Here is a 63,631-nt window from a genome sequence, read left to right on the forward strand (position 1 = left end):
ATTATAGTGTGGTCAAATGAAAATATTTTATTTTTATTTAAGGATATATTTAGGAATTAAAATTATTTTAAAGGAAAAACCCAAAAATTTTATTATATTCCAAAAAAATTGTTAAAAAAATTGCTAACACAGATAGTAATGTACTTATTTTTCCCATCTATTTTTATAACTTCTATCTCACATTAAGGAATAAAAACCCTTTTTACTTACTTTTTATATGACACAACATGAATTAGGTTTAAACATTATATTTGAGTTAAATATCCCATTCACATCATTGGATCCAAATCTTTCCAACAAAAATGATTTGATTGAATAATACAAGTCAACAACAAAATTAACTAGTAGTGACTGATCTTATTTTTTTTAAAGATGTGCTCTTTTTTTAATTTCTATCGGATAACACTACAATTTAAAAAAAAAAAAGATTTACGTTTTCTATGATACACCACCTCACCTCATCAAATTATTGCGGAACCATCTCTTGGACAAAGATTTATCTTGCCGGAGAGATCTACAATCACAAAAAAGGATTTTCTAGCATTGATGGCAAAAGATTCAAAGGAACTAAAAATGGCTTATCAGATTAAAGATATTCATTTAGAATGCCAAAATAGTCCAAGACAACGGGTTTATCTCGCGACCCAACTATTGAGGCATTCAACTGCCTCTGCGCTGCAATATCTGTTTCCTGAAAAGAAGCCTCAAGCAGATTTTATCAAAACAGTAGATTCATGGTTCGACGTTTTTAATAGTAGGAAGCCTTTTGACTCCAAAATAAACTATAAATCCAGATCTGGAATTCGAAGCATTATCAAATTCTTCCTCCTCAGCCTATGACTGTAGACTTCAAGGATTGGGTTATATCACTGGATACTTTTTGTTATTCAGATATGACACCGTGGATATCAGCAATATCCAAAGGAGGACTGACAAAACCTACAAATTCTTTCCTCACTCAGATAAAAAAAGTTGATGCAATCTTTGAAGCATATCATGGATAGGAAAACAAGCCAACCTAATGTTATTGAGACTTTAATATCAATTCTTCGAAGTTCAGATCCAGATTTCCACCAATATATTATTAGAAAGTACGCTTGTCTAAGAACATTTATAAGATTAAGGCCCTGAATATTAGTATAAATTATCAAAAAAATAATGAAATTTGTAGGAAATTAAAGAAATTATCCCATAATATTTAATTTTTTTGTAATAATAAAAACCCTTTAATTTGTAAAAATATGTATGACTCTCTACATTAGGAAATGATATTAATATAACTACATTAATTTAACATGATTTTTTTTTTTTCCAAAAATTTGAATAACTAATATCCACGAACTACTAATAATAAATTTATTAAGGAGATAAAAACTCATAAATTGGTCATTTACCTGTATAAACTTTGATAATCTAGGGTTGGAGATTCTCAGAACTCTCAATTATCTTCCGATGAAAAAGTTACTCCTTCTGCTAAGCAACGGTCTGACTCGTTAAAGGTATATACACCTTTGTCGCCACTATCGTAAATTATTATATTTATTACATCTAGAGATGGATATATAAACCCTGACATCCCATAATTCTTGCGAAACGTCAACTACTAGTAGTGTACTATAACGATATTTTAAATCTAATCACGTCACATTCCGTGCCGGGACGTATTTCTAGTGGGCACGCTTGAAAAGTTCAGAAGAAAATAAATATATTTAACCTTGCTAACACTGAACTATAATATCGTGTTGTTGTTATGACGTAGTGTCCCTTGTTATTCCCTTTCACAAGGGGGAGACGGCCTGTTCAAACAGGCTGCGTGCCTGGAGGAACATTTAGCAATTTCTTATTTTAAGCCCATTAGAAATGAGAAATACTAAATTCTATCTTTCTTGCCTTAAGTGTCCACTCTTTGCCTAGATTCCTTAGGATGTGATAATCCGAGATAAGGGTTCATAAATTTCAATACATACAACTTTGCTATTCAGATATTCTTAACTCGAATTGACGTTTATATTGTAGGGATGTTCATTGTATTTTACAAAATATTGCCTATTTCAAAGAGATATGTTATTATATACAAAGTTATTTTAATCTCTTTCTCTCCCAATTTAAAATATTGATGTAGTTTCCTTTCAGAGATTATTACACCTTTTTTTCTAATTTATACCAAAACACTTCATTGGCCTGTAATTTTGATCAGGATCTAATTGTTGGGAACAAATATATAAGAGTGACGTCATAGTAACACAACCTAACCTTTTTGAACTTATTCTAAAAAAGGGGTACTGTAAAAATACTTTTTAGGATTCGAAGATGAAATCCTAACCTTCTTTCGTTTTTACAAAAAGCAACATAATATCTGTAATTTTTAATATTTTTATTTCAAATAATTAACACAGTCATTGTGGGCAATTGAGCTGAGAGTTTCTTGAGCTTTGCTCAATATAATGGCAGCCTCGATACAGCCTCTGGAGTGGGAGTAGGCCTTGATGTCGAGGTCCATGTAATGGATGATAAGTGATCCATGATGGCGGCTACCAGACTTTCGAAGTTGTGCGGGGACGTCTATTCAAGGTCGACTTAGACAAAAAGATCAATTAGATTAAGATCGGGGCTAATGGTGGGCCCTGATCCTTGATCAAAAAGTTCATAGACATTTTCCTCCAGCCAGGCCAGATAATTGTTGTACGCATGGCAGGGTGCTGAGTCCTACTGCTATACCCAGGGTGAACCCTGGCCACCTTTGTGATATAGGAGATCACGGTCTGCTCCATAGCTTGAGGGTAAATATTGGTGTGCATGTAATTACGAAAATTCTACGTGCCTCCTCTGTGAACCAAATTTCCGGGAACATCGAGTATAGCTCTACCATTCTGACGAAATTAGAATGAATGAATGGTTTTGTCTGTATTTTACGCGGAATTTTAATTAAAATTAATATGACAACGTCACACTTTGGATTTTTTGGATAATTATATTTCATGTTATTAAGCAAGAGGAATTTTTAGACCAGTGGTTCTCAAATTTGGGTGCATGCAACCCTTGGGGTACATGGAGGCACTCCAGGGGTATTTGAAATTTTGAAAGAATATTTAACAAGTGGTACATAACTCAGGGGGGTTCCACAGCAGGTGCAGTATCCCCCCCCAAATTAAAGATTTTTTTGTGTTTTACTAGAAAATTTAATCATTGATTTTTTTTTATAAAAATTGTATATATATTTGAAATTTAATTTTCTGTGAATAGCAGTGGATTTCTTCAAAGAACTTCTCCCAAAAGTTTAATATTTTATTTTTTTTCTTTTATTGTGAACAGCTTTGGATTTTTTTTTTTTTTTGTAAAAAAACACTAAATTATTTTTGAATTAACATGGATTTTTGAAATTTTATTGTAATAACTGAGGATTTTTAAATTTTTTTCTCGAAAAAAATTTAATATTTGGAATTTTCTTTCAAAAAATATTTCACTTTTGGATTTCTTTTCAAAAACATTACAAAAAAAAACATCTAAAATATAATCCTGCGGACTCCACTGGCACAGAAGCTAAAAATGTTTTGTGCTGGAATTTGGTCATATAAATATTTAAAAAGTAAAAAAAAAGGTTGAGAATCCCATTTTTTGGATGTTTTTTATTCCAGGAAATGCCGGTTACCGCTTGTACAAAAAAGAGAATTATATTTCTGCGTTAAAAACACAGCATTTGAAATGAAAATAGTAATTGAGATTTTTATTAAAATACATATACGAGTAGGTAGTTGAAAAAACCAATTAATCCTTTGTTACAGCTAATGACTCACACACATTCATGTTTTATTGATAATTTAAAAAAATATCCTTGGACTATCAACCAACAAACCCACAGAATTAAAAGATATCTTATATACACAAAAAGAAACCTATCTCTCTTCCTCCTCCATTTTTGCTGCCTAGCAACTGTTTTTGTTTTCTTCTAGCTCTATCTAATATTAAAAATAAGAACTGAATGGAAGATTGTATCAGAAGATTAATTTGTCTTGAATGGACACTTATGATAATTCAATCTGTTCAATAATTTCTTAGGTAGTAACATGAAGGGAGATTGTATTAGCCAGTTAATTTGTCTTGATTGCTGCAATTCAAATGAATCAGCATTCTATTAAAGCATTATATATTAGGCAGGATAATAGTTTATTTGGAGATAAAGTCATTTTAAAATTTTTATGTAGGAGGGGCATGTATTAAGCGATCTTGACTTTAGGCAAGGTAGGAGTAAGTTAGTTTATTCACTAGGGGTTGAACAGGGTTTAGTCTTATAAAGGTAATTATTATAAGCTTTTGATTTGTGATAAAAAAAAAAATTAATCACAAATTTTGTTTAGCTACATCCTGAGGATTGTTGATTCTGTACTGTCACTGATTATTTGGGATATTTGCAATTTGTTGGGTTGTCTTCAAAGCATTCGTAACTATGGGGTATCGCCTTATACAATACCTGTTTAGGAGTAATTCTGACAAACTTAACCTTTTTTTATCAAACCCAGGAACCTACAAAAAAAAATGTTTTCTTTGGTTTTTTTAATTATTGTTCTGAAATAAATTAGGTACTTTTACATTCGATTCAAATAGACAAGCATAAGTTATGAATAACATTTTTGACTTAAATCTTTAAATTATTTGACCATCACCTTTTTGTGCCCAAATGCATCCGCCCCCCCCTGCATGTATCCGTGGAACTGACAGGCTTATAATAGTCCTATAAAAATAAACTTTTGAATTTTCCTCCTCCTCCTCCGTTTTTTTTCTTCTTAGCAACAGTTTTTATTCTTCATTCTACTATTAAAAATTAGCAAGGAAGGGGGATTGTATTAGCCAGTAAATTCGTCTTGGATTGTATGAATACTTATAAGAATTCAATCTGTTTCAATAATTTTTCAGGTGTAGGCTAGTTTATTGACATCCCATCACACTTTTATGATCATCACCATACGTTCGTGGAACGGGCAGGCTAATACTAGTGTTTTATAATTTATTTAGCAACACATTATTGTTTTTCATTAATTTAAAGTATTTGGAAGCTGCACAATTTTCTTTCTTGCAACTACCAAATATGAACATTGAATTCCCAATTCATTATTTAAAAAATGAATGGTCATTTTTGTCGAATTCATTATTTACTAGCGGAAGTACTTGAGTAACAATAATTTCATTGTTTTCCCAAAAGAAACTACAAATCAACACTTTCATATTAAAAGACAACTTCTATAAAAGCAGGAGTTCAAGGGCATTTTGAAACTCTGATCAATACTCTATGCTTCAGCCAGTTATTAATACACAAGTAATTTAGGATGTATGCACGTATCTATTTAAACGAAATGTATAGTCTACAAATTATTTATATAATACTAATTGAATATTTTAGACTTATTACCATTTTTGGTAGAGAATATAATAGTTGTACCTTGGAGCAACATTTATAAAACTAAAATTCATGTACCCTTCACTTGTAAAATTGCGTTGAGTGGAGAAAACCATAGAGTCATCTTTTTTGTTGTAAGCATAGAAATTTAACAATTGTGATTTGTAGCAATGTCTTTGGTAACCTCTGAATCAAATTCCAAATGATATCTTCCAATAATCTGTGGTGTTTTTTCTTCCTTTTTCCATGTTATAAATGAACTATAAAGAGTAGAGTTGAACTCTAAAAAATAAGCGATATCAGAATAAAATATAAACAGTGAATGTTGAAACATTACTTGTTCCAGTAATATTGTAACCATATTCAGTCAATCGAATAAATTCCATATTAATTAAACCATTTTCAAATGCAGTGACAATGGGATTGGGGAAGCCAACACCTTTTCGAAATCCATACCAAATTTGGGATACCTTTATTTGAAACCATGATCCTTCATAAGAAAAGGTTGGCCTGTTTTGTCCGGAGATAAAATTTAATAAAGAATTATTTCAAAAGAAATTCAACTTACATTGAACCCATAGAAGCCGTTTCTCCAACCAAGACAAGAGCTACAATGATTAAACACTTCATGGTGAACTCCAAAACTGACTTTACTTAGCCTTCACTTTTCCTATATATATTTTTTTTGTTTTACAAGTGCAAAGTAATATTTGATATATTAATGACATAGATAGTTTAATATATGAATATTTCAAAACTACAAAAAGAAAATAGGGCATATCAATTCATTCAATAGTCTGTCATTTCTGATCCTAAATGTAAACCTAAGACTTTATTGTATGTGTATTTTTTGGGGGTCTTTTCCAACAGTAGGGTAGTACTGGGGATAATTTTGTCACGAACATTTTCACCGTTGTTAATTTTGCCCCAAGGACATTTACGCCTATTTTTATGCTTTTATCGTATCGGTTCGAACGTAATCTCAATCAGATCAATGATGTAGCTCGAGTAAAGAAATAAGGGGGATTGAAAAGGAATTTGTATTTTGTTAACATTAATGTATTAGGTTTAAGCTTCAGTTTCAATATCCGCTCCTCAAAAAATATATGATGATGGAAAAATTTATACAAATACCCAAAAGTAACATGTAAAAAGAAGCACTACAATGGTGTCAACAAGTAGAGGGGCTGTTGTTCCCGATTGCCCCCATTTCATCAAAAAAAAAAAAAATGTCTTTATAAAAAAATATATTTTTCCTTCAAATTTAGTATCTTTCAGAAAATGAAACTCTAAAATGTATTTTTAAATGCTAAAAAAATCTTTTAGGAACAGAGGCTCTGGGTTGGTCAATATTTTTTGGTGCATCCTCAATTGTCCCACTCAAACTTTGAAATGTGAAATATTAAGGTTACTTTTTAGCCGTTTATTGTTGTAACAAGCGAATTTTACCCATTTTGCTTAACCCCACCTTACAACCCTGCAAATAGATGGACTTCCGTCAATCAAGATGTTTAGTAATGAAAAAAGAGGGGGGGGGATGTAGGGGAAAGAAATAAAGAACAATATTCCTATGGGCATTGTATCTTTATGGGGCCATCATTGCTCTTAGCAAATTATTTAATTTAAACAAATAATGTCAAATATATAAAAAATTATGTAAAAAAAAAAGAAATAATAATTGTAGTCTTACCCAATAGAAAATTGAAAAAGAGCACAATCTTCAGTTGCAATAAGTTTAAAACTTGTAATGATATTCAGGTATTTCAATAGAAGTATACAGTATTGAGGAAGTCAATCATACTTTTTTATTTGACACAAAATCACTTAATACTATTTATATGGATGTAATAGCAGAATTACAAAAAGAGAGACATTATAATTAAGAGTCTGGAATCATCTTCAACTTGTTTTCCAGAGACAAAAGATGCTCAAAAGTAATAAAAATATCAGGGGTGAGCTTCAAGTGTTCTAATTTGATGAATATATACGTATACGGTAGTCGTCCATAACAAGCTCCACCTTATAAATGGAATAGATATCAATGTGATTTAAATGTATTAAACAGCTCTCTCTGTTAAGATGAAGATGACCTGTGATTTAAAGATTGTACTGTTAAGGGAGAGACAATGATATCTTAGAAATTATTAAAAAATAAAGGTATATACCAAGGTTAATAGAAATATAAGGTTAGACCATCATGTAATCGGGCTTGCGATAATTTTCAATCCGATGTATTGTACCGACTGCTGGACGGGACGGGCAGATTTTGACAAAACACGCAACCACTTATAGTCTATGAAGTGACTTTTGGTAGAATTTTCAATTTAAGTTATAGTACCGGCTACTGAAATAGAAAAATAGATTTCGACAAAACACGCAACCCCTCATCTACTATGACGTCAATATTCGAAGTGTTGTGGATAGTATTAGTCAGTTTTAATTTAGAGCTAAACTCCTTGTCTTTCTACAGCTTCAATTCATTATTATTACATTTGAGGAAAATCCAAAGAAACGACCATGTTTTTGCCCCGAAAACTTTATGAATTGAGGAAATATCCCAAAAAATGTAAAATATTTTTCAAGTACATTAATTATTTTGCTGGAATTTTTCTAATTCCAAAAAAAGAAAAGAGACTGAATTTTTTTTTATTAAATCCGTAAAACTGATTTGATGTTGACTTGCCGTAATCAAATTTATATAACGTTACTTGAAAAATTCAAGTGTAACTTGCACAATTTGAGAGCTTAGAACTATTTTTTTTAGATATTTGAGGGGTTCTTTGGATGCCTTGGATAAATCGGTGGTGGTTTTTAACAATCCGAGTAAGTCCCCGGTCACTGCCCAATCCGAGGGTGGAGGTTATTCAACGATATTTTATTAGGCCTTAAGCTATTTATCTCCTGCAAAAGCATCACCTAAATTCAAGAAACCCTTCAATATAAAAAAATAATGAAGGTGCTTGGATGTATTAGATGAATTGTCAGTGGTTTTTAAGAATCCAGGTTTTTAAGAATTGAAAAACCCATGGGCTTGGAACTTTTTTTTTTTATTAGAGGGGTTCCGTGGATGTAATATATGAATTCGGGGTGGTTTTAAAATGATCCACTTTGAGCAACTTAAAGGCTCGGATCTATTTTTTGGATGATTTTTAACAATCCCAGTATACCCCGGGATACTTGACAAAACCTAAATATGGAAAGTATTCACCCATTTTTTTAGAGACCTTAAGCTATATATTTTCCCCCTCCTCCTCCTGTATTGCAGCAATACTGATAACACTTAAAGGTACATCCCAATAGGTTTAGATATTTGTCATAAATAATATTATGCGAATTTATTATGTGTTATTGTTCATCTTAAAGTTTGAACAAATTTTCTACCTGGCAATTTTCCTCCATGGTAATTTTCTATAGGACAATCTTCTACGGGCAATTCTCCCAGTACCCTACATATATTTAAAGTTGATAATATTGTAGAGAAAAACGCGTGCAAGGAGAAGAGGGAAAAAATACATATGGTATCATTGAATAAAATACTGAAGTGATTATCATCTGCCTGCTTTATTATGATTTTTGAGGGTATAACGAAAGTATTTATTAGCAAAATGTTTCATGAAGATATACTACGTATATTTGACTAATACATTTTTTATCCGTTACAGTAGATTAAAGGAGTAGAGACTCTTTATTGATAGCTCAAAAAGAAGTTTAAAGTGTGTTTTACTTCACAATGGTAACATATATGGATGAACCCCTTATTGGACACTCAGTCTCCATGAAGGAGGAGTGTGGAAATACCAAAATAGTACATGAACGATTGAAATACCTCGATCCCCAGCGGTCAATCTATGTGGATTTAAAAATGGTAAACTTCCTTTTGGGTCAACAAGGAGGTTACACAAAATACCCTTGTTTCCTTTGCTACTGGGACAGTAGAGCTGACAAGGATCACTGGGTTAGAATGGAATGGCCATCAAGGCATACGTTGGTACCTGGAGACAAGAATGTCATTAATGAACCACTAGTTGATCGAAAAAAAACATCATCCTTCCACGCCTGCACATCACACTCGGTATTATGAAGCAGTTTGTAAAAGCTCTTGATCACAATGGTGATTGTTTTCAATACATATGTTCAACCTTTCCGAGTCTTAGTGATGCAAAGAAAAAGGAAGGGATATTCGCCGGACCCCAGATCAGAACCTTACTCAGGGACATACATTTCATTGAGAGGATGACCGGTGTCGAATCTCGAGCGTGGACTGCATTTACTAATGTGGTGCAGGGTTTTCTTGGGAACAAGAAAAACAACAATTACCAAGAGATTGTGGATGAACTTCTCCTTAGTCTACTAGAGCTCGGGTGCAGAATGAGATCAAACTGCACAACTTACACGGTCACCTGGACACGTTTCCAGACAACCTTGGAGATGTTAGCGACGAACAAGGTGAGAGGTTCTACCAAGACATTAAAGTCATGGAAGACGGATATCAAGGTCGTTGGGACTCCATTGTACCCAATAAAAATAATCAGGAACTTGGACTTGCAAGCAAGTACTTGAGAAATTGACTTGGAATAAAAACTTCTGTATATATTTATAACAAGTTTTTGTTTCATTAATATAAAACATTCTTCTTTCTTAGACCAAAAATAGAAATATAGTACATCTTACAAAATCCAAACATCCTTTTTTACTGTTCAACGAACCCTAATAATTCAGAGCGATGCCAGGTAATATCGTTAGTATTTCAATATGATTGATTCTAAGGAGCATTTATGCTTTTCTTTATTTATCCGATTTGAATCAATATTTTTTGTTAGGAAACTCAAAAATAAAACTTAACATATCTAACACAAACTGGCTTTGAGTTCTAAGCTCCTTTTCATGATGATTCTGATCAAAAAATTACTCAAAGATCCTTGCACTTTAGATTGTAGTTCTGAAATCAATCATCTGATGGATTCATATAGTACATTATTTAATAACTATTAAGTTTTGCAAATAAGTACGAACACAAAATTAAATTATTGATATAACGTATAATACTTGAGTATTATATGTTCTAGCCACGCACCTCCAACTTGAAACATCAGATATTTCGTCTCTTTTAAAGAGGTTATTATATAACTTAAACGCCTTAAATGACATCATTACCATGAAAGACCGATAAAGACTGTTCTTATTACCGATAAAATTAATTATAACCATCTAATGAATAATATAAGACTTCCACAAACATTGTATTAATTTCTGGAAAGGCCATTAAAATTGTGGTGTTAATGCTATTCAAATAGATAATTAATTGTGTATAATAATTGTTATAATTGACCACTAGTTGTTGAGCGAAATGTTTATTGTTAATCAATAATGAAGTGGAGACGAGATTAATGTATAAATGGTGGACTTACGCGCTTTGTATAGGCCACCAAGGTTATTGGATTCATTGTTATTTCCTTAATTATTTCTAAAAATGCATACGATGACTGGGAAAAGAATACTTACTTCTGTTTCAACAACGGGTCTGCCCATCGAAAAAATTCAGTTTCCCGCCATTACTCTTTGTAACCAGGTGAGTCAAATATCATATAAGACATATGTATAGTATTATGTCGGCCCTTATGTCTTCTTTTTTAAATAACTTCTAGTACGGACAGGATCAGTCCTAACACCGGCCACAACCAAATAAATAGGGACTAATACAACACTACATATGTACAATTTGGGTAGTTACTTTTGACTTCCTTTCCTAAAATGTGCTTCCTATTACGTTCATTTACATTGCAATGTGAAATGATTGTGGGTAATTTGATAAAGAATAATTCATTGCTATGTAATTTGATAATTAAGGATTTGATTATGATACAATTTCATTGAAATCATTTTGATAATCTAGTGCAGGGAAGTCCAACCTGTGGATCATGGGTGGCATTGCGGGCCACCTTATGTTAATGTGAGACCCATTACCCGTTCTACTTCAAGCAATTTTAGAAAAATTGTCAAAATATCATCAAAACGCGCAGACGCTCATAATACGTACAAAAATTGAAAAATATTTGGCGGTATGTCGTATTTTCTGAAACTCTAAAAGGGTTGTCAGATTAGCTTTTTAAGCAGTTTGGCCTTGAAAAATAAGATTTCACTCTTTTCTATATTTTGTCTAAAATTGAAATAAATTTGTATTTAATAGTTTTGTTTTATATAGTCATTTTACAAGAAATTTAACTTAATAAATTATGCGCCCCATTCAAATATTTCAAGACGCAAGGAGGCTCATTATATTAAAAGGTTAGACTTCTCTGATATACTGCCTTTTCATTAAAATTTATATTGTATTCAGACAATCAAACTATAGTATGATATGAAATTGTCACAAGAGACTCCATTTGGTTTAGCAAAATATATCTCGGCCAACACGTTGTGCAGGTGATCAGCTGGTCCCTATAGGGGATCAAAACCTATCATCACCAATATCCTGAGTATCAAGGACCCTGTTTAATATTTTATAATACATTCTGGCCAACGGGTTACGGTAGTGAACCACTTTTCCACAAAGGGGATCAAAATCTATCACAGTGGCTATTCTGAGTATAAAGGGTCCCTTCTAATATCATTTGATATACTCCAGCCCACGGGTTGTGCAAGTGAAGCACTGGTCCAAGAGGTAGACCCCACGCATGGGGTGTGTAAAGTAACCACAGGTAAATAATTTGATCATTATCCACCGCCATAGATTCCATGAGCATCAAAGACCATTTTAAATATCCTATAAGACACTGTTTATTATATCATGGGTTGTGCAACTGAACTGACGGTAGAAAAATGAGGTCATTAACTACCACCACAGCTTTATTGAACATTAAGGAGGAACCCTTCTAATAGTCTATAAAAACATCACCCCACAGGTTGTGCAATTGAACTTGTGAATGGAAATTCCCATCACTCACAGTCTCTATAATCATATGACAGAGCAAATGGAGAAATTCAAGACATTCATTAATGTGGCAACGTGACAACAAGAATAAGTAAGTTGGCTGATGGACAGTGGATTGTTCAGTATGCCAAAAACACCGCTTTCACTCTGATATTGGGTGACCTTCATACCAAGTAAAGTATGGCCATCCGATAAATCTCGGACTTTAAGCCTTAGATTTATCTAAAGAGTGTGATATATCCAGGGAATAGTATATATTATAGATGTGTGGAAATTTCACAGACTCCAAAGAAATTAGTTCACCTACAAAAAAGGGGTATCTGTCTAATAGCAAATGGCATAATAGCACAAATGCTGCAAAAGTATTTTATTTCGTCAATGTGTTTATTTTTTGAATATATGATGTAAAAATATGTAGGTAATATTAGCTCTGTTAGGTATATTGAGAAAGATAATTTTTTGAAAATGTTACACTTGATGTTGAAAGGTATATTAAAATAGTTTTTGTGTTATGTCTATTTTGAAGAAAGTACTAAAATTTAGATGCAATATACAACTGAGTTGTTGGAATATTATTAAATAGAATCAACAATTCAAATGTAAATTTATATTAGATATTTACTTGTTAATGTAGTCATCCTGCTATATCCATACGTTCATTCAAATTCATTTTTGCTAACATTTGAGTATAACTAACACCTGAACCTCCTGTTACAGAGGAGCTGCATGGCGGTCATAGACCACAACCAAGGTTAAACATACCTTTGCAGAACCCACAAGGTATAATACAAAAAAGGTTAAATCCCTTGAGTTGTGTGAATAACGAAGGTTCTTGATGCTCAATGAAGCTGTGGCAATGGCTTATGACCAAATTTTCGATTCGGTGTGTAACATTTTCAGACATTATTTGAAGACCTATGAGATGGAGATATTTCTCTATCCATTCCAAATATATGAATGTGTTGAACTTGCAATATGAATATAATATAACAATTGGTATTTTTCTAATCTTTAGAACTTAAACAGAAATATGTCTTTAGATGAATGATCATTCAAGTATTTATAAGTAGTTTAGTCTTTGAATGGTTTTTCTTTTGGCTAGTAGTGATGTGCTCGGTCATATTAGAAGCTCCATTTTAGTATAGAAGACTGTGATTAGACTACATAACCAGTAACCCCGAATATGAAGAAAGTTTCACTGGAATGACAAATAAAAAAATCTAGAAGTGACAGTCTCTTCTGGATGAGCTTGTAGTTCAAATTTTTGGATAAGCTTGGAGTTTACTTTTAACTTCATATGACTCCGAACGAAGAACAAGTCTTTTTGAACAATAACAATGAACTCAATTTCAATGAATTTATTGGATAATTATAACTTATTAGAGAGATTAAAACTGAAAAAAGTATTATTTGTATTTTGTCAGCTTCCTCCTTATAATGTAATATAAAAGATATTCTCAAATTCCATTGAATGGCCATCATGTGATTGTCTGTGGCTCTCTTTAATGGATAAAAAAATTCCCACAGTTGAACATGGATTCGTTATTCAAATCGTGAAAGGAGATAATACTGAGGGTAAATATATCCTATCAAATAACTTATTAAGCCATGACTCTTCTTCTGCAATTGCCCTATCAGCGAGCCAGGGAATTGCTGTTGCCTTGTATAGTATATTAAGATTAATTAGAAAATTATAGCGGACAATACTCTTTTGAAGATTGAAACTACTCCATGGATAAATGGAAGAACAAACATACTTTTTTAGGAATGTCCTGTTTGAATAAGAGGCACCTTTTGTATCTTACATAATTCCCAATATGTCAACAATTGTCCTAAATTGAACATCCCCCAATTTGAATATCCTTACTTGAACTCAATCTACCGATAGGAAGAATAATAGTTTTTTATTGTTGATTTTCAAAGCTTACCTCATTTCATACTTCTGTAAGTAATTTAAAATAATTTAAATTGGTTCAATTAATCGAACCTCAGGCTTAGCTTCTAACATCAATTTGTCATTGTTGGCATACCTTTCAATTATAGTTCTGGAGGTCCCAAAATTCACTACAGACCCCTTAAATTTCTTTATAATTGAATTTTCAAGATATTTTAGTACAGCGACGAATAATAGAGGGCTGAAGGACAACTATTTTTTAAAGTAATTGGGTAGCTTTCTCCATCTCCAATCGAGATAGTTGACGTGCCATTGAGGAGAAGAGCTCTGATGGGATTATAGTATTATTTTCAAAGAAATAGTTTAACTGCTTTCAAAATATGACTGTGTAGGGCAAAATCAAATGCTTTGCTGAAGTCCACAGCTATAAATGCACAAAACGTTCCCTTTTCACGTACAATTTCAACAGAACAACTTACATTTCTTGAATTGTCTGAAATCTTTCTACCCTTTAGGAAGCCTTTTTGATCTTTGCCAAGTTTGGAGTTTAAAATTGGCTTTATTTTTACTGGCAAAAAAAACCAAAAAAGTACTGCATCTCTTCCATCAAAACTCCTTCCAAAGTCTACTTTATTACGTCTCCTAATATTCTTAGAAAACTCTTTCATTGATTTGAATCCTTAACAAACAAACAACTCATATGTAGGACACTGAGCGCATTTGTAAAGGTGTATTATTTATGTAATTTTAGGCACTTCATCTTCGCTTACAATTCCATTATTACTTGTGAGTTTCTTCTGTCATTGGAAAAAGTAGAAAACGATCCTGGAGCATGAATTTAATGGTGTCCTATTTCCTAGATATCTTTATCAGCAAAGCCGCCAAACATATTCAACTCTCCTATTACCTACATACGTAATTACATAAATAGTTCATTGGAACTCTTATATGATAAATATGCTAATAAATTATCCATGAATTTAGTAGAGTTATATTGGAAAAAAATGAATTTCGTTCAACATATTTTAAAAGTTAGTGAGTCGGAAGTTATTTCCTGAATTACTAAATGACTTGTCATTATATTTAAACACCACTAGCTCGTGAGGATCTAGGATCTCCACATCAATATTCAAAAAATAAATTACGTATTACATTAATGCTTACAATGTAAGAAAACTGTATATAAGAACGATTATTTCAGTATTCGTAGACACTAAGTAATAGATTAAGTTCCTTGACAATTGTAAAACATATTAATATGAAATTAACAATTGAAATTATTTTCTTAGTTATCAATTATAAGTAATGTTGTTATGAAAATATGTTTTTATTTATGTGCTTCATTGAATTAAGTTTATATTTTGTCTTAATTGTTTAGCCTTATAATATATTCAATAATGGATTAATTTAATACGATTTACACTTATTATATTTATATACTTCTAAATATCTAGGTATGTAGTAAAAACGTAAGATTTTTTTGACTATTCTCATTGGTCAAGTGTTTTTGCTTCGTTCTGGATTGCCGAAGTAGTTAAAAGGCATCAAAATATATCAGTACAGTGCTTACTTTTCTTTATATGTACGTTTTGATGTTCAATATTTGGATAAATTACAAAAAATATATCTTCGACAAAAAAAAATCCAAAAGAATATTTTCACTATTTTCATAATTTTTCATAATATTTTAAAACTAATAGCAGAAGACCTATATTTGCTAGAAATTCTAGACGTAGAATGTGATGAAGAACATCATTTTGATCATTTATGTTTCGGTCAAACTTTCAAGTGCATGCCAAAACAACTAGTTTTTGAAGTAAATGATCATTTTCAAAAACATTATAATAATAATAAAAAAAAAGTAAAAAAGGTTTCAAAAATTGAATACTGATATATTCTATTAGAAATATTGATAATGTTCTTCAACCTTTATAAAACTTTTGCTTGTCTACTTGAATTGTACAATATTATTATTAGTATTTAATAAATTCATTACAATCTTATCTTATTTACAATAATATACCTATCAATGAAGTAAAAACATAAGAATACCTCATACCGTATATCATCTCTCACGCTTTCTCTTCCTTGAAGGTAAGTATTCATTGGAATAATCAATAGGTTCACTATAAAATAATTATGGTAAAAAAGTTGTAGACAAAAACGTTGGGGTAATATCGTAGCGTGGTTATATCGCTGAGTACATTATCATTGTGAGAAAAAAACATTATTAGTAATATCAGCGTGAAGCAAAATATTTGGAGCAATATCATTGTGAGTAATTTTATTGCAAGACAATATTTTCGTTTGCAATTACCTTACAATTTATATTATATTTGGGCAATAAAACTATTCAATGATGAAGAAAGATGTCTTGATAGAACCCTTCTAATCTATAATACAGCTTGGAACACAGGTTGTGTAGGTGAACAACTAGGCCCCAAGGCAAGTTGAATTTATCCGCCGCTGCTTCCTTGATTATCAAGATACCCTTCTAATATCCCAAAATACACGACAGCCCACAGGTTTTATAGGGGAAGTGCTGGGCCTCAAGGCAGTTTAAACTCCACTGCCACCGTGTTTCTAACACCCAAGGCTCTTCTAACATGGTATAATACAACCTAATTATAATTAATCAAAATTGTTCTAATGGTCATATTTTATAAGAATTTTTTTTTAGCTTTTGTTGCCAAGTTTTCAATATTGTGACCAAGAATTTGTTTAAAAAAATAAATGATAAAATTAATTTGAAAAGGTTGCACGTCAATGTAAAATCTTGTTAACAGAATAAAAAAATTGTTAAACTTACTTTCCAATAATATATATGTATGTTGTGTTTTGTTGTTATATTATGATGGTTGTCAATAATTCCTTAATTTATTTAAAATAATAAATAATAGTTGTTAAGAAAGTCTGTCTAAGGTTATGATAGCTAAGCTATTATTTATCAGCTACTCATTAAGATTTCGCTGTTATTTTGCCAAAAACGATCTCTTTCTATGTTTAATATTGTATATGAAATCACGTACTTAAACAGTTCATTTGAGCAATATTATTTTTCAGCAAGTTTTATCTTATGGATGTTTTATTTGGACGAGCTTCTTTTCAGCAACATTTTCAATCTGTTTTAGAGCCGGTACACAGTTGTTTCAAATCTTTCTTTTCTCTGTTAAGTCAAACCTAATTTAACTCAATGAGTTTTTCTAGAAGATAAAAATGATAGTGAAACAGTAAAATAATCACATTAAAAATGAGAATGTATTCCTTCAGACTGACTCTTATTACCTTTTTAAATAACCTTTAAAAGTATCATTTTTTCAACGTAATGATCCTTCTTCTTATATTTCTTTCATAGGATGTCTTGCTGGACAGAGAGTTTAAAAGGATATTTTTACGGGTATCAGTATTTTTGGTTGGGCATATAAATGCTTCAGGGATCCGACTATAAACTTTCATTTCGACGTTTAAAGATTTATGATTTATACTATTTCTAACCTAACTTATACCTATTTCATCCACAACCATTCCATATCCAGTGATTTGCAAATGGTCTACGGTGAAAAATTTCATAGAAACGTTTTACAATGTAATTATTTTCTACATATCAACGACATATATTTATTTTTATTTTTTTGAATCGGTATATTTCTAGCTCACCCTTGATTTCGTTATTACTTTTGAGTATTTTTTGCCTTTGGAAAACAAGTTAATGATACTCTAGACTCTTAAAGATAATTTGCCTCTTTTTGTAATTTTGCTATTACTTACATACAAATAGTTAAAAGTGATTATGTGTTTTCACTTATAACAGTATAATTGACCTCTTAAATTCTTTACACTTCCATTGAAATATCTTAATATCGTTACAAGTATCAAGTTTATTGAATGAATGTGGAATCATTTTTTAAACAAATTTGAGTTTAATCAAAAAGATAATCACCTCTTTTTCTTCATGTGGGAGTTGCTATATACAATTTTGCACAGGATAGATATATTTCTCTCTACCCATGTGATGTAAATAATAATCATTTTTTAGAGAGGTTAATTCACATTTTCATGAATTTTAATATTAGGGGCGTCAGCAGGGAAGGAGGCTTTAGGTCCCTCCCCAATTTCAAAATTGTCCCTGAATTGACATTCAAGGATACTTATCCCACAGTAAACTACCGTTCTGGCAAAATTACTATGACCCATTGAAATGGAACACCAAAATCTCATTTTTAGCATTCAAATAAAATAAAAAAAGTTCGTGCTGTTCATTGAAACCCCTTCCATTTTGCATTCTGTTCACAAGCCTGGTAAAATACAATAAATTGCAAAACATCTGGGGCTTCAATGCATTAATTCAAATGAATTCAATACTATTATTACATTATTGCATATTACAACTACAAATACAGAGAAGAGAGACCAAAGAATGAGGAATGTTTTTAAGAAAAATATTATTTTTCTCACTGATTCATGAATGATTCACTAGGTACTAAAACATAACAGATTTTGTATATTTTACTTTACAAATATAACAAATGTAATTTTGCAATTTAAATTTATGGCTCTTTAACTTTTCTATGCCTGAGCCCCCCATTCTTGATGCTGACCGCCATTCCAAACACAGTAGGAAGTCAAATGGCCGAGGAATCTATAAAATTTCCAATAGTGTGGTCATTTTATTTTCAACAGCATTGGCAGGTAAAATGATTGAGGGATACTTGATTATTAGACAATTCATTGCAACCAATTTGATCATTAAGGATTTTATTACGGTACAATTTCATTGCAAGCAAATTAATAATCCAGTGCAGGGATGCCCAACCCATGGATTGCGGCCCACCTAATGTTTACTCTTTCTCACTTCAAGTAGTATTTTTTTTATAGCAAAGTCGTCCTAATATCATGAAAACGCGTAAACACGTTTAAAAATTTTGTGTATAATAAAATAAGAATATGTAATATTCAAAGTATTTAAATTTGTTGAAGGTGATTTTAGAATGAATAACATTTTTTTAATGCAAAATTGAAATGATAATTACATCGAAAAAGTCGAGATCCCTTTCCTTCATTACAATTGTAATAATATATTCTTCGCTTCACAAAGTTATTTCCTTAGTATTTAAGGGTTGAGATAATTGAAGAGTAGTTCATAATATGTCAATGCAATTTTTGCTTTTAAATAGTTATCATTGATCAAGTCTTTTACTTAACATTACATTCAAATACCGAACAATTAGAGATTGGATAATATATTTTTTGAATAGATAGATATTTCTGCTCTCTTTATACTTTTGTAACAAAACCAAACTTCCTTCTCATATATTCGACATTACATCATATATTGATAAATTAATAGGTCTATAAATATTTTATAATATAATTGGAGTCAAGGCAGAGGAGTTAAAAAAAATTAGTATCTATATCATTTTTTCTCGAACATGTCTGTCGAAGTTATAAAAACCTTCTAAGAAATTCAAGGACATATTTTCATGAGAGGATAAGGGATAAATACTTAAGCATATTAATCATAAAATGTGAAAATTACTCATTTTAAAGTTTAGAGTTTGGATCTTGTATTCATGTCAATAAAATTATTAATAAAGACTTCTTTAGAAACACAAATGACTTCAGATCCTATCATCACTTGAAGTCATTAATTAAATTTGCTAACATCATTGAAAAGTTTTACTTGAAACTATACAGATTTTTCCTTCTCTTATTAGGTTTATTATGAAAAAAAAGGAAAACTTCTTGAGCCGAATCATATTCTAGAGAGTTAAAGCCTTCGAATGAGAACACGCAAAATAACAGTTTTCTTATACAACGGGGGACGTATTGAGTTGTGAACCCCAAACACAACGCCGTAGCTTTTATAACTTTGTTGTTGAGTTACTATTAAGAAGGTGTCTCACTCTCCAGATCCAAATCCCCAAATAGAAGGGCCAAGGAGAAATAAAACTTCAGAAAATAAACTAAATTAACCAAAAGTTTAATATGGAGCTCACTTCCTTCACTCACAAAGTGGAGTTGAGGAAGGCCCAATAAAAAATTACTTATATTGAACTTGAGTCTATTAAGAGACCTCTCTAAAGAGAGAATCCTGAAGAAAAAGTCTTCAGAAGCACACCCTCCATTCAGAGGAAAATGATCCAAAGAGCTTGACTTCCTCTTAACAACTGAAGATTTAATTTAATTTTTATTGATTTTTTTCATTTAATTTCCTTTTCTACAAAATATAATTTCAATTTTTTTTTCACTAGTTATTCTGTAATATTTATATTCATTATATCAAAATGGATATTATATTAGATATTTTTAAAGGATATCAGATTTATATAAATATATGATTTAGTATATACCAATGGGCCATGGCATATATAGCTATGTACAATATACTAATATATATATATATATATATAGATCCAACCAAGTACTTGTACTAACCAAAACAAGTAATCATAAAGTTGATTGTAAAGCAAGTTTGATAATTTGTATGTAAGTCCATTACATTTTACAGAATTAAACTTATATCTCATGTAAAAAAAAAAAAAAAAAATCTTATAAATGATTGAGTAGAATAGAAATACACGTTATACAATTGATTTAATCAAGCAATACATAGGTATGCATAATGTAAATAGGTAGATTATGCCATTTTCAATAAAACCCTACAAAAATAAACTATTTCAAAATTTAAACTCAAGCTTATATTGTTTGTTTAAAGTGAGAAACAACACTTTAGCTTTGCCGAGTAAAACCTTTTTCCTGAGACTTTAGATAATATTTATCCAAAGGAAGTATGATGTCTCAATATATTTTCCTTCAATTCTCGAGAATGGTTTACTCCATGAGGAAAAGTTATGGATATCATAGAACATATACGTAGAGATGAAAATTGTGTATAATTTGAACATGGTATTAAAAAAGAAACGGAAAATCAACATGGCAATCCTGACAATTTGAAGAATGGTTTGGAGGAGAACAACACTGTTAAGGTCAGCTATTTTGGAGGCCTAAATTTAAAAAAAAAAACATTTTTCTAATAATGAAAAGCTCTTTTTCATGAATATTAAGGAAAGTAGTGATCTATTGCAATGTATTTGGACATCAAAATGGGACCCTGAAATAAAAGGACTTAAAACCTTACTGTCTACCACCAATGTATCCCTTTAATGCCTAGTTTGATTATTTTCAGACACTAATATTGATTAAAATCATGTTATTACATCGTTATACAATCTATGGAAATTCAAGGGAATACTTGAAGCAAATCCTCAGAAAACCCACATCCTAGAAGCCAGTGGCAGTTGAGCGGTGATTCCTTCCCTGTTCCCACACTTATATATAGGACGTCAGATGTATAGTCTATAGGTGCCGTTGTATCTCATTATTAATTTTAAAACAAAAATACATCAACAAACGATAGGAAATTGTAATGAGTAGAACTCATAAGTCATATGCAATCAATAGGAGTATGAATATTTAATTATCTCCCATTCCACTGTTCTTCACAAAGTAGGAACATCTAAGAATCTTCCCCAGGATAACTTCTTCTTGGGATTCTGAACGAGGTAAGTATCGATAAATCTCTACAATTTATATAATTTCTCATTTTCTGCTATTCTATCAATAGACAACTCCCCTCAATTTACATTCTGGAACTCCATATCACAGTTGGTAGACTGTGCTCGGCTTAGCCCGTTGTTTTGCGAATGGAGTAGTGATCTTTTCAATACATCCCAGATCCCAGCTTTTGATTTTTTGGAGGAGTGTCTTGATTGTTTTTTTTTACTGGAGATTTTACTGGAGATTCTTGTGATGGGAAGAACTACGAACTTATTGAGTCCTGTTGGTATCTCCGACTTTACTATAAACTCCAATTCATCCTTTAGGGCTTTCCTAGCAGTAAGTTGATGAATTCGTCTGATTTTCTCATCTTCTTTTACATAGATTTTCATTGGATCAAGTTTCTCTGACTCATTCAAAATGATGAGAAACTCTGGAAAAATGGACTCGACATTCATAATTTGCGGGTCCCTCAAAGAGTTTTGGTTACAGAATTACATATAATTGTTTCTACAAAATATTTTGGAATAACGTTAAGTGACGCTAAATCATGCCACGAAAGTGATCTTGTAAATCTGGAGTGATGAATGCCGTAATTAATTTCATTTTCTTTCTTCCATATTTCAGGGATATTTTCACTTGCACCTGTATTCGGGAGTGCTCTCATATATTGTAAGACGGGGAGTGGAGTGCTTAATGGATGATGTACTATTAACAATGCTTGAGGCTGTTTCTACAGGGCTAGAATTTCTCGTTGTCCTTGATGATTTCAATAGATTTGTTTCTCTGAATCTATTTTAAAATTTGTATTTTCCATGACAAATATACATATCAAAAAACAAACCTTGACTCCTTGTTCTCACACATTTTGTTACATGTGCTGTTTCAGAATTATACACTCATGAGCGAATTGGTAGTTGTCTCTTCTAAAAAAAAAAAACATACCATGTAAATCTCGCATTAGTCTAGGAAATGTTTTTTTAATGCTATTGACCTTTTGTCCTTTCTTGTAGGCTGACAAGGCATTAATATTATTGTAAACTCGGTTATTGTTATTTCGGAACCAAATATAGTTATCCCAATGAATGAATTACATTATTAATGCAACATTAATGGAAGAATATTTCATATTATTTGACTAATAGTAAATTTGTAGGCTGACAAGGCATTAATATTAATGGATAACTGTCATCCAATCTATCTTGGAAAACGCCTGCAGACTCTCATGCAGTGGCTACATTTACAAGCCTTCTTTCAAATTGTGTAAGATAAAGAGCATTTTTATGTTACAAGTTATGACTTTCAATTATTAAATGAGATATTTTTAAACTTTATGAATATCTTCTTCTTGAGGCCATGAATAAAAAGCACCTATTTTCAATTTTAATATATATCACTATTTTTGGTTTTTGTTTGTTTCTTAGAAATATGTTTGAAATACAAATATTTATATTATAATTTGTCCATTGAAAAAAAAAAATTTATGTGGCAAAAGTACATGGATTCAGGGTGGGCTCTATTTTATAGGAATTTCATTTTCTATCAAATCATTCTTTGGATTTAAAAACGGTAATAAAACGGTGGATACATGCACCCTTGACCTATTACTAGGAGATTATCATTGATTTCACTCCAACGCAAATTGGAACATTAAATAACAAACTCATTTCATGGCTATCCTGCTCTCAATTGATCCCTTTTTGCTAAAGTTCATTAAAACTTTTTGTTTCACCAAAAAGTGGTTTGAATAAATAGATAGTGTAAAAAAAATAATCGAGTAATTACTTATGTATGTATTTTGGAGTAGTTCATAATATGTCAATGCAATTTTTGCTTTTAAAAGTTATCATTGATCAAGTCTTTTACTTTTAACATTTCATTCAAATACCGAACAATTAGAGATTGGATAATATATTTTTTGAATAGATAGATATTTCTGCTCTCTTTATACTTTTGTAACAAAACCAAACTTCCTTCTCATATATTCGACATTACATCATATATTGATAAATTAATAGGTCTATAAATATTTTATAATATAATTGGAGTCAAGGCAGAGGAGTTAAAAAAAATAAGTATCTATATCATTTTTTCTCGAACATGTCTGTCGAAGTTATAAAAACCTTCTAAGAAATTCAAGGACATATTTTCATGAGAGGATAAGGGATAAATACTTAAGCATATTAATCATAAAATGTGAAAATTACTCATTTTAAAGTTTAGAGTTTGGATCTTGTATTCATGTCAATAAAATTATTAATAAAGACTTCTTTAGAAACACAAATGACTTCAGATCCTATCATCACTTGAAGTCATTGATTAAATTTGCTAACATCATTGAAAAGTTTTACTTGAAACTATACAGATTTTTCCTTCTCTTATTAGGTTTATTATGGGAAAAAAAAGGAAAACTTCTTGAGCCGAATCATATTCTAGAGAGTTAAAGCCTTCGAATGAGAACACGCAAAATAACAGTTTGCTTATACAACGGGGGACGTATTGAGTTGTGAACCCCAAACACAACGCCGTAGCTTTTATAACTTTGTTGTTGAGTTACTATTAAGAAGGTGTCTCACTCTCCAGATCCAAATCCCCAAATAGAAGGGCCAAGGAGAAATAAAACTTCAGAAAATAAACTAAATTAACCAAAAGTTTAATATGGAGCTCACTTCCTTCACTCACAAAGTGGAGTTGAGGAAGGCCCAATAAAAATTACTTATATTGAACTTGAGTCTATTAAGAGACCTCTCTAAAGAGAGAATCCTGAAGAAAAAGTCTTCAGAAGCACACCCTCCATTCAGAGGAAAATGATCCAAAGAGCTTGACTTCCTCTTAACAACTGAAGATTTAATTTAATTTTTATTGATTTTTTTCATTTAATTTCCTTTTCTACAAAATATAATTTCAATTTTTTTTTCACTAGTTATTCTGTAATATTTATATTCATTATATCAAAATGGATATTATATTAGATATTTTTAAAGGATATCAGATTTATATAAATATATGATTTAGTATATACCAATGGGCCATGGCATATATAGCTATGTACAATATACTAATATATATATATATATATATATAGATCCAACCAAGTACTTGTACTAACCAAAACAAGTAATCATAAAGTTGATTGTAAAGCAAGTTTGATAATTTGTATGTAAGTCCATTACATTTTACAGAATTAAACTTATATCACATGTAAAAAAAAAAAAATCTTATAAATGATTGAGTAGAATAGAAATACACGTTATACAATTGATTTAATCAAGCAATACATAGGTATGCATAATGTAAATAGGTAGATTATGCCATTTTCAATAAAACCCTACAAAAATAAACTATTTCAAAATTTAAACTCAAGCTTATATTGTTTGTTTAAAGTGAGAAACAACACTTTAGCTTTGCCGAGTATAACCTTTTTCCTGAGACTTTAGATAATATTTATCCAAGAAGGAAGTATGATGTCTCAATATATTTTCCTTCAATTCTCGAGAATGGTTTACTCCATGAGGAAAAGTTATGGATATCATAGAACATATACGTAGAGATGAAAATTGTGTATAATTTGAACATGGTATTAAAAAAGAAACGGAAAATCAACATGGCAATCCTGACAATTTGAAGAATGGTTTGGAGGAGCACAGCACTGTTATGGTCAGCTATTTTGGAGGCCTAAATTAAAAAAAACAAAACATTTTTCTAATAATGAAAAGCTCTTTTATATGAATATTAAGGAAAGTAGTGATCTATTGCAATGTATTTGGACATCAAAATGGGACCCTGAAATAAAAGGACTTAAAACCTTACTGTCTACCACCAATGTATCCCTTTAATGCCTAGTTTGATTATTTTCAGACACTAATATTGATTAAAATCATGTTATTACATCGTTATACAATCTATGGAAATTCAAGGGAATACTTGAAGCAAATCCTCAGAAAACCCACATCCTAGAAGCCAGTGGCAGTTGAGCGGTGATTCCTTCCCTGTTCCCACACTTATATATAGGACGTCAGATGTATAGTCTATAGGTGCCGTTGTATCTCATTATTAATTTTAAAACAAAAATACATCAACAAACGATAGGAAATTGTAATGAGTAGAACTCATAAGTCATATGCAATCAATAGGAGTATGAATATTTAATTATCTCCCATTCCACTGTTCTTCACAAAGTAGGAACATCTAAGAATCTTCCCCAGGATAACTTCTTCTTGGGATTCTGAACGAGGTAAGTATCGATAAATCTCTACAATTTATATAATTTCTCATTTTCTGCTATTCTATCAATAGACAACTCCCCTCAATTTACATTCTGGAACTCCATATCACAGTTGGTAGACTGTGCTCGTAGCCCGTTGTTTTGCGAATGGAGTAGTGATCTTTTCAATACATCCCAGATCCCAGCTTTTGATTTTTTGGAGGAGTGTCTTGATTGTTTTTAGTTTTACTGGAGATTCTTGTGATGGGAAGAACTACGAACTTATTGAGTCCTGTTGGTATCTCCGACTTTACTATAAACTCCAATTCATCCTTTAGGGCTTTCCTAGCAGTAAGTTGATGAATTCGTCTGATTTTCTCATCTTCTTTTACATAGATTTTCATTGGATCAAGTTTCTCTGACTCATTCAAAACATGAGGAAACTCTGGAAAAATGGACTCGACATTCATAATTTGCGGGTCCCTCAAAGAGTTTTGGTTACAGAATTACATATAATTGTTTCTAGAAAATATTTTGGAATAACGTTAAGTGACGCTAAATCATGCCACGAAAGTGATCTTGTAAATCTGGAGTGATGAATGCCGTAATTAATTTCATTTTCTTTCTTCCATATTTCAGGGATATTTTCATGCACCTGTATTCGGGAGTGCTCTCATATATTGTAAGACGGGGAGTGGAGTGCTTAATGGATGATGTACTATTAACAATGCTTGAGGCTGTTTCTACAGGGCTAGAATTTCTCGTTGTCCTTGAGTGAGATTTGGATTCTGAATCATAATTCTGATCATCTACAAAAAACAAAAAACATGACTTGTTCTCACACATTTTGTTACATGTGCTGTTTCGGAATCTACACTCGGAGCGGTGGTGGTTGTCTCTTCTGCAACTGAAACATCTACCATGTAAATCTCGCATTAGTCTAGGAACTGTCTTTTTAATGCTATTGACCTTTTGTCCTTTCTTGTAGGCTGACAAGGCATTAATATTAATGTAAACCAATGTATCTTGGAGAACGTCTGCAGACTCCCATGCAGTGGCTACATTTACAAGTCATAGCTAATGAGTTCTCATACTATCGGGAGGAGCACAAGCTCCAATCACGCAACATGTTGTGGTTTTTAATGATAAATTCAACTTGGTGAACTCATATGAACTTTGCACAATTGTTAGTGGTTGTAATTTTATATCAACAAAACCGAAAAAATGTATACATTTCAAAATCAAAGTAAATTATTTATTAAAGGTTTTTCTAACTTAAATGTTCAGAATATTATCAAACTGATGAATTCGTTCTTCAAAAATTAAGTATCAACTTCAGTTCCTGTTTGTACCAAATCATTATACAGTAAGTTTCATACAAATAATTAATTCATATCAAATATTATTCTTCGATTAATCTTTGGATACTAATGCCATTAATTCATAAAGTCAGAAGAGTCGAGTGTATTTGCGCAATGAGTCAAATGGATTGGAGTCGTATAATATAAATGTTTGGATTCAGAGCCAAGATCACAATATATTATTCCAAACTGAAACTATTAATTAAGAATAATTTATTTTTAGATGTGCGTAGTTATAATGAAATTGTTTATATTTATTTAGTATTACAAGGACTGAGAATTCAAATTTAATTTCGAAAGTATGATTTCAATAGTTTTTTCAGGTTGGATCCTGCCTTCCTAATCTGCAGCTTTTTAAAATTTGTATTTTCCAATCATAGACAAATATACATATCATCTGTGCTTCAAACCTACTCCGTGAAAATACATATGACTGCAGACTATTTTAATAATTATAACTTCATGGGAATTAAACGTACCTAGTTCATAAAAATAAACATTATTTTCATCAAATTTTTTCCTATGGGAATATAGAAAATCGATACAGTCTCAATGAGGTTTACAATTCGTCTTATTTCGGAACCAAATATAGTTATCCCAATGAATGAATTACATTATTAATGCAACATTAATGGAAGAATATTTCATATTATTTGACTAATAGTAAATTTGTAGGCTGACAAGGCATTAATATTAATGGATAATGTCATCCAATCTATCTTGGAAAACGCCTGCAGACTCTCATGCAGTGGCTACATTTACAAGCCTTCTTTCAAATTGTGTAAGATAAAGAGCATCTCCGATCCTTTTCGTAAGTCTCACTTTGAAGTGGCGCTATACTATGTCCTTCCCAGTATCAACATAGGTTAAACCATTTGGCAAATGTTAAAAACATAAAATGAAGTCTCCTTCTTACAGAATGAACACTTTCTATCGTCCGGACTTTCTTTGGATTTATTTTATAATGAAAAAATAATTGAATTTTTTCTATAAACTATTCTTTAAAGCATTGATTCCTGATCGGGGCCTTTTCAAGCTTATCAGTGTCATGAATAAATTTATTTTGTAAAAAAAAGTAATCACAATTTTTTTTTTTAAAAGGTATCAAAAATTACCAAGAGTTTTCTTTTCTACTAAAAAAAGTTTTTTTTTTTTTTTTAAATAAAGTGATCCTTAACATAAATATTTGGCCAAATTTAAATCATTTTTTAAAAACAAAAAAAATACAAATAGGGGTTCCACAGGCATGAAATGGTTGGAAATCAATACCTTAATATTACTTCATATCAAGTGGAACTGTGATAAAAAATACATGAGGGAAGTGTAGTGTCCTAGCAAAATATTACAGAATAATTATCTAGTCTTAACTTCAAGTCTGTAGTCTTTGATTGGGGGATCAGTTTGAGTCGCAAGTCTTCAAAATATAGTCTTGAGTTCATTTTTTCAACTCTGCTATATGAATCAATGATCACACTTTCCATTTTAACAAACCATCAACTTATTTTTTAACATTTAGGTGACTTTTTTATGGATAGCAAACAAAAATAGTATGTAACATATTAATAAATAATATTATAATCTATATAGTTGTAAATCATAAGTATTTTCGGTATGTTAAAAAAGGAAACCAAAAAATGTAATGTAAATGTAAATCTTGACAATTTAAAGAATGTTGGAGAGGAGAGGGGGAGCTTAGCTGTCATGACATTTATTAATTTATCTGTGATATGAAGGAAATATACAAAGTGCGACAGGGAAATTTTCTGCGAGCTTCAAATTATTTATTTTTACGGTTATTAAGATTTCAATTAAAATCTCAAACAATGTTTTGATAAAGTTATTGTTATTCTGGCGCACCGTTTTGATTTTATCAAAATCGGACAAAAAATGAGTGAACAGGAATCAAAAGGGCAAAGGGTTTCTGATATTCTCAACGAGGATGATGATCCAAAATACATAGTTTTGTGGCATTTCTTCATAAAAATGGAAAATTGGCGTTTAATGAAAAAAAAAATGAAAATTGACGTTTAATGAAAAATAAATGATAAATTCTTAAGAAAAGGACATGTATTTCAGTTAAACATCAATTTTTATGTATCAAATTTATATGCAACTGAGTTTTTGGACAAATTTCTTCAAACTTTTTTTTTTTTTTTTCTACCCGTAAAAGAAACCGAAAAATTTATTTTTTAGCCCATAAATTTTTGTATGTTGAATAAATTTAGAATACTTCCTATTTGTATAGTTGATTTTTTGAGACCCCTGTCAATTTTTGATTTATAACCCAAGCCCCATCTCAAGGAGATTTCCCCGAGCTCCAAAAAACAATTTTGTTTTTGTATAGAATTTCCCCCCTCTCCCTAAAATTGGCACCCATGTCTTTACCTGACCAGGTTCAAAAAGAAGTACTCGTGCAAAGTTTCAGGGTCCTAGGCCCAACAGTGTGGGCACACAAATATTAGCTTTTATATATATGTATAATATATTTAGAAGAGGTAAAATACTTCCAGCCTCTTTCCACTTTATTCTCTTCATATTAAACACCGAGTCAACGGCCCTAAAATGCAAATCTCATTCGTGAAATAGTGGCAGCTGCATTAATTACTCTTTCATTTATTTACTTACTTTTGAAAGTAAAATATATATCAACTGATGGAACAAAAATGACAATTCAAATGTTCTTCACGACCCAGTTGTGTGGAACCCCGATCTTAAACTATATTCTTATCTTCTGAGGGCCTTAAATGGACTGGATTAAAATATTCAAATACTTTTACTTTCAGTATAATGACTTGCTCCAACCTCTGGCAGGTTGTATTTTAGCTGATTAGGGGAAATAGTTATCAACATAAAAATACACTCAATTAAGCATTTCTTACTAATCGTAAGCATATTAATATATGTAATAATTTGCTTTACTTAAGTACCATGATTACACGTAGGTATACAATAGGGATTACAATTGTACCCGCGGCAGTACCTTTTCTTTTTTCTTTGTTTTTTTTTTTTGGGGGGGGAGGGGTTCAATCCCCCTCACAAAGAAAATAAATGATTTATAAGTTCTTTAAGTTGCGATTTTGTACAAGTTATAACTTGTATAAGCAACTTGTACGAGTTTCAAAAACAAAAAATGAGATGAATAATTTTTAATGAAGGGTTAATATTACAATTTTCAATTATTGAATATTCCATGGATGATTGATGTATTCATGGTATTCATTTTTTGACTATATTAATAAAAATGACTAAAATATAGGTATTCTGTGGCACATTATAAAGTTCAATTGCCCGTACAATGACACATAATTACAAAATAACCGTGTAGTTTTAATAAATCGAAATGAAAATTAATATATGGTAATTAGAACGATATATAATCATATAATGCATTTTAAGAAGAAAAAATGAATTATTTTACAGCTTGCATTGACAAGTTGTAACTCGTACAAACATCGTAACTTGTACTCAACATATCTATATATAAGTAAGGGTGATAATTTTGGTAAGAATAGAAAAGCGTGCGAGGAGAAGAGAAGAAATACTTATGGCATCATTGATTAAATAATATACATCTTCTTCTATCAATCATGAACGTTATCATTCCCGCCTTTATTATTCAATATTAATATATTAATATTAGAAGGGGATAGCCGATGGAGAACTGAATAAAATGACTAAAATAACGTCGCCTTCTGTCTGGATTTCTGAAAATGGAGGCCTAGGAATTTTGAAAATACTTACCGGATGAGAAACAGATGGTTTGTCGGATTTGTCGATATAAATGTACCTTTAGTCCCTTGTCTAGAATTACACGCCACTCATTATCCTCATCTCATAACTAGAGTATGGATATTCATCTATAAAATCAATTTACCGATGAATACATCAAGTCTGACTTTAACTTTGATCTCACAACGATGCTTATTGCATGTAATATAACCTTATCCATTGCTAATCATCTACGTTCAAAAAATTTATGGAGAAATACAAGGGTAAACATATCCCTTCCCGAGGAACCATCATTAAATTAATGGAGGATGTTGTTACTGATGTCATTTATAGAAATACATATAAAAATGTTTTGAGTCATCCACACCAAATGACGATCAAGTTATCAGTAAAAAGTATTTACGAATATCGAAATGGAATTCTGAATTTTGTACTATCTCACAGTAAGTATTCAATTTTTTTTTAAATCTAACCATAAAATATGATTCTACTTTAGCTAAACATATCAAGAATTATGAAACACAACTCAGTAAAGGGCAAAAACAAGTGCTTAAATGGTCACAACAACGGGGGTAGTAGCTTTGGATGGTTTGCAACTAGTTTGTCTGAGACTACTTACTTTGCTTTAAGACTTGGGTATGATAAGTTTTCCAATATTACATAGTCAATAAATATTACTTTTTTATCACTTAAGGCTTAGCTATGGTTGATGGGCTCCAAGAAAAGGTGTTCAGAAAACTCATAAAAGACAAAAACGGTTGGTCACAACAACGAGGGTAGTTACATTGGGTGTTGCATTATAATTAACAATTGTGTAAATCCTTTATCATAATATTATGTTGTTATATAAGCAGAAATAACGGGGAAAATATATTTTTTGATGCTCTTAATAGGGAGTAATATCGCCGGACATTACTACATAATTAGCTTTTGCTTTAAATCTTTACGATGAATTTATTTCTAACATTTTTTTATTAATATATTTATTGTCTAATTTTATTATTTTGACATTTACTTTATTAATAATAATTAGTTAGATCTCATCGGTAGAGATATATCTATCCTGTGCACAATTGTATATAGCAACTTCCACATGAAGAAGAGGGGTGATTATCTTTTTGATTAAACTCAATGTCTCGCTTGTGTATTGCAACCTAAAGTTATGACATATTTAACTGAATTCCGATGTTAGAACAAGAAAAAATTATCTTGATCAATCTGTTATTTCAATATTCTGTATTTATAATTTATTATTATTAATAGTTATATGATTTTAATTGTTTAATTTTGTATATTTAACTTAAGTGTTTAATGGTTTATTTTTTAGTATGTAGATTATATTTAGTTAAAGCCTTCTTTTTTAAACTTTGAGCTTCAAATATATTTCAAATACTCTACTTTGTCGTTTCATTAGCTATTATTCTGAGAATAAGGTTCATAATGAATTACAATTTCACAGAGTGTGACGTTTTCAAATCTACTGTGGCGGATAAAAAACGTCCAAGTCAATTATACGTAGTATATCTTCATTAAACATTTTGCTAATAAATACATTCATTATACCCTCAAAAATCATAATAAAGTAGGCAGATGATAATCACATCAGTATTTTAAACAATGATACCATATGTCTTTTTTTCCCCCTTCTCCTTGCACGCGTTTTTCTCTACAATATTATCAACTATATATATAAGTTATTATATAACGTTATGGATAACTAATTATGTTCTTTGACCTCTGACATGTCAACATAAAATCAATATTCTTGTTAATTTTCTAGCATATTTTGGGTTTTTCGCTAATAAAGTATTTTAACTATTAGCTGGTCATATTTTGCTTGCCCTCCACGACTCCCTTATTCTTTCCCGGGGAGCACAATGGCCTTTAAAACACCTTTGGAGTATTTTATAAATTAACAAGATATCTTATTTATTATACTTGTCTGATCCTTCTTGCATTTTTCATATGATTAAATACAATAATCTGCCTTTTCAATCAATTTATCAGTGTGGATAGGCTTCTACTTCATGCACTCAAAGATGCCTTCATCCCTGTCTACTATATCACACATTAATTGGTGATTAATAACTCTCCAGCAACGGTGGCTTCTTGCAGTACTTTGTTCTATTATTTATTGAATTATTTGAACTAATATTAAGCACCTATTTAGAGTCAGTTGCACTTACATTCACTGACTAGTAGTAACCCATTGCCATTTATCATACTATTTATTTAATTTAGTAATAATATATATCTTAAATTGCCACTTTTCGTCAAGAAATGATGATGATCTTCTATCCCTATGTATTTGTATTGCTATTGATATATTATTCTTCTGCACTTCTTCTTTGTACCTACCCTCCCCCCTTAAACAATGAAAGCTAGCAACGTCCCTGATTCTCGATAATGAAATGAACTAGCAACAATAATTAATTTGTATAATGATATTATTTATTTTTAATCATTTGAAACATGAGATATACATCATTGAATCTATGAAAGATGGAATGACTTCTTGGGTAAATCAAATCTAAGACTGTCTTTGTTTCTAACAATAAATTAGGTAAAGACTTAAATTCCTTCTTATTAATAAGGATCATCATAAGAAGCATCAAATATTCCGCCGTGAATATATCATAAAAACATCCATACTTCCTCTTGGCCAATAAAATCCTTTCAAATATAATTTGTAATTCATTTTCATTGTAATTGCTTCTATGAAAAGCTATCAGCTCGTTACAATACTTCAAAGATACATAGTCAAAGGAATGAAAATACTTCAACACTTCTTTAAAATACAAGCTCGTTTTCGCATTTACCTCTTTTTCTTTGATCAAAATTTCTTTTATTTGATAATATCGAGCCAAATCTACTTCCTAGGTTAAGATTAAACACTTTAAAATATTTTATATTCTCTGATAATCATACCTGATTACAGTTCATGCATTTAGTACCATCCAATAAATGTTGACATTCGGGACAGCATGGACTATGTGATTTTAGCTTCTCAAGATTCAAGGGATCTTCTGCACATTCTTCACAGTTACAATCAAAGAAATATTGATTTTTTAGCAATTCTTGTCTAATACTCCGTGGCTTAGACATATCTACATAGGCTACTCTTACATCATCGAAATTAGCAATCTCACAGAGAGCTTTTACAACTAACGTATGACCATTAAACATATAGATTGCATTTGGTCTACATGAGTGATCTATGGCAGAAAATTCTAAGCATAAACATCCCCCAATGTCTATAAGTTTTTCATTCAGCATAAAGGAGGCATTTATCATAAGTTTTGTAAATATATTAAGTACTTCAAATTCATTAGTTTCCAATGATCCACCAAGCTTATATATTATTGTAGCTAAATACGTTAAGAATCTTTTTTTATGCTCTGGATTCATTAGAATATCTTCCTTGTGAGACACTAGGTCAATAAATTTTCTTGAACGGCCATTGGGCAAATAAACTAAATTAAGTGAAATTACATTGTTTACTATTATATATATATATATCCAGACATTATATATTACCTTCCTTTGAATATCCACCATCATATTTCAGCTTACAAAGAGTTCGAACAATGAAAAGTAAATCCATTGGAGGCTCTTTTAAATCTAACATTTTCAAGTATTTACATTCCTGCTTATGAATTTCTGACCAAGATAATCTTTGGCATTGTCTTCCACAATAATATATGACGCAACATCTGGAACATCTCAAAATTTTTGCTTGTCGGCTTGAAAAGCAGTAGTCGCATGTTTTATAACGAAATTCCTCTTTAAAGGCATATGAGAAGGGTTTACATCTCAGGACTTCGTCCCCCATTTTATACACCATGACTCTAATTCTTCGTTCTTCTTTTTACTGGATTCAATAATGTTAATAACCTCTATTTAAATACTGATAGTGGTGATATCCTTTCAACTCCCGCTATTATGAATTCTACAAAGAGTGATTGGTTGTTACTGTCTTTTTGTTTTTTTGTTAGTGGAATAGTAGTCACCATCATGAAGACTCAAAGCCTGAGTGCAATTCTATGGAGTACTTTAATACTAGTGCTGTATCGTTCGCGTATTATTTTTTGTTTTGAACGATAGCTTGATATATTGAATGCGCATTTCCATGAACATCCTAACATTTGCTAGAAAATAAGTCTTCTCAAGATAGCCTTCAAAATCACAAATAAGATTTAATGGATCAAATAAACCTTATAATGGATTTTAAAACATTTATTTTTCTGTTATCTTGTAAAGTTTTACAAAAAATCTGTGTATACCACGTACATGAATTTTAACCTGACATTAGCATCTTCAATCTACGCAATATCAAAGTACTTTGTCTTAATTTTTAACCTCTCCTTTTTTTTCAGTAACCATTATTAATTGTCTGGAAGGCGTGGGAAGTGGCATTACTCGAATTTTATATTATACAATCCAATTGAAGGTATTTAAAAGAATCATCTTCTGCACAATACTGTACTCTGTAATTCATGAAAATTTCATTCAATTCTCTGGATGTTTAAAAAAGATATTTTATGGCTCTTTGCTACTTATTTCTTTTAGTGTGAATTTGTGCTGAAGCGTCAAAATGTAAAATTGTTTTCAATATACCGATATGCATATCTCCTTTATTTTTCCCGCGCATTTTCGTCTAGAGAGAGTGTGCAGGAGATTCAACTCATCAATCCCCTCTTTTTTCATATAAATACCAGGCGTTTAGATGTAAGAGTCAATCAATTTCTTATTAATCATTCAGTTATTAACAATTATCCCCCGATTCTAGCACATTTGTATTCGGACATGTTTCCACGACATTTGTATCAATTCTTATATATCTTAGCTCACAGTTAATTATAAGGGTATATGTATGATAAATGTAAATGAACACATTAAAACCTTATATACTAAGTAATTTCAATAATTTACTAATTATTTTACACTACATATTTTTTAATTAATTCTGTGTTTTGCATAGAATAAGCTAAAAGCGATGGATATTCTCATTGGTCCGTAATGTCATTGTATTTTGCATTTAAATTTTTCATTTTTCATTGCTTGTCCCTTATCCTAGCTCTTCTTGACGACCCCTCAAGCCCATCGTCATTTATTTGGACGATAAATATTTCATCCCTTATATGGGTTATTATAGACCAATAAAAATATGCACTTTTCAAAATATAATAAATAAAAAATGTGGATACAAATGTCTTACTTATTTAATGTGGGTACAAATGTGGCAGAATCAACAATCCCACTTAAGTTTACCGGGAAAGCCACCAAGAAGACTGGAGAAGCCCGAAAGGATATCACCAAGCCTACTGGAAAGAAAAGGTCCTACAAGAGGAAGGAATCTTATGCCACCAACGTATACAAGGTCTTGAAACAGGTCCACCCGATACTGGTGTCCCTCCAAGGCTATGAGCGTCATGAACTCTTTCGTCAATAATTTCTTTGAAAGAATTGCTGTCGAGCCCTTACGTCTCGCTAATTTCAATAAGAGATCCTCCATATTGTCCAGAGTAATCCGAACCTCTGTCCGTCTTATCCTTCCGGAGAGTTGGCCAAGCACACTGTCTCTGAAGGCACTAAGGGTGTGACCCTCTCCTCCAAATAAATTCACCATTCTTGGGGATTCATAACCTAAGTAAAAATGAAATATCAGGTCCTTTTTAGGAACGCCAATTCCTTAATTAATGCATACTTCATGACATATGAGTCGTTCCAATTCAAAAACCACAGTCAACTAAATAACAAAATACAAAATATATTTCATATATTAATGCAAATAACTCCAACATAAGGTAATACGTAAATCACTCATTAACAGTCATATATCCTACAATTTTTATATAATCCAACAAATCATAGTTGTTGAAATCTTCGAAAAATGTATTCAATTGATCAACAAATTGGATCCCTTTCCTCTTTCTGGGAGGAGGAGGTTGTCGTCTAATATGTTACGCTATCTTATTATCTGTGAGGGCTTGTTTTAGTTTAATGGCATCCATTAGATTCCATATGGTTGGTTCTGCACAGTTAACTAATGACTGAAAACCATGATGTAAGCCTTCCACGATGTTACTGGATCGTGGGGTTCCAGCGTGGCATGCATCGCACTGATTCCATGATGACTGGCTGAATAGAGGTTCGTTTGAAGAGGTCCCAATCCAAGTATCTTCTAAATATCTTGAGAAAGCTTCCATATCTAATGGTAGAGTCGGCTTGAGAAGCCTCCCAGCTCGATTTACTTGGCCCAGAGGGACCAAGGGAAGGGCACCCATCATTTGGAAGGCGGTGCAGATCTCGGAGATGACAACCCGATACTCCAGGACAAGGTCCTGCGCTGCAAACTTCCTACATAGGCACTCCTTGTAGTGGAGGTAACATCAACGCAGTCTTGTGTCGGGCCAGACTGAGAGGATGGCATTCTGAAGCCCCTTCTCATAGACGGACAGGATGATATCTGGGCAAAAAGGTCCTTTGGAATTTAATTCCTCAAATAAATTTTTATAAAGTATTTGAGTTTTTCGAGGAAGGAGCCCATAAACTGCAGGAATAGAACGGCCTTGAGGACGCAGTCCGTGAACAATAACAAGTTATTTAAAAAGAGACGGCACGACTTTAAAGGTACCATCGATGATCCAATTCGACTTATCCAGAAGCCCGTATTGTAGGTTTGACGGTGTTCCAAAGAGCAAGGACCAACGCAAAGTGTTTGAGTTGTTGGAGTCCCAGATGAGAAGATAATCTACTACATGAGTTCTTAAATAAGGTGGAGGTATAAATAAATTTTCTAGGGATGTCGGATTATCCAGATGCTTTGCTTCCTTTTGTCGAACTCGACGAGCCATTCTTCGCAGTAAGGAGGGATCACAATTTAGTTTTAAATGTGTTTCCAAACCAAGCCCTGCAACTGCCTTGGCTTACAGGATTTTAGTAGTCATGTGAGTGGAGATGGCTTTTTCTATAAGTGTCTTTTTCCTTCTATGCACTTCAAGTTCCGCCTGTTGTTCCCCGTGACTATGAATAGGATCATTGATAGGGATGTCTCCGATCCAAGAAAAGCCGTGCTCTGAACCCTTGGTGGTAGAGGGTGCATTACCAGAAGGACTTCCAGTTCCTTTGCTTTTCCTTCGAATGCCCATGACCTCTAAATATTATATTCGTGGATCCTTTCTTCCCAGTCGTGAACTCTATAGGCGTAGGGTTATCATTAAGAACATGAGCTCTAGGGGCTTCTAGGAGAGGAAGGTCATGAAATTGTGGTGGAGGAAGAGGTACCAAATCAATTATATTGAGGGAATCGTTGTGGAAGGACATTATGAGGTATATATATTATATACGAGTGTTTTTCGTGCTTATAATTAATCAATTGTTTCAACAGCTAAACTGGTTATTGTTAATGTATCCATAAAATCATTCCGTGTCAGGGGGGATTCGTCTTGAACATTTTTATTAATATTGAGCAATTTGCTTTTAATGATAAATACCACTTCTTTTAAAAGAGAAGCTAATTTTAAAAATGCCAGAATTTATTGTATTATACAAAGGAATCTTAATCAAACTTTTGAAATTCAGCACCATAACCTTAAAATTGGAACTTCTCAATACCTTTACAAATATATAATTTCTATTAAAAATATGTTATTTTCAAATGACTAGGGGTTACAAAAACGGCATTTGAAGACTAAACTTTTCAAATGTATCTTTTTTATCAATACATAACAGAAAATCAGATTACCGAAAAACGGTTACCCCCCTAGTACACACGGTAAGATAAAAAATTAGAAACTTTAGAGTATTAAATGAAAATCAAACAATATGCATTTATGTGAAAATAAAAACATCATATATTTTGTAAGGACTGATCTAATTGTTCCAAATACATATATTTATTTTCAGTTTTTCTAATTCTAATTTTACTATGGAAGAATATAATCTCAAGCCAATCTATTGTTTTATATATCCGGACACATAGCCTCTTCCATCATTAAGTTTTTCAAAATTAAAGATTACGAACCTTTTTGATTTCTGAGAAATCAATAACCCATAGTGTGTGTATTTTCTGGCGAAGATCGAGATCTCATCGAAACTTTTCAAGATAGTGTTAATAGGGGTGGTCATAAAAGGGCTTCAGATTTATTATTATACTTAACTACGTTTCATGCTAGTCAGCTTTACAATATGATATTCTCAGCGAACAAACTCGACACATTTTATTAACGTCGACAAATCCAAGACGATGCTTTACAAAGCTATTTGTCAATTTATTAGAAACGGGAGATTCTTATCATCCTATTGGGTTGGAGTGTAAAAAACAATATCATTTTGCTAATTATATTGCTCATGTTGTATTTAAATATTATAATATATGTAGTAAAAGTATCATAAATGAGGTAAATAGTAGCATACACTCGGATAAAAATGGTCAAATTCTCATGGTGCAAGTTAAAGAAAAATTACTAAGTTATCTTTTAAATCTCGAGTTTACATTTTGTTTCGTTTAATAAAGGATTTACTATAAAAAGAGTGTTTTATTCAGATCTTAAAACAATAATACATTTTCATAATATATATAAGTATAAATCAAAAAAAAGAAAGATCAAATATAAATAGTTATTTTTTAATTTTGAACGTCTGTATCTATATCATTAATGAGTATTTTGAAAATGACTAATAATTAAATATAAGAACTGTTATGGGAAACATTTATTAATAATCTTTATTAGTGTGGAGATCCTAAATCTTCATGGAGGTAATATTCAAATATGTTGATAAGCAATAAAGTTTTTTAGAAGATGATTAACCCTAACTAAGTTTTGAAATTGCAATTATATTAAGGTTTTGTAATGTAAGTCTATAGAAGATAAGAAGTCATTTATAATTTGTTATCATATAATCACTTAGGACTCAACAAATCACAAAATCTATTTATACAGATAACAGCAAAATATAATATGTATTGCAGACAAAAATATCGAGGAAAAAGTAGTATTGAAATGAACGTATTGTAAGGTCGGTCTGGATTGAATGAACCAGACCGAATATTTATCGGTCTAAATTGAGTGAGTCGATCGACCGCGGTCTGGACCGATAAAAATTAGAAAAAGAAAATATGTTACGTCACACAACTTTTTAGAAATAATATATATGAATTATGATAATTCATTTCGTAGCTATTTCCAAAAGGGCATTCCTATGTCTCTGCAGGTCGGTTGTATAATTTTAAAAGCTTCTTTTTTTTGTGGTCTACATTTTCAGTACGACGAGCAATTCAGGAATGACTACGCTTTTATTATTGGCGCATTTTTTTAGACCGACCGGGTGAGTCAATCACGTGATCGGGATTTTTAAATAGCTTACTACAGAGAGTTTCTAACGTTTACATAAAGATCCCAGCTACATCACTCCTCACAAAAAATTTCAATTTCGTTAGATATAACTATATTATTTTAAGTGGTGCCTTCGAATTCTTGTCACGGATAGTTTTTATGTTTCCACTCCCGATTATCTCTTGTTAACTTGTCGGTTTTTTAAAAATACATTTACGTAGGTAGTAGGGTTTCATCTATTATTTGTTCAAATTTCAGCATACTTTATACTGGTTATTAACCTTCAAGTCGTCTGCAAATTAGGGTCATAATTATTTAAATTGAATTAGTTTTTTTCCCCGTTTATTACAAAGGCTTTGATATAATTGAACGATGTCTCCTTCTAGGAAGAGGTAAATGTCTGAAAGTGCTATTCGAAAGACTGGAATCGCTTAAAAAACGTTCATTTATCAGCATTTTAACTAATTTCCAGAGTCAAGCGAGGATTTCAGAAATGGACACATTCTTTATGTCTATGTAACATCCGGAAACTATAATGCAATGAAATCTTCACAAAAGTTGAAGGAAATATGCGAATCAAGATATGGAATATCAAAAGATTTTTTGTTTTACTTTGCTGTTTAACAGATTGTCTTAAGGATATATAAGAAGTTCAAGAAACTTTTGAATAAAATATGATGGCAAAATTCTCAGACGAATGTAATAAACTTTTCCTTTGGTCGCCCAACGCTTTTTAACCTATCAATCCTTCTCCGTATACCTCAAACTTAAATGACCCTCAGACCTGTCTTTCTCAAACTGCCTCCAAAACAACTCAAAATACCTCCGAGTTAAATGAACCCCAAGCTTCTCTTTCTGTTATGTATTGTCTTTTATTTAGTTTTAAATCATGACGTTGGGATTTGTTTTAAATAGATAGGTGTTTTACCCAAATGTATGTACGTCCTTTTAAATGTAATCCCTTACAGAATATATGTTTTAATGATTTGTATTCTTATTAACTTTACTTCCGTTGCTTTCTGTAAGTGGTGTTCGCGGAACATTACACAAAGTACCCCTAAAAAATTCAATGAAAATTTGTCTCACTTTCTTTACACACAGACTTAGAAATTTTAGTATCAAAATATAAGGCAAAGTCTGAAAGACTGCAGCTTGCTTTGGCTACAAAGGACCAAGAAAGTGATTACTGCACTAAGGAAATGAAGAAGTGAAGGACAAAGTTAAAGAATTGGCATCCCCATTGATAAGGTTAACTAGGAAAAACGTTAATTTGGAGAAGAAAACAGAAACTTGTAAAATTAAAAAGAAAAATTTGAGCAAAGGTGTATTAAGTAAATAACTTCAAATTACCAAATCAAGCTTGAAAAATATACATAATAAACATTACAAATGAATATTCTATAATTGAATCAAGTCTAAAAATAAGTTACTCCACAGAGTTCCAAGAGATACACTTAACTATACGAAATTAATACTTAGGAAACGACAATATATGATTAATAAATTAAAATTAGAAAATTTATAGGTACAGGATAAACATAACTCTGAGGTAGCAACAAGTGACTAATGGAAAATAATTTTTAATACCGTCCTACATATGAAGACTTACCCAATAGCAATTAGAATGTTAGTGTATCATCAACAAAGTTCCAACCATGATCGTTCCAACTTTGTTTAAATGGTTTTTGCCCTATGTTGATAAAATCAATATACCAAAATGAAGCATTATAGAATTAATGGGTAGGGAGCTTGGCATTATTTCTAGTCTCCAAACTGCTGAATTCTTATTAAATAATCCCCATTGTTACGCTAGGATTTGATGCGACAACACAAGAAGACGTTCACATTAATTCGATTCATTTTCCCACAAACGAAAAATGTATTTCTGCTGCAGTAGACGAGTTACCGGGTGGAAGGGCTCAAGATCACGCTAAGCATGTTTGTTCGACAGTAAATGAATTGTGCGAAATTTACTGTCTCTTCCATGATACTGCTTCTTTGAATGAAATTAAAAACCAATATGAGGAACACTTTAACCGATCGATGCCCTTCAAATCATGTAGCCATTAAAGAAAGAAATAAAGAGTGGGGTAAATCTTACAATGAGCTGCACTGTAATTTACATCCCCTGGAATCAATTGCGTCTTCTATAAAGGAAGCTTTGAAGAAATTGGAGGAGTCTAAGGGAAAAGTGCTTGGTAAAGATTGTATGGCTGCCAATTTAATATGTAACATTAAAAAATTGACATACAAAAGTGGAAAGGGGGATCTTACTGGATTTGTAATTCCCTTGAATAGAAATAAACTACAAAAAACACTTTTACAAAGATATAGAGGGAATCGTCTTCATATTATATTTCATACTGCTGGAAAGTTTTTAGAATATTAGGATAAATTTAGATTATTTTTTAGTACAGGGACTTCTTGCAGAGGCTTAAGACATTCTATTTATGAAGATTTTAATAGCCCTACCTGTTCAACCCAACTTCATGTTCTAACTGTGCTGGGCAAACTTCTGACAGGGAAATGGATGATGAAATTTTACAACTCATATGTTAATCCATTGAACTATCTTGATACGATTAAATAGTTAAAGAATTTGTTAAACAAATAAAAAAGAGTTTATTGGATCCTACATCGATTTCTAAATCAAATAATGATATCTTTGGAGTACTATTAGTTATGGAGAGCACCTTCTGTAGACTCCAAAGAATAAAAATTAATTCTTCCATCAATTATATGATGGAAGCTTGCATTTCTTCCACAATATTTGTTTTAGAGAGCCAATATAAAAAGTATTTTTAATTATAAATTGATCTTATCTGAAAGATTGAAGGAAGAAATTACGTCGGCAAGGTGCCACAACATGGATGCTGAAGAAATTAATGGTATGTTTTCAGTAATAAGAATAAACCTTTAAGTGCTACTATGGACTATATATCCTGTCTATTAAGAGCTTCAAAGAATGGTATTATACATTGTTTAGAGAAGATGGATACTCCACTTCAAGATATAATGACAAATATTATAACAAAAAGTGTAAAATTTGAAAGACATTTTAGAAATAATAATAATAATAATATACCATGAAGATGTTGGTAAAGAACTCCCGAAGAGAAAGATTTTTTGAAGGAAACATCGAAGGGAAAAAAATAGAACAAAAATTAAAAAAGGGTGATTTAAAAATAGCATTTAATTATGTCAAAAATATCGAAGAATGGACTAAAAATGAGGTTTTAGATATTTTAAAGGAAAAGATAGGAAAAAATGCATGCCATTTATGCCTTGTAGATTCACAACTTGAAACCTTCAATGCCGAATTGAAAGATTTTAATTTAGATAAAATGTGTTATAGTATTTCATATTGGTCTCGAACCGAAAATTACGAAACTGCAGAAGCGTTTGCTTTTTCTGATTTTGACTCAAAATTCTTTTTACGTTGACGCATCACATATATTACTTCATCTTTTCCCTTCCTGTGTTCCATGTTTTAGATACTTCTCCCATTTGTTAGCCAGAAATTGTTTGCTTAATCATCAATAATTATTAAAATATTTTTGTTATAAACAGGTTTCATATTATTATTTACCGAAAAATCCGAAAGAATCGTTTCATTCCTCTTCAAAGAATGATCCCACAAGATCCAAATTCCCAACTATGGTTAATATGGACATGGTAGATGAGGATAGTAGTAACGAAGATGATTCGACTGCCATTTACGAAAGAGCTAGACCTCTAAAGCAAAGAAAGATGTTTTCTAAAATTTATGCGATTTGTCCCTAGAGGGTCATAATGCGACATCAATTTCACCTAAAAGGGAAATAAGAGATACTCGGAAGCGTAATTTGGTCATAAGAGATTGTGGTGAGTTAACTAGAAATGACACTTGAAGGATTTTTTTCTCAAAAAAATGTGGGATGGATTTGTATTCTTCATTCAACTATTTATCTTCCATTTCTTTTAATAAATTATTTTGATTAGCCCTACACAGAAGTCCCGTTATTCCTACTTAAAGATCAAAATCAAATGAATAAAATCATATAGTGTCCCTCATAATTTTCTTTTTGACATATGTTGTGCGACGTCAACATACAAACAATATTGAACAAAAATCAAGATAAGGAAAAAATCCCTTTTTTTTTTTTGATATCGTAGTTATACTATCTTCGCTAGCTGATGCTTGGATTTAATTATGAAGAGAGTGTTAGAGCCTCTTATCTTCAATGAAACACCTAATTTGGAAATTTTTATTGAAGGAACTCATCCTCTTCATATCATTTGAGATTCATAGTCGATATTAAAGAGTAAAAAGCTCTTTTGACTATTGTATAATTCAACTCACAATTTGAAATACAAAATTTTGGACTGTTTTCGTCCCTTTTTCCCAATGCCTTCCAGTATTTCCAATTATTCCTCTGAATCCGGTCACTTCGACTTCTACTTTAGCCTCTGATAAATATAATTGTACTATTATTCAGAGAAATATCAAATAGAGTTAGGATTTATGCCTCTTTGGAAGATGAAGAGGGCAGTGATTCTATCATTCTAACCATATAATTAGTTTTTATTGAAGAAGCTGAGAGACGTTTCTTCATTCATAATTTCCTTTATGTCTTCAATGTGTTGTGTCTTGACGAGAGAGAGACACGAACTTATTTATACTAGGAGAGATCCAGGATGACCGAGAGAAATGAGGTGAAGGAATGACGTGGAGGAATAAGACTACACTTATTTATAAGATCATATGTATTCTTTATAATACAAAACCATACTCGTAATTTATTTACAAAATACAAGACTATTTATAATACGTAAAACACAGTACTTTAATACACTAAAGAACATACTAGAAAATAAGAACAAGAAAGGAAATATGAAATACATAACACAATGTTAGATCATTCATTATATTAGATTTTTTTTTGCACTCCTGTATGTTATAAATTATAATTTACACAAAACTGTCAACATTAAGGATGGTATGAAGTAAAAATACGGAGTTGAAGAGAAGAAGAAAATGACTTTTGAGTTCCTTTATTTTAGTAATTTCAAGAAGGAAATGACGATACTTGTTTCTTTTCCTCCATTGCTAAATGGCTCACTCATAGTTCCTGATTCTAATTTTACTAAACTTTGATTCGTCATATCAATTTTTTTTGATATTGTTGTTCCTGAACTGTGTTTTGTAAGGAATTTATTATATTTCCGCCAAGTGCTCCCAAAAGTCTTTTCGGGTGATGGAAATAATTAAATGAGTAGTTTAGGGATTCTTTGATTTCATTTAATTCAATTTTGGACCATTTGCAGAAAATAAGTATCCTTTGATTGAATACTTCATAAGTTTCATTTCAATATTTTTATAGTAAGTGCATGTTTCATTGATCAATTTAGTATAATTATTCAATTCCATTTTGGTATGCACATGTAGGAACGATAGCGATGTTATAATATCACTTTCTGTTATAAAGTATACTTGAGGAATATAATCGGTGATTGATACTTATTCTTCAATATCTTCGTTGGGTTTTGTTACTGTAAGTGTCGGAGTTATTATCCCTATAAGGAATGTCTGAGTAATGTATTCCATTCTTGTCAAGTTGAGGTTTAAATTTATACTGATTTTAAAATGTTGAAATCTTCAAAATATATTTATACTGATTTTCAAGGTTACTCCACCTTAATAATTAATTAATGTCCAACGGGAATTGACCTACAAAAAAATAACACGTCATTAAAATATTAATAGAAAATAAAAATTATTATAAACAGTGAAATGTTTTTGAAATTTTAAATAATTAATTATACTTTTTCATAATGTCCAGTGGGAATTGACTTTAAAAAAAATAACACTTCATTAAAATATTTGGAGAAAATAAAAATAAGGATAAGTACTAAATAGTTTTTTGAAACTTAAAACACTTATTAATCGTGACAAACAACTTACTGTCTATAAAGTTTAATACATACGTTTTCTGACATATAAAAAACATATTAATTTCAAGTTCAGTAACTACATATTAAGTTATAATTAAACTTATAGGTAATTATTTTATGAATTACTTTTTTGACAATCTATTTATGTATTGGAATAATTTTTTTTTAAATTATGTATTTTACATATAAATCGAAATGGTTTTTAATTGTAACAAAAAAATTTAACAAGAAGAAAGGTTATGAATGTCAATTTATTGAGGAAAATTACTCTTGTCTTTCCATATAAAATAAATTATATTGTAATTGGTCATTTTTTATACATTTACTGGACAACTGGTCTGAACAAAAAAAACTTGTTATAAGTGTAGAAAAATTGAAGTATCTTAACCAATTAAAATATCTTGTTTTACCTACTGAAAGACTATCATCATACTTCATAGAAAATTATTGGTAAACATTTAAAATTTACGAGTTTACATTCAAGTTCATCGCTAAATAAGTATAAAACCTGTTGTAACGAACCAATTATTACATCTTCATTGTCTGAAGATCTAAATATTACATCTTCAGATATAGATACATCAAATCTATCGACTACAAATATGTCTATTCAGCCTATTCCTGTTTCTAATACATCCATTGCCACATAAACAGGCCCTATTGAGAACAGCAATAATTAAATTGAATTAAAAAAAAACCGGATAAAGTTATTGGAGAATAGATATAAGCACTTATAATTTAAAGAAAAGAAATGAAAATACTTTAAAATATGTTAGCAAATCAGAAATGAATGAATCTTTAAATGTAATTAAATTACAAAAAACATAATTACAAATTTAAACAAGGAAGTTTGGGACTAAAGATATAAAATGATTAACCTTGAAAAGTTTTAAATTTTTTATCGATTTATGTTCCATTAAAGCCTTATGTGTATTGTCATTGTCAATATTAAGTTTTTCTCCAAAAAGTCATATTTAGTTTTAACTTAGTCATTAATATTAGCAAAGACAATTTTGGAGAATCACATAATCATTTCTTTAACTAACTTTATCTCATTCAACTGATCGTTTCATTATTAATAAAGGTGTAAAACAATTCATACATAGACCTGAAAACAGTTTTCGATTTAACCCTTGTACATGTTGTTGGTTAGTAACTACGGGATTATTGAAGTCCATGGAAATAAATTTCCTCAAAAAAGTCCTCGGTTTAATCTTTCTGAATAAGGATCCTCTCTTGCCGTCGCTTTTTTCCACATTTTTATCACTTTAAAGACAACACTTTAAATCTTCATTTTTCTATACCTTTGCTGTTGTAAGAGAAACTGGGCCTCATGTTTGGGAACTTTTATTTCACAGTTAGCGTTTTTAGTGTTTGGTGGCATAAAAGTTCCGTATGGGCATCTTCCCTATCAGACGATAGATGATTAGCTGTGACGATAAAAGGGACGTATCCAGTTTTGTTTTTGTGGAGAACTGTCTTCTGGGAAATACTTTTTAAAATGATCCAGAAGAGATTTATAAAAAATATGTACATTAATCAATATTTAAGTTTTGATGCCTCTCAAATGAATGTCAATTTAAATTATATTCTTCTTTTTTCGAAATGATCTCACGAACCCCACTTTAAGAACCACTGCTATATGTGATGAAGATACATATATATATATATATAAAGCTTATTTTTTTCCTAAAATACACTACAAACAAATAAATAAATTGTAATATTAACGAATATGATATTTTTGAAAGCATAAAATACATAAACCAACATTGCATTTTGAACCTTGTGAGTGAATCTGTGAATTACTTCTAATTCCAATTGTATTGGCACACGCGAGCCTTTATTTTAGATATGTGTCTCTTTTTTCTAATAGTTTTCTAATAAATTTATACTCAAGGCCAGGAATAACTCAAAAAATCATTCAAAACAAGTTTTGATAGTCCCAAATGCTTTATTGTGGTAGTTTCAACTAGTTGCAAAGATCTTAAGTCAACTGTATTATTTTATACCAACAATAGAATGGGAATTACAGACTTTCACCACATCAAACTCAATGAGCAGCTAGAGTTTCTTATCAATTCATTTGACTCACAAGGAGTATCGGTAGGGGTGTGGTGGAGGGGATCCCCCCACTATATGAAATAATTTTGTATTGACGAAAAAAATGTATGTCCTTTGATTTATTGTAATGCGAATAAGACTTAACCATATCATTTTTCTTTTATTTATATTTTTACTAAGTTTTCCTTGTTGAAAGAGCTTCAGGACAGAGGATATGATGATACTGGTACGTTGTGTTCGAATCTTCTTGAATAAACTTGTCCCCTAAAATCAGTGCTGTCCATGAATAAAATTATAGAAGATCTTTGGATGCTACTACATCAATCATTGACAGTTTGACTTTTACGAATATGAATATTTCTCTTGTGTTGAAGGTCTAGGAACTTTATCAATATACCATTTATCATGCATATTTCGTATATTCATATTCGTAAAAAATGAGTTACATTTGGAACAATATAATATCATAACTACCGGAATTTAGTGACAACCACTTATTATAGATGCAACATGGTAAATACTCTAACTTATATATTTTTCAACCTTAATTAGCTTCAAGAGAACACATACGTGTGTGCCTTTACTAGAGCTTCTTTTATCGGGGGTGAGCTCTATTATGATTGGTACATCTACCATCGCAATCTATTGAATTTAAAGGCAACATACCTAAATCCTTCTCCCCCTCTGTTTCTCTCGATGAATCGGAGACTGGTTTACTTATCGTATTAACCTTAGGCCTCCTGGGTTTGGTTTGTTTCGTAGGTACAGTGTTAGCCTTCTTCTTAACAATTAGTTCACAGATAGCAGTTGTTCCTTTCTTACCTCTAGTACCAGGGGTTGGCTCTGGTGCTGCCTTATCCTTTCATTTTCCTATCTACATAGTCTTTCAAAAGGCTACGATCCATATCGTATATATATATATATATATATGAGTTCCAGATTTGTACTCGCTTCCATCTATGAACGCTAAGAGACTTAAGTAGGTGTGCATTTCTATTTATACGGGAATAATTTATTTATTATTGAAGTCTATTGAGTCGAGAACAGATTGATGTTAATTAGACTTGCCCTGATATCAAAATATTTTCCGATCCGATGTATAACAAATGAAACAATGTAGGAGTTGTGCTCATTCATCTTGTTCTAGCCCTTGTTGGTCAATGATCTACATGATCAAAAAGTCTGACTCGTGATTACAGTGGTTCCAGATGTTTGATACAAAAAGGCACAATAATTTTATTGAATTGTTCAAAAGTAGTGTTCATATATTTAAAATTAACATAGTGGTTGTAAGATTTATTAACAAATAAAACTGAGCAGCAGATACAATCATTGATAATATATCTTATTGGACGTAGCCACCTCTTGACTCAGGAGGCTTTGTACTCTACTTGTTACCTGATACTGTAGTCCACCGGGTTGATGTCGAAGCTCTGGGTTAGCCAGAAGGGAATATGTAGAAGCTCTGGGTTAGCCAGAAGGGAATATGATTACTCCTACAACGCTTTATACGGAATAGTGGATACTTTGGAGTCATGAATGGTCTCTTTCTATAATTTTTTTTTTTTTTTTTAAATGTTGTTAATAAAACTTATATCATTAACATGTTCGATTGGTATTAATCCTGTTTCGGAATTGTCCCTTCTCATGTTCCCTCTACAATTTCCCCATTTACTCTTTCAGTCTCAATAAGATGATTTTGAGAATCAATTTCTTTTTTCAAAAGAATATAATGTAGAGCAAGCGGAGGAGATGGGTTTCTTTCATTGCTGGTGTTAAAAGTGGCCTCTCCACCCTCACAAGGCTCTTTTCAACCACTTTTTTATTGCTCTCTGGAGAGTTTGGGATGAGATCCCGAGATTTCTTGGACGGGCCCTTTGTATATTCTACAATTAAGCATAGCTTACTGTTTATTGAAGAACGAAAAATTATCCATCTATTTAAAAGTACTTATTAGATTCATTGCATTTATTAAAAATTTTATTATGATATTATCTAGCTATTAACGAACAGAAAGCATTTTCAATTATGTGTCTTGCCTGGAAAGACAATAGTTATTTTTTTTTTTTTCTTGTCGATGTTCCCTCCGGGATATGGTCTCATTTGATTGGTATCAATGGAAATGTCTCATCACTTACAAATACTAATGCCCTGGCATTACTATTAGTATTTGATAAAAACCTTGGAAGAGGAAGTTCCATTGAGTGGGGCATTTCTAAATACTGATTTCCTCAAAACTCATCCATCACTATGACGACCAAAATCCTTACGTCCACGATTATGAATCTATTATTAAAATATAGTAATACTTATATGAATAATTAATTAATCATAATTTGCATTGCAAACTCCTATGAGAACAATCAAATTACTCCATTTATATTTATAACAAATGGAACCCTATTTGCTTGGAGCTTGAATTGTAATGCGTTTCCCATTGATTGTACCTACTTTAATAAATTTGGTTATAAAAATATTATTATTTTAAATTAAGTTTAGTAAAAATTATTTATGTTACCAACACAAGTCGGAGAATTCCATTTTTCGTAAAACTTTTTACTAATCAAGTTCCATTCTTCTTCACTGATGTAAACTTTTGACATATTTACTGTATAGATAAGGGTTAAAATTAAAAATTAAATGTTTTAAAATACCTGAAGAACATCCCATATTGCTCTACATGTGTCGAATTAATTTTTAATGTACCTTACTCTTAGCTATTAAAAATCGAATGATAATGTAATCTATAGTTTTGAATATATGAACATTATTATATTTAATATATATATATTTTTTTTTTCATAAAAACCTGAGATGAACAAGTAGCAGGATATCTTAATGTCAAATTAAGTCTTTCATAGGCACTTATTGGCACTCTTTTTGAGTTTTTAAACTGCCGAGATGTCATTTATGGAGTAACCTAGAATTAATAACATATATATGCCAATTTGTTTTAATAATTTTATTTATTACCAAGGGTAGTAGAACGTCGAAAGTTTCTTTACTTATCCTCGAATGCCTCTAATACAATAATGGATCGATAGATCTTAATATTGAAAAAATAGTATGGTAGTGTCCAAAAGATTTACTGTAACGGAAAAATTGCACTAACCAACATCTTCCGCTTAAAAGTACTAGGGCCTAATGACTCCACACAATCTAAAATAATTAAGAAATTATAATTTAAAATAGAATTAAATAATTATACTTTCATAACTTGAATTCAAATCCTTAATATCATTCGTCCTTGACGTAGGAGATTCATAATGAGTAGAAGAAGATGTTGAAGGTAGTTATATGTAATATAATGTTTATCTTACATTTCTTTATAACTATACAAAATTGTGTACTGAGATCTGTAATATTCCAAGTCTCTTTACGAAAATGTGGTATGTACCATAAATTTACTTTTCCCGAATGTATTTGTGCGCTATTTATAAAATTAAATTAGTATATATATATATATATACTAAATATGCCGTATACACATTACACCGACACACTTGGATAATTTTTTAAATATATTAAACAATTTGTTTAAGACAATATATCATATTCTCAACATTGAATTATTTTTGTAAATTTATAATTTTTAAGTAAAAATATCGGCTGGTCTACGTGCTTAGATAAATGGCTAGTTCCTCAGACCCTTGACAATACTTCAGGTGTTGATAAAACTCTTTCAGCAGAGACACTTGTTGCAGGGATGCATAATTGCAATTTTGCTAGCCTTGCCAGCAATGGAAATTCAGGGGATCTTTTTTCCACCAGTTTAAATGGTCTTCAGACAATGGCGATGGAAAAATCGCTATGTACATATTTATCTATTCTTGAGCTATATTGAATGGAGATTTCTTCGTCGATTATAATTTGTAATTCGATGTAATTGCATCCAAACAATTTAATTAGTCCAGAAAATGCTCTCGTCTTTTTTTAATTAGGGGGGCCATTAATTTTAGAAGAACTTTCTTAAATAAAGTTTAGGCTATCTTCCTGTAATACAAATATAACATGATAAGTGTTTATGAGAAGACTACTTATTTTATCAAAGAAGTGAGGAATACAATTAAATACTTACTGTTTGAATTACAATTTCTTTCTTCTAATTGATTAAATTCGTAATAGTAGGATTACAATTACTTTCAGATAAAAATGGAACTAATTTAAACCTGGGATTCAACATAAAGGCAATGTTAAATGTAACAATCTCACACTCCATAACATACTTCTTTTTCAAGTTTTCGTGGATTGACTCTCTTCATGTTTCCAATGAATGTAGTAATTAATTCTTTCTTCTGTTTGTTCAAGAAGTATTTCCTTCAATAGAACTATGATAGAAAGCGTCGAAGTTAGTTCATTTAATAAAGGCTTTGTTACTTTAGCAATTGAACCCATTACTTTAATAAGCCTTTCTGATTTAAAAATATCACCTTCTGTGAAAGTGGCGAATTGTCGTTCTTTTTTCCTCACTTCTGAGGTAAATACTATTGCAATAACTGTAAGATGCTGTTCTAAAAATCTGTCAACCATTTCGTAGGGACTGTTATAACGTGTCAAAACATCTGCTTTTAATTTGTGTTTAGGAAAGTTAGCAGTTTTTGCTTTTCTTCAAATATGTATTACGCTCGACAAATCCGAAGTTCGTCAAAACTTCGGATCAAAATTGTTTAGCAGCCGAAAGAATAATTTCTTGAAGATGCATTTCTAAAAATATAGTTCGACGATTAAACTGTGCTTATTGAAGATGATTAAATGGTTCGTAATCATTTTGTGTTTTTGAATAAAGACAGACTTATATTCTACGTTCAAAATCTAATTTAATACTGAATGCATATGTACAAGCTTATATAAATGAGAGAGGGAAGGTTTTGTGATAAAACATGAAAATATGTTCCGTTCTATCCTTGTAACATGTAATAATTATTATTACGACAAATGTGCGATAAAGTAAATGCCAAATGACACTTGAAATTTATTCTTCAATTAGAATAACAGGGGCGTTCGCAGGATTATATATATGTTTGTTTGTGTTTATACAAATTAAATTGAAAAATTAATTATTTTAGAAAAGAACTTGATAAATTACATTTTTTCAAAATTAAATGTCATATACTAAATTTTTTCTTTAATTTTTTTTCCAAAATCCACAGCATTTCACAAAAATATTTTTTTTTTGTAAAAAGTAAAAATTCCTTAATTTGGGGATAGCTAAGAACCCTCCAGTGGACGCCCTGAATAATAATTTTTTTATTTTTAACATACATTTAAAAAAATTAAGGCGGAAAAATTATAATTTTCCAACAATGAGTATCAAGTACTTATAATCTATAAATCTGGATTTAATCCCCGTATGATTAATTATGTTTATGTAGACTTTGTATATAGATTTGTACATAGAAAGGAAATTATAATTTATTGAAAACTTAATAATACTCGATATATTAGATTCTAAGCATATTAACAAAAACTATAACAATACTATCTTATATTAAATATATTAAAGCTAATAAATTTGAACAGAAGAAACTAAAAAATTATATTATTTAGTTAAATAAATAATAATTGATTGAAAGGGATGAAAAACTAAATAATATCGTCATTGAGATAGGTATTTTAATACCTAGTTAAAAAATTATAAAAGCCAATTCTGATGAAAAATGTGCAGTATGCAAAACTTCTAAGGTTTTTATTGTGTCCAATATTTTATGTTTCTAATTCCAATCCCTTAAACTATTTTTTGCGATGCGAGTTTTGAATTTAGAGATTCCAAGTAACCATACATAAAGGTAATGGAAAATAGTCGTTCCATTGCCAAGATAATTCATTTATTCATCCCCTTGCCTCTGTTTGCTTCTTTATTCGAGAATAACTCCTGAACAAGGTTCGACTGGCTCTCATCCTCATTTAATGATTTAATTAAATCCATGTTCATTTTAATTCCCGCCATTCAACTTTTGAATCCTTTTCAATTCTTTAATATCATTTTAATAGAATTTTTTTCCCCATGAATAATATCATTAACTTCAAACACAATTTTTTTGGCATGCAGTTAAAAATTCGACTGTATATCATTGGTATAAACTGATCAAAACGATTATCCTCATTGCATTTAACATCAATAATTTCCAGCAAGCTTATAAACTTTTTCTATTAGTTTTGAAATAATTGATTAAAATATTTTTTTTTTACTTTTATGTTTATAAAATTTTCTTGAATATATAATTTTTATGATTTAAGTTTTAATTCAGATGATAAGTAAGGAGAGGGGAAAAATCCCTTTAGGATCAAATTGATTGATGATGACTTATGATTTATTTCCGGAAGATATACGTCTACTGAACTGGAGAGACGACTTATGTATAATTTAATATAATTTCATCCTGTAAAAGCTCCGATAACTATTTATGAATATAATAGCTGAGTTGAACATGCTCCACAGCATTGTAGATAACGATATATAGAAAAAAAGACTATTTTTCATAGTATATGATCGTCTTCTACTTTTTTTACATGTCAGTTGAGATTCATAAGTAATAAGGGAAGTGGGAGCGAGGCTTGAAGTGTATATAATTTTAGCAAAAGTTCGGCCTTATAAATGGATTCAGTGTTATAGATATGGAGTTGTTAGTTCGTTATATGCATCGATAACACTAAAGGACTCCAATTAATAGAGTATACTTTGGAAGGAATAGGCGTCAAGAGTTTTAATTAAGGAGCTGTGGATGAATGATATGAATTATTTTTGTTCCTTCCTTGGTATTTCATTCGAGTATTTTTTAGCCTAATCAAACTTCTCAGTTCTTATAGAAGTATACCATGATTTCATACAAATTATAAAGCGACTGATGTATATTTGAGCCAATGGATGATGAAGTAACAAATTTAGATGTAAAAGGACAAATGCACAACACTTCCATTAAATGAGATGCCATCAACCGAGTAAGGCAAGATAACTTCTTGTATAGTAATGATATCCCTGAACATGAAAGATATCCAAATGTCATAAACAGATATTAATTCAGTACTAACATGTGGAGACGCATCTCAAGATATACGGATGCTTCGAGAAAAAGATCTATCCAAATCATCCTTATTGTCTTCAAAGTCATTGATTTTATGCATTTATCAATATTATCACTAAAGCTTATCACAAATACTATTTTCACAAAATTTGTTAAATAATTTATTTATTCCTCTTTCACCAGAAGAAGTAGTTATGAGGATTCGTGGCGTTTCTCATTCTCTCTAGCTTTGATATAATTGATTTATTCTAGGGATGTACCGATATCAAATTTTCAACCGATTCCGATACCATCTTATGGACCATTCCGATTCTTTATTATGTATAAAGTAACTTTATTAACAAATAACAAAATGCTTTGCCTCTTTTAATTTTTAACTTTTGATCAGGAAAAAAAAATATATATATAAATATATATCAATCATGATTATTTGTTAATAAATTAAAATTTAAAAAAGCTAATTCCTCTCCTTCCTTAGTATTCAATTTATTTATGGTTGGCTCATATATATTCCCCGCTCATCTGAAAAGTCTTACACTTACAATGGATGAAAGTGCAGATAAATTGTGAAGTTATAGAATATGAGCTTTCCACTATGAAAAGGGATTAGAATTTGTATCGCCTATTTTATATTTTAAATAAATTGGTATTTCATTATTGATAGCATTTGAAGGTGAAAGTATTTTTTATTTTATTTGGATTGCCGAGAATTTCTGCCGAGCCCTGATCAAAACTATATTCCGTCAAATAACTCTCAGATTCATCAACATGAAATAGGGAAGCATTCATTTTCATGGTATTATTTTTCAATTCACTTCAAATATTTTCTTTTCCCCCGATTCATGTTAGGTTTTCTCGAATTTGTGAGATAATTCTAGCAATGAATTTTGAAATCTTAGCACCAAAAACGTTGTTATGATTAGACGTTTATCCTCAACATATTTTAAAAGTCTTGACTTGATAGATTCATTTGGTTTTATAATAGTAGTGACCAAGCCCGATAACTGTAGATCATGTGAGGCTTTATCTATGAAATGATTAAGAAGCTTAACTGACGGAATTATCTCAGATGAATTTGCTGACTTCTTGCTGAATATATGACAAATAACCAGATATAAATAAAGCTTCTTAACGAGTAATAACTAGGTATAAAGGCATTGCTGTATTATAAAATAGATAAATAAGTAAGCTATCACTAAATTCTTATCAGGGATGTCGACACCTATGAAACAAACCATAGTGGCTTATTTTACTGTATGGTCCCAAGCAATATACATCCAAATCTCATATCAAAGACTGTGCCAACGGTCCTGCTAAGTGGTCATTCAAAAATGCACAACGGAAAATAAGGTAGTATTTTGATTAAATTAACGGTATTTTTTTATAGTTGATAATAAATTAGTATTTTTTAATATTCTGTTTCTGCCATCCTTTTACATATATACACTATAGTAATCATTTAGTCATTTCATCATCATGAGCGAGCAACACGCAAAAAGGCAGCACATCTCAGATCTCCTAGATGCTGGAGTTGATGTGTCGAAGATTGCGAATATTGGTAACAAATAATTAATTAGCTAAGGCGATATAGTTTTATAAAAATAGGAGGCACATATGTAACAATTTCATTGAATTGAAATTAAAAAATGGGCAAAATGATCCAAAGAACGTACAAGAGTTAACCAGGTTATGCTTCATAAAAAGAAGCCTGTTGATCATCTCCATCCATAACCAGGCGCAGCCAAACCATTTATTCTTATATATACAATACTTTTTATCTCTATGCCTGTGCTGAGAGCACGGCACGTGCTCTCAGCACACGCACCGGAGAAAGGAGAAAACTACTCCTCATAAGGGTTTTAGGAACACAAGCACCCTGCCTGTTCCTGGGAGAAATAAGCATCACCTTTACAGAGGTTTTAGGAACACAAGTACCCTTCCCGTTCCTGGGAGAAGTAACCATCACTCTCGCAGAGGTTTTAGAAACACAAGCACCTTGCCCGTTTCTGGGAGAAATATAATTCAACCTTACAGAGGTTAAAGGGACACGAGCACCCTGCTCTTCCCTAGGAGAAATATCATTTCCCCTTACACAGGTTAAAGGGACACGTGCACCCGTCTCGTCCCTGGCAGAAATATCATTCCCCCTCGATGTACTCTCATCCAACTCTGGATGATCCAGGAGAGAAACCATTTCACAACGGAGTGAACGGGATAGCAGTCATGTTGGAGAACTGGAACTTTATTGGACGAAATCCACATTGAATGATGTGGTCTCTGACACAGGCACACAGCTCTCCTCTTGACAATGACCAATGGCTCTCTTCCATCCTCCACGAGGCCCAAACTAAGGCACATACAGTATTGCTCCACCTTCCGTAGACGAAAGAGTGTTCTCCCTGTCGACGAAAAAGAGATACCCAACTCTAGCAGGGCTAGCTTAGCCGACGATCCCACAGCATTGAGGTCACGTGATCCTAATCCCATCCTACGTCGCCATTGTTGTGTCTTGGCGAAGGTTGACAAGGTACACACAATTGAATACAGGACGACCAAGGGAAATGAGGAGAGAAAAGACGCAAAAACATTTTCCAAATTAAAGCTGATTTCAAGAGTTTTCGGGTCATTGTTAGCTTAGTCAAATTTCCCGAGATTAGCTGGTCATCCTTGATGTCGACATATTTATTGTGCTCAGATTTAATGGCATCTGTTTTTGATGTCTCCAGCATAACAACGAGTTCCGTACACTTCCGTACCCAGATCACTCTTAGGCTTATTAAACCCGATGTTGTACTCAGTGGTAAATATTTGGTTGTACTTCCACTGTTTTACTACAGGGAGATTTTCAGCTGTCATCTTCTACTGATCCAGGTTGTACATTTTCAGTACAGAGAGACTTCTATCCAAATATTTGCGCTGGGGTATGCTTCCGCAATAGTGGGATTCGACACAGGGGAAGGAATCAATGTGCACTTGTACCTCCGGAAGTAGAATACTATTGGGGATCGCGGTGGATGATTGATGGATGTCTTTAGGGGTAGTGTTACCATAAACATTCAGTTTTTTTGCTTCCAGCTTCGAGTCAGTTCCTTTTCAATAAGTTACATAACCGTATTTTTATGACTGTTGTCCTACAGTAATGTTTTTTTGGTAGATTATATAATGTCGTCATTTTGAAATCCGACCATATTTATTGAAGGGTTCAATAAGGTTAATATCCTCAATTCAATATATTTTCCAGGTGAAAAAATTGAAAACTGAGGATCTGGAAAAAAAATACTTATGTAAATTATTTAAAATATTAGACCAATATAAATGATTTACTTATCTCAATAATAAGATTTAAAAATATAGAATTACATTCTTCCGAAAAATGTTCGTGTGTTGACAAGAATATATTTAATGATTTTAATAATATTTTTATTACATATATTAAATACGAAGTTGAATATTTTGAGTCGCTTATAATTTTTGTTGCTTCATATGAAGGGTTTAGTAAAGAAACTATACTTATGACTTCTTTTCAATCTCCTTGACTGAATTCTTCCATTTCTTACTCGAAAGAGTAGGTCACTATAACATATTTAAGATTGATAAAGTTTCAAAGTTTGAAATAAGTTTTTTCGCCCTTTGATTAAGACAAAGTTGTATATGAACTTTCCAGTAAATTCAATTTGTGTTACCTTCTTTTAATTAATTTGGCAATACTTATAATTATATCACTTTATAGATTGTGTTACACACAAGTTAAATGTATGTACAACACATGAAGTATATATAAAAAATCGTATTTTCAATTGCATTTTTAATGTTTCTAGCACTGTCCGTAGTTATAAAACTAATCTTTTAGGGATTTTATGTTTTTCAATAAGAGTGTAAATTAAAATTACACGTTAATGATTTATTAAAATAATGTATATACGGTTATAAAATTTGATATTGTTTAACCGCTACGTCGTTCTTTAAATTCGGAACACACCAATAATTTTTCTTTAGCTCCCTTGACCTATATAATGTGCTGTCAATGAAATAAACGCATACATGTCTACACTTGACCAGGTATCTGTAGTGAGGCCTAAAAAATCTACATTGGTCAATTCTTGTATGTTCAAAAAAATATTAAGACATTGTTTATATGAAAATAATAACCATTATCTGAAATATACTTTGTAAATTCAACATATCTTATTTTTTTATTCATGTAACAATTTAATTATAAAGCTGTGACGCATATTTGTCCTTGATTATAGAATATACGTAGGATCCAAAACATTAACAATTTCTTTAAAACCAGATTTTTTTATGGGCCTTAGAGGCTTTAAATCTTTAACTATCATCTTTGTAAGAGCTGCTGTAATTTTCTGTCTTCTCAAAGATTTTAAACTATACGGTACAACAAGTTTAGTTTTTTTATCTTTAGTGGCATCATAAATTTCAATATTGATATGATGTTTTTAAGTACCTTGCTATGATCTTTGTTGCAGACTTGCAACTAAATACAGAATTGTAGTAGTTGCTAGCTAATTGGGGAATAGATAATAGTATTTAACATTAATGATAATTGCTGCCACGACATCTTCATTCAAAATTATAATACGTCATACATAATGTTATTGTATTATTATAAAAGTATAAAGCTACCTTTCAAAATTTATGCTAGGAAGGAAGATATTAACTTGGACAGAAACATGAGTCGAAGAAGTTCTCAAAGAGAATGGGCCTCCCCTTGCCTGCTAGGGGCATTTCCGTGCTGTTTGCTCTAGTAGGAGCGGAGTTTTATGACTTAGTTCTTTTTAAAAATATGCTTTAGATCCAAAAACATAGATTTCTTTCTGACCATGTTTCCCCGTAAATTTGTCTCTTCCTCCCTTAATATATTTCGTTATTACGTTTTTTAAACAGTATATAATTCCCGGGCGTAACTACCAGATGGCGCCACTAACAAAATAACAAAACAAAAAATCGAAAGTATAAACATTAAAAAGGTTACTTTCAAAAATTTAATGACGTTTGGTTTATTATTTCTTTAAGTGACGCTACTTTTGTGATTAATAAAAACGATGGATTCAAAGCCATTTTGTGTGTTGATTTATCATTGCTCTTTGATGTGAAAAAACATCGGTCAAGCCCAAGCTTGACTTGAAAAATATTATCCGGACTCTTCCCTATCGAAAGCAATCATCAAACGATGGTTTGCCGATTTCAAACGTGTTTGTACGGACACCGATGATGCTGAACACCCTGATCTGCTAAATGAGGCATTTATTCTGGAAAACAATGAAAAAACTCTGAAAATCATCGTGGACAATCGCTAAGTGAAGTTGCAAGAGATAGCTGACACTCTGAAGTCATCAAAATGTAGTGTTTACACCATCATATACGAACGTTTGGGTATGAAAAAGCTGTTTTTGTTTGCTTACACCAGATCAAAAGCAACAACAAGCAAAGGATTCAAAGAGCTCTTCGGAGAGTTCACGCGGAATAAGAGTTTTTGCATCGGTACATCACAATGGATGAAATATGGATTCACCACTTCACTCCGGAATAGAAAGGCCAGTGTTGTGAGTGGTGTGCAGACGAAGAAAGCTGTCTAAAGCTTCAAAAGACTCAAACATGGGGTGGAAAGGTTATGGCCTCTGTTTTTTTAAGGATTCGGATGGAGTTTTATTCATTGACTACTTGGAACATGGAAAAACAATCAACAGCAACTATTAAATCGGTTTGTTGGATCGTTTAAAGGCCGAAATTACCCAGAAAATACGTCATTTGAAAAAGAAAAGGTGCTGTTTCACCAGGACTATGTCACAAATCAATAAAAACAGCTGCAAAATTGGTCGAATTGCTACCGCCGCACACACCCTATTCTCCAGCTCTTGTCCCCAGTAACTACTGGCTCTTTGCAGAACTAAAAAAGAAGCTCCAAAAAAAAAAGAGATTTGGCTCAGATGAGGAAGTGATTGTCAAAACTGAAGCATATTTTGAAGGTCTCGATAAATTTGTTCTAGACCTGTGGTATCGAAAAACTAGGGAAACGTTGGAAGGATTGTGTCGTTCTAAAAGCAGATTATTTAGATGAGTATAAATGAATTTTGTCAAAAACATCAATCTTGTTTTCCTATCTAGACCCGTGACTTATTGAACGATGTACTTAATGGAATTTAGAGAAAGGATATGTTCATGAAAAAATTTAAAACACATATAATAAAACTGTTTTTCTGAAGGTTCAATATTATTTTTAGTAGACAGATAAACATTTTCGAAACACTATAAAATATGTGATAACTTAATGAATTTTGTTACGATTTCCATACTAAAAAAAAAAATTAATTTGAACATATCTCTTCTTCATTCCCAGGACATATTTATAAGTGAAATTAGTATTTCAAGATGATAAGTAATCCCTTGTGTAATCATGTGTGTGTGAGTAACGATAAATTAAGGGGGGAATGCTGCCCGTCCTATGGAACACGGTCATGAGTCCATTCAAGATCGTTATGGACGGTATTGACTCTTGCGGACTACCTTGCATTTTCTCTCCAACCTTAGGAATTCCTAGTCATCATCTCGGTTAGATCTTCATGATGTGTCGTAGGACCTGCAGGTAATTCCCCAGAAAGAATGCCAAGAATGCACTCCAATTATTGCAACGACTTTGACACGTCATACAAGAGGACGAGCCCATGTTATTATCTACATCGATTGTTGCGTCAACACCTATTTAAAAAAATATCCCTTGATATTGTGCTGGTAGTGCGAGTTCACCCAGGCTTTTAATCTCTGTTGCTCGACTTTTCTAGCTGGTGCACATTTGGATCTGCTTGAGTAGGGGGGGACTCCCTCTGTGTCAAGTTGAGGAGGTGGCTGATAGTTGTTGTTGCAATTCATAATTTTTTACTTAATGCCTATAAGTCAATAGCACTTATATTACTCATATCTCAAAAATGATTGATATTCATGAAGATAAATGCGTAAGCTAACTGTCGTTTGTAACTAGATAACTTTTAAAATATTCTAAGAGTATTAATGTTTTGAAAAAATAGAATATAACTGAATTAAACAAAATTTAAAAAAAAGATTGACGATTGCAAGGTAATAGACATTACACCAGAACTGTAACTCCCCTGATAAGATCTAGAAGAAAACATCAACATCCCAGCTCCTGGCACCTTGAAAATGAACAGTTCATCATCCTATAGTGAGGAGGTATCTGTTAGAACGATTAAAACTACCAAAAATCTTGGCTGATAAGAATTAGGGAATCCCTGCGTGGAGTAGTGGCAGGAAATAAATTTACTTCGCAATTCCAGTTATCCACAAATTGCCTCTTTTTCAAGAGTTCTTATAAGGACCGCGTGAAACTCTTTAATAGTATTCAGCACTCTTTCGTTGATTGTCCTCTTGTGGTAATACTTAACCTTTGACTCCTTGAATTAAATTTGAAATGAAAATATTTTTTTAATTATTTAAACATGGATATATAGTGCATATTTGTATTTCTTTATTCGAACGTCTTGAAAAATTAACATATATAAAAATAGAAATTGTCAGTTGGTACAAGAATTTTGTTCATCCAGTAATACATGTTTGCGCGTCTAAAGCTGAATACTCCAAAATTTTTAAAAATAGTTAAATAATTCCGTCATTTTTAAAGTGGTCGACGAATTAATTTATTTAGCATGAAAGATGAGAGTCTTAGACACATGTCTATTCAATATGGCCGCCCATGTTCTTCACTACCAACTCCAGCCTGGACCAGAACTTGCTGCATGACTTGGTGATGAAGCTCTGGTGGAGGTAGGCTCTGGCATTCCTGAGGGCAGACTTCAGCTGGTCCTTGGACTTATATTGGACTCCCGACAGCATCCCCTTTAAACGCCCAAACACTGCTAAGTCCAGCGGCGAACAATCAGGCTAGTGAGGCGGCCAAGAATTCCGATCGAAGAAGGCTGGAGTCTCAATCTGAAGGAACTCTTGGGTAAAGTTGCTAGTGTGGTACCTGGCACTGTCCTGTTGCCACCACCACCTGTCCCCGTAAGTAGCCCTGGCCCAAGGGAACACTTTGTCCATCAAGTATTGGCAGTACGTCTCGGAGTTAAGCCTCTCGTGGTCCTACAAGAATATGAGATCACATTTCTGACCGTCGGACGTAACAACAGTCAGGACTTGGAGGTTGGCAAAGTGCCGTTCCTTACCTGCATGCACCAC

The 63,631-nt window shown here is 31.5% G+C and overlaps 1 protein-coding gene and 5 long non-coding RNA genes across 9 annotated transcripts; 4 read left to right on the plus strand and 2 right to left on the minus strand.

Moving 5' to 3' along the window:
* The first annotated feature begins 22,201 nt into the window (after window positions 1-22,201).
* LOC139905965 (uncharacterized) lies at window positions 22,202-22,450 on the plus strand. Its single transcript, XR_011781136.1, has 2 exons — window positions 22,202-22,335; window positions 22,402-22,450. It is a non-coding gene; the product is annotated as an uncharacterized lncRNA (long non-coding RNA).
* A 1,219-nt stretch (window positions 22,451-23,669) lies between these two features.
* LOC121121519 (uncharacterized) lies at window positions 23,670-24,820 on the minus strand. Its single transcript, XR_005865502.2, has 2 exons — window positions 24,491-24,820; window positions 23,670-24,396 (listed from the first exon to the last, which is right to left on the minus strand). It is a non-coding gene; the product is annotated as an uncharacterized lncRNA (long non-coding RNA).
* Window positions 24,821-25,572: 752 nt separating this feature from the next.
* On the plus strand, window positions 25,573-27,760 carry LOC121121517 (uncharacterized). 3 transcript variants are annotated; one of them, XR_011781124.1, is made up of 5 exons: window positions 25,581-26,008; window positions 26,071-26,329; window positions 26,375-26,901; window positions 26,967-27,662; window positions 27,720-27,760. It is a non-coding gene; the product is annotated as an uncharacterized lncRNA (long non-coding RNA). The 3 variants fall into 3 exon arrangements; XR_005865497.2 differs by lacking the exon at window positions 27,720-27,760 and having other exon boundaries at window positions 25,573-26,008; window positions 26,967-27,630; XR_005865498.2 differs by lacking the exon at window positions 27,720-27,760 and having other exon boundaries at window positions 25,573-26,008; window positions 26,392-26,901; window positions 26,967-27,630.
* Window positions 27,761-31,238: 3,478 nt separating this feature from the next.
* On the plus strand, window positions 31,239-31,834 carry LOC139906032 (uncharacterized). Its single transcript, XR_011781229.1, has 3 exons — window positions 31,239-31,511; window positions 31,565-31,704; window positions 31,763-31,834. It is a non-coding gene; the product is annotated as an uncharacterized lncRNA (long non-coding RNA).
* Window positions 31,835-33,497: 1,663 nt separating this feature from the next.
* On the minus strand, window positions 33,498-34,927 carry LOC121121943 (histone-lysine N-methyltransferase SMYD3). The gene is made up of 3 exons (XM_040716932.2): window positions 34,606-34,927; window positions 33,997-34,541; window positions 33,498-33,944 (listed from the first exon to the last, which is right to left on the minus strand). Exons 1-3 carry the CDS (start codon window positions 34,910-34,912, stop codon window positions 33,516-33,518), a joined length of 1,281 nt encoding a protein of 426 aa, XP_040572866.1. The 5' UTR covers window positions 34,913-34,927; the 3' UTR covers window positions 33,498-33,515.
* Window positions 34,928-36,947: 2,020 nt separating this feature from the next.
* Window positions 36,948-39,544, plus strand: LOC121121903 (uncharacterized). 2 transcript variants are annotated; one of them, XR_011781131.1, is made up of 3 exons: window positions 36,948-37,549; window positions 37,607-38,400; window positions 38,459-38,975. It is a non-coding gene; the product is annotated as an uncharacterized lncRNA (long non-coding RNA). The 2 variants fall into 2 exon arrangements; XR_005865617.2 differs by lacking the exon at window positions 38,459-38,975 and adding an exon at window positions 38,977-39,544 and having other exon boundaries at window positions 37,114-37,549.
* The last annotated feature ends 24,087 nt before the right edge of the window (window positions 39,545-63,631 follow it).

This window comes from Lepeophtheirus salmonis, chromosome 7 (assembly GCF_016086655.4).
Source record: "Lepeophtheirus salmonis chromosome 7, UVic_Lsal_1.4, whole genome shotgun sequence".
Taxonomy (NCBI): Eukaryota; Metazoa; Arthropoda; class Copepoda; order Siphonostomatoida; family Caligidae; genus Lepeophtheirus; species Lepeophtheirus salmonis.

What these genes read in the sequence shown, in the direction of transcription:
- LOC121121943 (XM_040716932.2), bottom strand. Translation starts at nt 34,912, where the DNA reads ATGGTGTATAAAATGGGGGACGAAGTCCTGAGATGTAAACCCTTCTCA. An exon ending in TGGTGGATATTCAAAGGAAG is followed by an intron (nt 34,542 to 34,605) that starts GTAATATATAAT and finishes CACTTAATTTAG; the next exon opens with TTTATTTGCCCAATGGCCGT. An exon ending in AATGCATGAACTGTAATCAG is followed by an intron (nt 33,945 to 33,996) that starts GTATGATTATCA and finishes ATCTTAACCTAG; the next exon opens with GAAGTAGATTTGGCTCGATA.